Raw genomic sequence first — 72,089 nt, 5'->3', positions numbered from 1 at the left:
ATTTATGGCCCATTGAAAATGCTGAGGCTGTTAATCTTTCTCCACAAGATTAGGGCTCTTACTATTAGATTTGGGCTGCAAATATCTATAGAGCCACTAGAGGCTGGCAAAAAATGCAACCTGCTTTATACTGCCATCTAGTGATTGATTGGATTTCTGCATATAAGGAATTGGATTTCCCATATTAGCTCTGTATGGGAAATAAAGCACTAAATGAAACAATTTAAAGTAAACAAAATGCTATTTTGCTTTCATTGATATATATTGCTTCATGAGAAATGTCCTCAGTATTGGTTTATTACGTTTAATTATACACAAATAGCTTCTGCTAAAAGAACCCTCAGGGGATGTATCTACTGACGATCAAGGTTAGGCAAAATACCTGGAAAGGCTGTAACATGCCTCTTCCAAAAGGGATGCTACTCCTCCCTACTCCTCCACTCAACCCAATGATTATCTAATAATGAGAGCATGGATCTGTTGGGCAGATCATATCATCCATATGCTGGATAAGCACATCTTCAAACAGCTCCTTTTTGAGGAACTTTCTGCTGGAAAATGGAGGGCAAAAGAAATGCTTCCAAGATCCTGAAATTGCTTGACATAGATGTGAGCACCTGGAAAACATTGGCATAAACTTGCTGTGCCTGGTATGGCCTCATCCCTAACAGCTGTCAAGTTTATGAAGTAAGGTGAACTATGGAAGCTCAGCATGTTTGCCCAACATATGTCAGAACAGTCCATGCCCAAATTGGCCTGACCAGTCATCTTTGGACTCGTCACATTAAGTTTCAATGCTACGAATAGTGTTGAAGTCTTCATCAAAACACCTGGGCATATGTCCATGAAAATCCACTCGCAGGAAAGAAAGAGATTGGCTGTTGCATTCCAGGAACAGAAAGTTGGGTGAGCAGAGCAGCAAGAGAATTGTCTAGTGGAGGGACATGTAGCTTGAATGCTCTGCAAATCTTCAGTCTGTACAGGATTTTCTTAGAGCTGATTTGAATCATTCCAGCATATTCAACAGACAGAAGCAGTTTTAACTGTAAGTGTAGATACACTCTATTCCAAATCCCAAAAACATACGTAGGGCTAGATAACTTTTAAATAAATGAATATTGCTTAATTTGTTCTATCAGTCAATAACAATTGTGACCACTGCCACAGAAATGATTAATGCAGTAATATATTGTCTCCCTTTTAAGGTGATTCCAACATGGGAATAGTAATATTTTTATTAAACATTTGAGTTGTCAACAATTTTAAAATACAATCCATTTGAAAAGTGCTGTAACAGTCATTTATGAAATGTATCTTTGGCGGTGCTGGGATTCATCTGTCAAAAAAATCAAAATGGTGGCTGCAACCTTGTGATTGAAGACTCACCCCTTTTTTACATACATAATGCAAACAACACATAGACAAAGTGACAGGGCTTTGATTGAGGAGTTGTGGTTATCACCTTCATTTTTTGACTCTCCCCTCATGTGTGCCCCTGTATACCATTATTGTTCTTAAGGTGCCAGAGGTTCACGATTACTTGAATTTTCCCAAAGCCTCAGATACAGTTATTTAATACTATATTACATGATCTGTATTTTTATTGTGTTCACAGAAAAAGACTAAAAAAAACAAATTAACCAAGTATAATCAAACTATTATCTTTAGTCTCACTTCTGATATATCTTTCAAAGGCCAACACCTCATCCTCAAACAGTTATTCCCCTAAGATTAGAGATTTTCATATTATTTAAAAAACGAAGCCTTGTCTTGTTTTTGGATGTGTAGCTTCAGAATGTTGGGCAAAACTTATTTTAATTCAGCTAAGAGTCGTTGTACAGGGAATTTTGATGACTATAGCATAAGATGGGGAAAAATACCATAGTTGTGCCCTGCAAATTTATCCCCTGCTCTGATTTTGGTAATTTAAGCTAAACTGTATTTTACCTTTGCCTTGAGACCCCTGAGAGGAAGGACAACCCTCTGTGCCATCAGAGTAACACCTGTCTGACAATTGTGCAATGTAAGTTTTCTTCCCAAAGTTTCTAGTTTCAGTTCCTGAAAACTCTTGGCTAAGAAAACATCTGTTTTAAATTCCTGAAAACTATTGCTGGTCAGCATTGTGAATAGAAATCCAGTCCTGGTCTGGCCCAATTAAAAAAACAGCTTCATTTCAGCAGCAAAGATGCAGCCTTTCTTGTACATTCTATGTGAACACTAAATAAACCCTGTTTACCTCACTTGCCCCACAAAAGGGTTAAAGGGTGGTAGCACTGTTTGATTAATTGACAGCACTGTGAGCCTGACCATTTGCATTCCTGGGTCTTTTGGTTTTCCCTCCATGATAAGAGAAGGCCAAAGTCCTTTTGCTCTGGACCAAGAGGACAAACAGAGCCTCCCAATGGAGGAGTTATTAATATAAAGCCTTCAGGTTTTCCAAACTGTTGCTCAGCAACTTGTGTTCTTTCACACACTAATCAATAATACTTTTTTTTTTTATTAGATGACTGAAAGGCCTCTAACTCCACCTGGAAATTGTTGTTGAAACGTAAGCCTTCCAAAAGCTATTATTTAATGTTCTCACTAAGGACACACTACTTAATATGCATTAAAGCTTTAATGCTGCAAATGATGAACAATTCTAAAAAAATATTTTCTTAAAAGTTGCATTGTATTAGATGAAACCAATCCAACAGAGTTCTTTATTTCCTATTATCAGTAGAAAACAAGTAGTATAGTTTTCTATGTATTATTATTTATAGGGTGTAAGCTTATAGGAACTAGGTTTGCAGAATTATGTTTATGGAAAAAGTTCTAAAATTTAGGAATGAAAGTGCAAAAGGAGACTGAGGACTGAAAATATTCAATGTCCATGTGATCATTTGACTGATGGAGATCCCCCCCCCACCCCAAAAGCATAAAACTAGGAGTAGAGATGGTTTGCTACAACTTTCAAAAGGTTATGACTGGCTGGCATCTGAACAGAAAACTGCCAACAGAAATAAACTGCCAACAGTTTATTTCTGGTCCCAAATGTGTTCTTACATTTTAAGGAAAAGTGTTGTTCATTCATAATCTTCCTATGGAGGAGATTCTCATCAACTTCTGCTGAACTCAAGATTTGAAAAATACGGCTTTAACCCTAGGACTAGTCCAAGGTAACTTGGTTTCCCTCAACAGAAGATTTAAATGTCTCCCTTTACCTCACTCCTATGGGTTATGATCTGCTGGGAAGCATGTGGAGAAGACTTTCCTGGTGGCTAAGGCCCTCTGGTTTTAAATCATACTCCTCTTTTAATAGCAGCAGAGTTTCATTTTGCTTCATCATGAGACTAGAATAAAAGACAGTTTTGCTTGGATGTGGAATTCATAATGTTCTTTTGCCTATGCCGGAATAAGATACCTTGATAGAAAATCCTGCATCTTTAGTCTATTAATTTATGTGAAAGTATTTATTTTTTTTTTTGCCAAAAAAGGGGAAAAATCCGTTAAATGGGTTGCCCAAGATCAATAAAGTTCAAGCACATGGATTCTTTCAAAGAGAAACTTAAATGCAGTTTTGACCTTTGGGCTGGAAACAGTTGTCTGAAAGATGCAACCTCCTGGGGCTACTGATAAATAATCCTCCTGCTTCTTTCTCCTCCCAAGTAAAATGGAACTGTCCTGGTGGAAGAGCAACTTCCAAGCCCAGAGTATTACATCATCACTGTAGCTGATAACAGGGAAGCACAATGGAGTGTTAGACTAATAGAAAAACATTGCCTGGATAAGAGAGGCTCCTGACAGCCTGGGATGAGGTAAAAAACCATTGTCTCTCTTGCTGTCAGCTGAATCACTGAGCGATAGGGAATTCCAGAAGCAACAGGCAATGGAAGGGTCAAAACCTGTGTGGGAAGGGAACCTCTACTGGCTACATTTGAGATGGAGACACGGATGGGTTGGTTGATTGATTGATTCACAGGAAGAAGACCCAACTGAAAGACATTTCCAGACCAGTATTCTGGATCAATAAGTCCCAGACTGTGTGTCCATTGAGCCACTGGATGATGTAGCATTCTGGCAAATTCAGCTGGATGAGCAGAATTTTTTGTCCTTAGACGAGACAGTCTGCCAGCTTTCCATATCAGAACCTGACCTGGGCTTTCCTCTCTATAGTCAGAAGTCATACCTGATTAATGACTACTAAGGCTGAATCTGTGCCTAAAGAAGAAAAACAAAAACTAGAACTGATAATCGTACTTCAGACTGCAGTAAGAAGTCTAAGTGTTTTTCTTCTTCAACAGTCCTGTATCTGAAACTTATATTGAAAACATCATTTATCTCAGGGACAAAGGCAACAATTCTGGACAAAGGCAACAATTATTTTTTTAATGTGATGTCACAGGACAAAATTCAAAAAACTAGTAAATGGTGCAGGAGAAAAACAAAATTTGGTTTCATTTCATTGGCATATAAAGTTAATTAAATTAATTTTTAGATAACACAATATCTTTTCAGTAATTTTCCTCTTCTTTCCTCTTAAAAATTACTAATACAATTTTTGGAGATTTTTGAAAACCACAGCCAAGGATTTTGGAAGCCATATTCAGCACCGAGCTTGCAGGTTTCCATCTGAGGGATGGGTGGAAAGCATTCCTTTATTTCAAAGCTATTTAACCTAGTCTCTTATTTAAGAAATGTTGATCAACAACTCATGTCTAAGTAGCATATTTCGACTTTTTTTCTGATCACACTTCCAAAGAAAGCATCAGAGTGTAGCCACCCATATTTTCATTTTCTTCTACTGCCTGTCGAGTCTGCCTAGGGCCAGAAGCATTTTGGAAAATAAAGAGGTTAGAAGAGGCTGGTGCTTTGCTTTGCAAGCTTCCAGCTTCCACTGTAGCCAGTCCAGTCCAGTCCAGTCCAATCCAGTCCAGTCTGTTTAGGTAACTGTAGACATAGTACAGACACAAAAGTACCAGCTTCTGTGCCCAGTTAAAAAGTGTTTTTGGTGTTGTCTGAACTTGGTTGTTTTTATGCAGATCAGTGGTGGGTTGCCCCCAGCTCGGACTGGTTCACAAGAACCAGTAGTAAAACCAGTGGGAGGCTCCGCCCACTGACCCGGACATCATCACAGGCGATCTGCACATGCGCAGAAGAATGTGCGGCCGCAATGCGAACTGGTAGTAAAGGTAAGTAGAACCCATCCCTAATGCAGATGTTTTATTACCCAAATAGGTAACATCAGTGGAAATCAGTATGGAACTAAAGTGCAGCACATTCACTTACATCGATGATGTTACCACCTTGAATAATAAAACATCTGCAAATAAACAATGTTAGACAGCACAAGGAATTTTACAGTTCAATCCAGAGCTACTTACTTTTACTAGATTCACTTCTACTGGATTATTAAACACATTCTGTATTTCAATTTTGTTATATTCTTCTTTATTACTGTATATTATTGAATGACCTGGAAAAGTTTGTTACTGCTGTGAGGTATTGTGCTATTCACACTGACAGTTCACCAAGATTCCAGTATCACTGAGTCCTGCTACTCACAGGTTGTGCCATGACACTCAAATTTATTGGAATAATTGCATAGGCTCCTAGTTCCACAGAGTGTGCACAACTGTCTTTATAGATATAAGGTATAGGACAATATCCGAGAACAAGTATCAAAAATTGACAGCTTCTCAGCAAAGCAGACATTGGAATGCATATTAGAAACCTTCCTATTTTAATATCTTTGTTAAACAAGTAGAAAAAATGAAATTGGCTAGGAACTTGTCACATAAATCAAACCATATGTTAAGCCATACCGTTAAGGCATCCCAGGTTATATGAACATAGCAATTGGTGTTTTATTAATCAGAGTTTAGGTTTTATCATATTTTGGGAAGCCAGCTCCTGTTCCTGCCTAGCATCTTATTCCAGGCTCACAACAGAGTGCTCCAGGAATGAAATGCTCCCGATTCGGACTGGATCGGGCGATCCGGTAGCGATCATGGCTGGTGGTTCGGAGAACTGGTAGCGATGGCGGAGCAAAGCTCCGCCCACCTGCCCAGGTGTCATTACTTCATAGTTTTAACCAGGAAGTAATGTGTTTTTTTAACCTGTGCATGCGCAGAAGATTTTGCGCATGCGCAGGTCTGCGCACACATTGACATGCACGTGTGCAAGTGAAGCATGCGTGCGTGCATGGCGCGTGCACTTCTGAACCGGTAAGGAAGGTAAATATATTTCACCCCTAGAGTGCTCCCCATACCCTACCTTGGTAAACAACAGCAATCTCATTCTTTCACGAACCTTTCTGTGCTACAAGTGATATTACAGACTTGGAGTTTCCAATCCCATTTTGTTAAATAAGTTGAACTTGAGGAAAATATTTGGATGAAGGAATGGAAGGAGCGAGGTAAAGATGCCCTCAAATAAATTTTGATATGAACATATAAGATTTACGTGGACTTTTTCATGTTGGTGCATTTTTCTCAACAACACAAAAATATTTAGCTATTGCCTTGCCTTTTGTAGGGAGGTCTCCAGCTACATACAGTATGAACCAGCTCTGACACTGTTTGGCTTCATTGCCCAGCTAGGTGCTCAGACATTAAACGCCTAATCTGGCTTTTACGTCATCCTCTCTTCTTCTCAGAGTTTCATTTCTTTTTTTCTTCAGAACTTTAATTCATTCCCACAAGTCACATAGAGAAAGATGGGGGGTCTGGGAAGTATAGGCTCTACCTAGGAGATGAAATAATAAGCTATGCAGTTTTTGGAAAAGAACGTACACATATACAAAATAAATGGAATGCCTGAATGGAGCTATTTGATCCCCCCCCCCGCTATTAATTTATCCCAAAGCAACTCTCTGTCAATGGGATGGATTTGTTTTTGTCTTTGGTCATCATTTCTATTGTTATTTGTTCTTTCTTGGGCACTTTCCGAGCTGGACCAGGAAGGAGTCTTCCTTCTCCCTCTTCTTCAATAGATCCTCATCTTCTTCCTCCATCAATGAGACAAAAGCCAAACAGCATTTAACAAATTGGACGTTTCCCTTTCCCTTTTGCTCTCATTTCCCTTTGTCTGGGTGTGTGTTTTTGTCTCCGAAGTCCAGCTTTTCTTACACAGATCCTCCTTTTGAGACAGCTGCAAAGCTATCTCAAGACATGTGAGTATTTGACCTAAGGAACGACCATATTTCAGCTGGAAACAACAAAACTATTTAGGATAGATCACTCCATTTGTTGTCTTCACTATAAGAGAGATATAATTAGAAGGAAGAAAAGAGGGTGGAGAGTAGTGGGGCCAGATCCAATCCATTCCACCTTCCCCATAAACTGACTTGTGTTAAATGTTTAAAAAGCAGTTTTCACCAATTTAGTGCTCACCAATTATGTTAAGCTGCAGTTCCATTGACCAAACTTAGCTAGAATGGTCAGCTAGAAGAATCCAAGTTGGGAAAGCTTCTGTAATGCCTGGTGTGGGCAACAGAAGCTTAAGTCTCAGAGGGAGTGGATAGGAGAAGGAGTGGACTCTTTGTTCCTCAAGCATTTCTCCCTCAAATTTCTTCACTCCAATTACTTTTATCTTTATGAGAATTTACTTTGGTCATGAATAAAACCTGGGAAGGAAAGGAATAAATTGGTGAAACAGAAAGCACACTCTCTTGCCACATCCCTTTTAATTATGGATTGTGGATTGTCCCTATCCCCGTTTAATAAGATAAAGGCCTGTCATTCTTATGTCTCATTGACATTTAGTCAATCTGTTAGAATTGATCTACAGGCTTTTCAGTCAATCTGGGAATAAATTGTTTGGATTAAAAAAATAGACTTTGCAGAAGAATATGTATTGGAAAAGCAGGAATCACATGCCTGAAATAATAATTGATTCAGCTGGAATTGCTAATACCGTAGTCCTTTGATCCCCAATTTCTGATCTGTTCCCCATGCCTCAAGAAAGACAAATGTTGGACCAATAACCTCAACACTAGTATAGATGCACATTTGGATGTCAAGTGGCACAATGATCCTCTAAACTCAGCTGAAGATGTTACCTAGCCTGATAACAAAACATTTAGAAACCAACCCAAAAGCTCAGAAAATGATCCATCACCCTGATCCCACACCTGAGCTACAAATATTTGCCACTATAGCAAAAAACACTTTCTTTCAAGAACAAGCCATCCAATGAGATCCAGTTGTATATATATTAGTGATCCAGCAGATCCCCATGAAGAGGAGGTATCTTTTCCTTTCTTTTATCACTGCTTGGGAAATAACATCTCCATGAATTTCAGTCCAGAGCTCAACAGCCTGAGATCCAACATAATGCAAGTTATTTGTGACCATGCTGAGACTTCCAGGACTACAGTAATTTTCATTCTAATTGAAAGGAACAGTTAAGAAGTTAATAACAGGAAAGTTCTTAGATATTTTCCTTCATACATCTGAATCATTTGGGAAAGATAACAGCATTCAATTAACCATTGAACCTCTTTTGACTTGTTTGAGCCTGATGGCTTATCAGGAGGAATATTTTGATCCCACATTGATCTGCACCCACCTCATCTCAGAGCAATCACTCTTCTTCAAGGACACATCACCTCATCAATTTAGGGAAAGATTTTTGCAAGGGCTGGAATTCAGACTTAACTTGTCTTTTTGAACACTGGTCTTTCAAGACCATAAAACTTCCAACCAGCTGTTTAAATGAAGGGTTTCTGGTATCCTTAAGCAGAAATCCCTTGTGACACAGCCACCAAACCTCAGGGAACAAGAAAGGGGTCACTTAAAATTCAGATTATTTAGTGGGACACATGTTTATTCAAGTATTATACCAGGACTGGAAAAACTGCAAAGCTAACTTTTTAATTAGAGAACTAGAATAGAATAGAATAGAATAGAATAGAATAGAATAGAATAGAATAGAATAGAATAGAATAGAATTTTTTATTGGCCAAGTGTGATTGGACACACAAGGAATTTGTCTTGGTGCAACTAGATTGAAGCTTTTGATTATTATTATTTATTTATTAAACTATGCAATAACTTTACAGCTTGTTCTCCCTTCAGGAACTTAAAACACCAAGAAATCCCCATTTCTCCCGATAGACACAATTCGGTGAGGTTGATTGGATTAAGACACAATTACTGTCCCAAAGTCATCAAGTTGATGGGAAGGGTATAGCAATAGCACTTAGACTTATGTTCCACTTCACAGTGCTTTTACAGTCCTCTCTAAGAGATTTACAGAGTTAGCATATTGTCCCCAACAATCTGGGTCCTCGTTTTACCCACCTCAGAAGGATGGAAGGCTGAGTCAACCTTGAGCCTGGTGAGATTTGAACTGCCAAATTGCAGACAGCCAGCAGTCAGCAGATGTAGCCTGCAGTATAAGCCTCAATCTCTTATTCTTAGTCCAACAGTTTGACACATATAAGATAATAAACCAACGTTTTGATGAACAGCTTTCTGTGATGCAGATTTGGCTAAATGTCTAACATCAGAGTCAGAAGTCCTGTCATTTGTTCCTTGATAAGCAAAATGAGCGAATATTAGGCATTTAAAATCCCCCTTGTCTTTGCACAAGATATCCCTTCTTTCAGTCTTATAAGCTTCAAATGTCTGAGTAAACTATTTCAAATTCTCTGAATCCATAATATCCACTATTGGACATGGTACTTGAGATACGGTCTGACTATTGTGGAATATATTAGAAATTGTATTTCCTGAGATTTAGGAATTACATTTTGATTGAAATACAATATTGTTTTGCAGTCATATCACACTGTTCCTTAACCACTTAATAATCATAGTATATGTACTGGTGATGATATGCAGAGAAAGGCATTGCTTATGATATTTTGTTCAGAACTTTATAAATCTTCCCAATTCCAATACTGGTAGTCCTCACTAATCATTTATTTAGTGACTGTTTGAAGTTACAATGGCACTGAAAAAAGTTACTTTGTGACCAGTTTTCACACTTATGACTGTTGTACCATCTTCATGGTCACATGATCAAAATTTGGTTTCTTGGAAACTGGCATGCATTTATGACAGTTGCTGTATCCTGGGGTCATTGATCACCATTTATAACCTTCCCAGCTGGCTTCCAACAATTACTTACTGTAGGTAACTGTGATGAAACCAATTATGTAGAAAGATAATAGGCTGCCCTTCACTGGGAGTCTTTCAAGCAAAGGCAGCTGCCTTTTGAGATACTTTGATGCTGGTTTAATTACTTTACAAACACATTTTCTAGCAAAGATGAGTGTGATTCTAAGCCACCTTTTAACCATTGCATACCAAAGATAGTAAATACATCAACTATTTCCAGATTGCCGAGTTATCATCGTCACACTAAGAAACAAATATGGTCTTCCTATTCATGAAGCAGAATAAACTATATTGCTTTTTTTTAATGATTTGGAGAAGACCTCAAGGGGTTTTTTTGTATGATGAGCTACTGAATAGCAAATGAAGTACACACACATGAGGTTATCATCTTCAGACCTTTTTCTAAGAGTCATCAGTTGCTCACTGTTAAAACCAGGATTCTGGATTAGTCTAGCAGACTTCTTGCCTGCTTAATTAAAATTAACCTTATGAATTAGCTTCATAGGGCAGCATCGTTAGTGGCTCTCCGTCAAAGAGCATGAAGTATATAATATGTGGGGTGCCTTCTTCTTATAGTACCTCAGTTTTCCCTTCTATTTGCAGGTCCTCAGCTTTACTATTATTTTTACTTGATGCAGCCATATGACATTTGATGCACACAAGAACAGATTTCTATCCATCACAGACCTTGAAGAAGTTCAGAGAGGCCCAGCAACTCAGAATAAGAAACATTCCTTCCCAAGAACTCCTCTGGAGTGGAAAGGGGAGAAGGAGGTAGAGATAAGGACACTGCTAATTTGTCTTTTTTAATTGGCTCGGAATACTTGAATGAAAGCTGTTTTGTTATCCTTGGCTGAGCCTTGGCTGGCTTCCAACAGCTCGAGCTGTGCCAGAGGCTTCTGAAGTGTGAGCCTCTGATAAATACTCTATTATGATTGACTTCATTTCATGTCATTTGGAGTGGAGTCTAGGGGAAACTGCAGGATTTATTATTACCATATTTTTATTTTGGGATTGGAGTTGGGTTTGTGATAGCCAATGCAAATGAAAGCTACTGAAAGATTTTTGTTTCATTTGTAAGAAAGACCAGTAGTTGTTTTTTTGGTATTCTAGCTTCACTGGCATGTGATTCTCTTCACATATAAAATATTCCCTATAGAACAGATCCAAATTTGGCTTATATACATATTACAAATAAATAAAATCAATCAATCAAAGGAATGTAAGAAGTTGTATCAATGAGAGCATAAGATAGATCTTGCTTCTCCAATCTCATGGTTCCATATAGAGTTTGGAAGCTGCAACTCTCCTTGTATACTTGTATACTTTTCCAGTAACTCTGATTAAGTAGGAAGACTATTTCCAACACTGAGGATCCAGTTAATTGTCAAAGTTATAGTATAGTCTCATTCTTGAATATTGTCTTGTCTTTATTTTTAAAACAACCTTTCCTAGTTTTATGTCCTAATACACTGAGCTCTGATTTCTATCTTCTCAAACTAATGTCCCAAAAAGTGGCAATACATTTCACAAGTATACTCTGTGTTCTAGGGAGGTACAGTGCTTTTAGTAGAATTACAAAATTGCTACTGCTTGGCCATTGCTATTTAGATATAGAGCTATCCATAATTATAGTAAAAGATTTTGGTTGCAAGGCCATCCTGATTCAGCCTTCAGAGTGGCTACATAAACGCTGACGACAAAATATGAGTTATGATGCTTAAAAAGAAAAATAAGCCAACAAAATAAGCAGTGATGCAAGTTACATTGCTTGTAAAAAATAACTACTTTAATTTCCTTTGGTCCTCTTTAGTAGCTAGAGTTTTTAGAAAGCTTTACATTCCTTACAGTAAAATAAGGCAATAAGGAAACAATATGGATATTCTTTAAAGGACAATTAAGTCAGCACATATGCATTATGTTAGTGAAAACAAGAGAAATCTTTTCTGCCTTTTTTTTTTTTTTTTTGCTTTAATTTATATGCCGCCCTTCTCCGGAGACTCGGGGCGGCTTACAATGCATTAAGCAATAACCTTTTCCCTCTAATTCTGGCAACCAGAGGAGATAACAGGGAATGCTCTTTCTAGGTGTATAAAACTTGAGGCACTTGATCCCCTGTGATATCAAAATCTATGCTAGAATGCTTCATTGACAGTATCTATGCCCCATCCTCAGGTTGCATGTCTGTACAATGATACTCCCCTTCTCTTGACAGTCACCCAAATCTTTGTTTGAACATCTTTCAGAAGTCCCATTACATTTTCTATGTAAACTGAATGGGATGCAGTCATAATGAATCTGATTTAAATTTCTGAGATTTAATGTGATACATATATAGCTGTTTCTTGCTATGTTTTAATTTAAATTTAATTTCATTTGGGGATTTGAAATCTATTGTTTCTCCTAGTTTATTTCTACCAGATTACAGAGCCTAGAAAAAGTTTCTGGCAAATATTATGAGAAGATGACAAAGAAGAAAAATAAGGTGTAAGAGTATGTTACTATTGCCAAATAAGGAAACTGCATCTCAGGAAGCCAAGCAGAGCCATAATTCACTTTTTCTAGAAAATGTAAGTTTTGATTCAGAACTGGAAACCAAATCAATTCTTTTCTAGAAGTCATGAACATGTTTTTTAAAAAACTTAATTTGATATGAAAAGTTGTATTGTGACTTGCATTTTTTAATGAACTGGAATGAAAAACATTTTTTGTGTTAGAGTGTGATAAAATGTTATGTGTGTTACCTCCTATGTAAGCAGTGTTTTTAACTATGTGGTCCATATTTTTTGTCTGATCGTTGGAATACCATGTCCGCCCCAAACTCCTGCCTATAGAATGATCTTTATTAATCTAGATCTAGATCTAGGCCTAAATCCGTCTGTCTATCTATCTATCTATCTATCTATCTATCTATCTATCTATCTATCATCTATCTATCATTTTATTGTCATAGTCTGGAATTTACTGTGCATTAGTGTAGTCATATTTAGCAATAGTAGGAAGTTATAAGTGATACACTACACCAACCCCCCCGCCCTTCCCAACACATGCCTGTACATTTGGCTGTCTATCATAACTGATGAGAAGTACTGGGGAATGAGTGCCAATGGCAAGTCTGTATTTTCTAGGAAACCTATTTGCCATCTAAAGTAAATTTCCAGGAAGCTAGTGAAAGAAACCCCTTTCCATCTATTCCTCAAAATCCTAAAAAGACATCTATTCTAATGTCCTGCAACATGTGCATGTTTTTCATGGATTAATCGAGGAACAAATTAAAAGGTAGGCATTTAATCCATTTTGCTTTCCTTTTTTAAAAGTGATTTGACAGCCATAGTCATTTTCTAGGAGAATCTGACACTGTTTACATGCTGTTTGAACTGATCTCCAGACTTTCCATCCTAAACCTAGCAGGATCTTGCTTTTTGTAAAAACATGAAGCTTACAGCAAAAAAAAAACAACAACAAAAAAAAAATCCTGTCTCTCTGAAAGACAAAAAAGAGAAGGAGTCTGAAATTTGCTGTTCGCTGAGGTACTTTGCTACAGTAGATAAGGATAAAGATGTGTTGAAGACCTCAAGCCAGGTATTAATGATAGTAATTTTTTTCCCTTAACGTTATCTGGACCAAAATGGTTAAAGGGTATTGGTTGCTAATGCAGCTCCTGTCATTATTCTGGAATATTGTTTATATTTCAGAGATGTGGATAAAGACTTCTGTCACTTCTGGCACCACTATACCTCCTGGGAGATTATAGGGAACTGTGGCTGACACTGGCCAAGTTAGCTTTGATGGACATCGTACTGAGGCATGGTTCCTGTCAAGAAAAGGGTCATGTGGGGAAGAGAGAAGAGGGAAGATCTCAAAAGGGAATTTGGGGTATTTTTAGAAAACTTCTAGAGGGAATTTTCAGCTCTGCAATAGCTTTGCAAGAGGGATTCTTAAGGCCGAGTCCTTCAAACTGCAATGGCAAGTCAGAACAATATAACATGATACACAGAAAATGAAATCTATATCATTATGTTTCTGGGTTTATTTTTCCTTAGTCATTTACAAATGGTCATTTACTGGCAATAGTTCAGTAAGCTACAAAAGAAGGGAAAAAAGACATATTCATACCAGGTATAATTAAGTTGTAACCAAGTTATAGTGATCATAGCAACAAATTTGTTTGTGAGTAATCATTCCATCCAATCATTCCATCATATGTATATATTTATGTACATATGTGCAAACTGTTTTTCACTATGATTCCAAAGAAGAAGTTCAAAATAGGGCAGCACTGTTAAAACCGTAATATTGCAACATTGATCTTAAGATCATGATAACAAAAACAGACAACAGGAGAACCAGCAGCATACATCTAGTTGGATAAACAATTAAATTTCCAGCAGGCGCTAAAGTTTATAAGGCTTGGCATCATTTACCAATTGGACTAGGAAGGGAATTCCCTTTTCAGGATGTTAAGGGTTAAAAAAAACCCCAACAACTTTCTTTTAGCTTGCCACAGACCACTGTGGCACAGAGCACTGGCCAAGTTTCAGTGGCGCCATCAAGACTGCAACTACATTTTAATGATGGGTCTGATATTCAAGGTAGAAAATTATTCAGATTAATTAGGTAGCCAAGTTCTAAACTCCAGAGGGCTTTATTATATGTCAATAGAAGTACTTTGAACATAGATCAGTAACACATTAGTGGCAGAGACAGCTACTTATGCCCTCAGAAATTAGATAGAGCCTCCAGATATTACAGAAGCATATCAGGCTGTATACTGGAAGCTTTTAACATCATCATTTTCAGAAAGAAAAATAATGCTGATTTTATTACAGTTGGGAGGATAGTAATCTTTGAAGGTGTTGGAGTAGATCAATGCTTTCCAACCTTGGCAAGTTTTAAGATTATGGACTTCAACTCCCAGAATTCCCCATCTAGAGTTGAAGTTGAATTCTGGAAGTTAAAATCCAAAATCTTAAATTTGCCAAGGTTGAAAAAAAAACACCCTAGAATAAATGCTTTCCTAAGAGGTCACTGACTATACTGAATGATTTTAATGAACACTGTAGTCCAGCATTTTTATAAGTTGAAAGCTGGCTGCAGCCTGCAGATGTATATCAGATCATATAATCTAATATCATCTAGAACTTGTTTCTATTTTGCTTTCAGATTCCAGCTGTTTACAGTCTCTGGTGCTATTAATCATCACAGATAGTGAGCAGTGCTGTTCCTGCATAATGCAATATTTAAGCCTTTTGTTCTTAAATATTGTCTTCTTACATATGGACAGGTCTTCACACTCAATTCTTGGTTCTGTTTCATTTGTTTTTTTAATGTGGGGGAAAACAAACTTGAGATGAGCCCAACTGCAGTCTGAAATGATAGAACTTTGCAAAGGCAGCATCTTGCCAGCCATGTGATAGGCTGTGAGAGATCATGCAGGCTCAATAATGGAAATTACTTTATGCAGGTTCAATAATGGAAATGATTTTAATATTGTCAAACTCTTAAACTGCTTACAGGGTTGGTGTATTTCAATCATGATGTTTAAACCAAACATACAAAAAGAGAAGAAACTGTCATAAAACCAAGAGCTACGAAAGACTCAGGACAAGCATCTAAACCAGGGATGTCAAACTCGATTTCATTGAGGGCCACATCAGGTTTGTGGTTGACCTTGGGGGGGGGGGGCTGGCTGGGGTGGGTGTGGCCAGATCAACATCACTCGTGGCCAGGAGCACCTGTGGTGGTGTGGCGGGAGCTGGGGGGATCCATTGTCTCCAGCAGAGGAAGGTGAGACCAGGGCGAGTTCCAAACCTTGTCTACCAGAGAAGCCTTGCCATCCCTTTCAGGCCTCACGGAGGCCCATCAGGTACAGACAGAATGACACAACTGCCAGAGGCTCAGGGCAGAGGCTTCCCATTTTGACCCCTCCCCCATCGTTCCCTCTGCGCCTGATGGGCCTCCACCTCACTTCTCCCAGACCCGCACGTGTGTTTGTGTGTGTGCGCACACACTGGGGATCTCCCCCCTGTTTCCAGGGCAGTCCCGCAGGCCAGATCTAACCACCTTGCGGGCCAGATGGGGCCCGTGGGCCTTGAGTTTGACACCCCTGATCTAAACAGTCCAATCCAAACCACTTTGTTTCTGATTTCTTGTTCTACATCAACACCCTGCCTGTTTCTGGATTTTTCTTTCACATTGTTGATGTCCTACTTCTTGGGTTGTTTAACTCTGACAGTTCACTCCCCTTCCTGTGATCAGATGTGAATCATAACTTATTCTTCCAGTGGCTGATGCTTCTCAGAATTTGTAAAATTGAATTTTCTAATCACATACATCTAAGTTTAACATTTTGGAAGATTTTTATGCCATTTTCCAGCAAACTTTAAATAAATAAATAAATAAAGGTTAAATAAAAGTAAAGTCACCATTGATTCAAGCTTAATTCCTGGTGATACATGGACACATCCATAGCAACACATTTATTTATTTTTAAGATTAATTAACTGTCTCAAAAAACTCTCTGCTGTAAACAAAATAATCGCACTGCTATATTTTATTACTTTTTTATTTATTGTTATATATGAAGGTGGTTTGGAATCACCAGCTCCTGGAATGTTTTCTGGACTCCCCAGTCTAGCTTACAATTTTAAGATTTCCTGATGGTCTCTCATTCTAGGACTAAGTCTGAACTGGCTTAGTGTTTATTGAGATCAACCAAGTTTGGCCAGATGCTGCCACCTGTTGGAACTGCAGATTAAATGCAAACCTCAAGATACAACCCACAGCACATAAGTTTTTCACCAATGGGCCTGACTGTAAGTGAAAGGTGGGGCAGGTATGTGTTGAAATCTTTTCAATGTCAGGCAAAGATTTTTTGAAAAAAAATTCCATGGATTTGTCCATTTTAAAAAAAACATGTAAGTCCTTCTAATTTTTTTACTGTGAATTTTAAGCTTGTTTTCCATTTCCTAGTTACATATTTTTTTATAGCGGATGGTTTGCAATGCTTCCTGGATGCTACCTAGGTAATCTTTGGTTAATGTTGGATGCTTTTTAAAAAGCATGCAAATACATTTTTAAAAAATCTCCATCTACTCTAGCATGAGAAAAAAGTCATGGAAGGCTTTCACTCAATTTTTTTAAAAATGCCACCTCCCCATGAAGTGCTGCTTCTGTCATCAGCAAGACAAATTGTAACCTACCTCTTCATGGATCAGAAACAAATGGCCACACTCTTGACAGGATGTTGTAATAAGGAGATTAATTCACCTCATGAGAGGCTTCTGAGGGGAAATCCTTAACTCAATTGGAGGAAACCCATAGCCAGCAAAATTCTGCCTACTTTTCTTCTGCTTCAGCCAAGCTCAGCGTTTTTTTGTCTAACACACACAAACACTATTTTCCCCCCAGTTATCTCCAAATATCTATTATTCGGGCAGAGAATTTTATTTTTCTTGGAATTAAATTAAAGGTGAATCTGCCATCACTTTTCTCCACTCTTGCCACTTCTGCCAACTTGCTTACCATTTATGTGGTAACAGATGACTTGGTATTGCACGTATTCCCTACCTTTTATAGTCATTCATTCGCATTAATAGATTCCTCTGAGTTGTTCATTTTATCAGGTACTTATTTTTATGTGGTATATGTGTTCATTATGTACGCTCCCTGCGAGGTTTGATTTGTAGGTTTTTCTGTAGTTCATCAAAACCTGCAAAAGATAGAAGATTGATGGTAGCAAGCCATACAACATTTTCTTCATTTGCATTTTCTACAATGGGTGCAGGCCACAGAAATATGTATTAAGTGTTATCTTAGTGTGCCATTTCACTTGTATAAGTCACTTCACCTTTAAATAAACCTGTCACAAGATGTGTTGACAATTACCAGTTTAAAAGTTAAATACGCACAATATTGGAAGAAGGAAACACTACCAACGGAAGAGCATTTAATTAAAAAAATTCTAGAATGTGCAGAATTACATAAATTAACTAAAGAAATTAAGGGGAAAGAAGAATCAAAGTATTATAAGGTTTGGAGTAGATGGTATGAATAGTTGAAACAAGGAAATAAGTTAAATAAATGAAGAAAGGAGGAGGAAAATGTGTATGATCTTTTGTTAGTAAAGAAGAAATGATATAAAGTAGAAAATGAACGTCAAATAAGTAAATACTTAAATATTTGATAGAAAGAGCAGACCGCTGTGTATAGCTGAAAGAAAAGTGATATTTTTCTTCTTTGTGTTACTTTTTGTTGTATGTATATGTTTGATTTTTAATGTGTTTTTAATGCGTTTAAAATAAAAAACTTTTTAAAATTAAAAAAAAGTTAAAGATAAATTCCTTGTGTGTCCAATCACACTTGGCCAATAAAGTATTCTATTATGTTCTGTTCTGTTCTGTTCTGTTCTGTTCTGTTCTGTTCTGTTCTGTTCTGTTCTATTCTACAATATATTAGGCTGTGGACTTGGGTCCATGTGGGTAATACATCTGAATATATTTGCCACATCATTGTTTCTGTGTCCAGCTTCTGGGCTTTTGGGGGACATTACTTGGCCACTGAAGAAAAGAAGATTCAGGACTAGATAAATCTTTGTCTTAATCCAGCTGAGCTCTTAGAAAACTTTGATGTTTAATGAGTTGCTGCTGCTCCCTGCTAGCAATGGAGACAGTGTGCAATGAGGCAATTAATTATTGTTTAGATTTTAGCACTCTCTGTTCTAGGTAAGGAGTATAAGTACATCCAGATTTATAGAGTTGGGAAAGAATGTGAAGCTCCTCTATTCCCCCCCTCCTCCCATGGATGTAGAAGGCAGTTCATAAATGCAACCTTAATAACTAGCTGGCATTTGCCAGAAATGGTGTAGCTACTATAATTAAAGATCACATGGTTGATTTTTGCATAGCATTCAGCACTAAAATGTTTAATAATGTATAACCTACAACATCCAATCATTGGTTCTTGTTCTACCCTCTTGAGACACCAAGAACACCTCTGTTCCATCTTTTGCAAGACAGTCCTTCAGCAGCATAAATCCAGGCAGCTGTTTCACATGCTCCTCATCTGTGTTGGTTTCCAGGCAATAACTCAGTGGTTGAGTACATGCTATAGGGACAAAAGAGCACAGGTTCAGTCCCTCCTGTAGAAATCCAGGCAGCGTCTGCCAGTCTGTTTCAGTAATCCTGGCCTAGAATATTCTAACTCAGTACAAAGTGGTAAATCTGTCACCAACTGTCAGTTGATTCGATTAGAGTCCTAAGACATAGCTAGCTATTGATTTTGTTCATCAGTGGACTGAAGTTCATTCACCAATGGCATCAGTATGGATTTAATTTCCCAGATCTTCTATTTGTCTTTGTAATCAAGATTTGTAGCATGCCCTTCATTGACCACAAGACTCAATCGCCTCCCCCTCCCCCATGCAAGGAGTCAAGGCTTCTTAGCTGGGGCTGATTGACGCAGGTTGTTGCTCTCCCTTCCTTATTTCAACATTCCTCCCCTGGGCTGCTGGGTACAGGACATTCCCGCCAGAAGAGGAGGGTAGACATGGGAATTGGGTGCAGCTGTTCTTTGTTGTTACCTTGAGCTTCAGAGAGCCCTTTTTCTTTTTCATGATTTGGATGTGCTCAGCTTGTTTTCTCCCCAAAGCACACGGGAGTTGTCCAAGAACTGGAGGAGGATCGCTGAAGGGAGGAGGCTTCTGATGCACACAGATGGCCAGATCCCATGGCCTTCACCTTGTCTTGCAGCTGAAAAGGCAGCCTTCGAGATTTAGTTGGGCCTATCCAGGTTATAAAACAAAAACAACCTGCTTAGCTTCTGCTGACGTTAATCAGCTTGGCAACCTTGTAAAAGACAATTTTGCACAGCTGCCTGCCTTCTTTAAACTTACAAACAGAGAGTTGTATAGCTGCAATGGAGGTCCAGCTTTGTTATTCTGCTCCACACTTCCTCATGCCCTCCAGATGTGCTGGAGTTGGCAGCTAGCCTGGTCAGGCTGACTAGGAATTCTGGGAATTGAATCTCTGAAAGATCCAGAGGGCCCCAGCATGGGAAAGGCCCTTCTCTACATGTTCCAGAGGAAGTAACAAATTGCCAGCCTCTCCACAGACCCTTCATTTCTTCTCTATTCTGGAGGCAAACAATGTGCAACAGTGACTAAGATCAAAAGAATATTAAATATTTGCAATTATGTTTGGCATGGGAGGGAATGAACAAAGTTCCACTGCAGATCTTAATACAAAAGCTATAAATTCTACTAGGTTCATGGGATGTAGGCCTCTTAGAGAAAATTACCTCCCTGTTTGAATACAACATATTTTGAATTGCTGGGGGTAACCCACCAGAAAGGTTTCTTCATAGAAACTTTTTTGGGTTCTCCTAGAAAAAATTCCGATTGGGAAACATGATGATGAATACTGTAAATGGGTCTATACTATGGAGAGCATGCTGAACATATCTCCAGATTTTTCTTCATCCACTTGCCCTGCCCAACACTGATAATCCTGCAGGATTTTAATATGGAGAATTCTTATAAACAATAATTTTTCTATTCAATTGATGATAACTGTATGGGATATTCTGGGTGCAAAAAGTATGACTCCCAATAATCTTTTTGCTATTTCCCCAAATGATTGAAGCCGCATGTTTCCTTTTGGGGGTGGGGGTGGATATAGGAGATTTGTAGGGGGAAGGGTTATAGGACAAAAAAGTTGCCTTATGTTCTGCAGAAATATAAGACACCATTTTATCTGAAAGAATGCTAAAAAACTTTTTAAAAATGTGATCCTTGGCCCACTCTTTTTTAGATTGTAGCCCTTGGCATGTCTTGCAGGGGTAAGCTTTAAACTGCTGGAGGTTGCATATTGCCTTACACTTTTCAGTTTATGCAGAATCTGAGCCACAAAGCCTAATATTGCTATTAGTTAGATTCTCTGTTAGAAGGTTGATGAAGCTAGATGCAGTGAAGACCCAAAAGAAAGAAAAGAAGTGCAGGATATTGGTGGTGTCGGTGGGTGGGAAGTAATCAATTACAAGGTGAAATCCCAGTCACATCAAGGAGAGGGAAGTTTATACCAACTGCCACCAGGTTATGAAAGATCAGAGCGTAACTGGCCTTGGATGTTGCTTCTCCTGAAGTCCATTGTCTCCAGAGATGGGTACTACATATCCAGGGTTTGACCTCCAAGTGACCTCTTCATCCCCTGCTTTATCAAAAGGGAAGCTAACCCTGGGATGGCCCTGAGGACCACCTAGCATGCAGTATGAAGGACACAAGGAAGAGAAATGAATGTAAAATATTAGTTGGTTATGGGGGTTCAAAAGGTAGAAATTTAAGGGAATATGACAATGGGGGGAGGGGACAGTAGAAAATATGGTGCTTTTCACATCTTGGAGGCATCTGTTTTCTTGAGTTCTAAATAAAGGATACAGTGAGAAGGTCCTGTATAATTTTTCATATTGAAAATATCTGGAAGGTATTAGGTTGCATTTCTTGTAACCATGTTTCTTATAAAACCATCAGCCTCAGTGGCGCAGTGGTTAGACTGCAGTACTGCAGTTACTTCTGCTGCCTGCCAGCTGTCTGGAATTTGGCAGTTCAAATCTCACTAGGCTCAAGGTTGACTCAGCCTTCCATTCTTCCGAGGTCGGTAAAATGAAGACCCAGATTGTTGGGGACAATATGTTGACTCTGTAAACCGCTTAGAGAGGGCTGTAAAGCATTGTGAAGTGGTATATACATTTAAGTGCTACTACTATTGCTACTAGGCACTTACTTGTTCCTGGGAGGAGATATGAAAATACTAAGGTCATTATTGAAATTCTAGGGCAGTGATGGCTAACCTTTTTTGGACCGAGTGCCCAAAGCGCCTGTGCCCAAATCCCCAAAATGCAATGTGCATGTGGCCCCCGCACATAAGTGTTTGGGCCCCCCCACATGTGCCCCACCCCCCGTGCATGCACGGCAGAGACCCGACCACTAGCTGGCCAGTGGGAAGCGCACACGCATGCACGGCGGAGCTGAACTGGGGCAATGGCTAGTGTGCTCACAGAGAGAGCGCTGCGTGCCACCTGTGACACACGTGCCATAGGTTCACCATCACAGTTCTAGGGCATGTGTGATGAACTTTTGGGCCTTCATTTCTTGCTGAACTACATTTCCCAGTAGTCTCAGCCAATGTGAATAAGGATGAGCTATGCTTGGAATTCAGCATTATCTAGAATCATACAGTCCAAGCTCCTATCGCAGACCTTGTAATGTGATATTGTCATAGCCAAATACAATCAAATTATTAAACAATTCTGAAATTATACATGTCTCTCTTTCAAAGTGAGGAGTTCATCAATGCACTCCACCAATACATAAGCCAATTTGCTTAAGACATAAGAGTGGAAGTCGACATATACACCAAGGAAGTCGACATATACACCAAGGAGCCTTTGTGGCGCAGCAGACTAAAGTGCTGTTAAGTAGTACTTAGCTGCCAGCTGCCTGCAATTACTGTGAGTTCAAATCTCACCAGGCTCAAGGTTGACTCAGCCTTCCATCCTTCCGAGGTAGGTAAAATGAGGACCCGGATTGTGGGGGCAATAAGCTGACTTTGTATAAAAAAGAACACCGCTTAGGGGGGCCCAAAAGCCCTACTAAGCAGGTATATACAAAAGTATGAAGGCTATTGCTTAACGCATTGTAAGCCGCCCTGAGTCTCTGGAGGAGGGCGGCATATAAATCGAACCAGTAAATAAATAAATAAGTAAATATACCCATGCCAGGTCTGTGTGACAATGTGATTGGTTCAAAAGTGTGGCTGAAGAGCTTCGTAATTTTATCTCCAAAATTCAGGGTTCATTATATAATACATTATATAATAAATGGAGAAGCCAGATTCACTTAACAACGTGCGACTGATTTAACAATTGCAGTGATTTCCTTAACAAATGTGGCAAGAAAGGTTGTAAAAATGAGCAAGACTCACTTAACAAATTTCTCACTTAGCAACATAAATTTTGGGCTTAATTGTGGTCGTAAGTCGAGGACTACCTGTAGTTCATGTGTTGAACTGATGAACACTCCCACATAGGTTTTAATAGTTAAGAGGGTCATTTTCAAAATTGAAGAAGTAATATATATTTTAAAAAATTTTAAGCATTTAATCCATTACTGTAAAGAATAGCCTTTTGGAGGAGACCTCATGTTGTAAAAAATCCTCAGCATTTGTTTCATCTTTTAGCATTCACTGAGAGAAGGGAGACACCAAGTGGCCAACTAGAAGAACAACACATTAATATCATTTCCCCCTCTTGTCTCTTACAAGTATGGCGACAGGAAAATACATAAGATTTGTGAGTTTGAATCAGTTTAATCCGAAACTGAATCCCCTGAATCCATCTTTGTTGGATTGACTGATACTACTATCATAGTTCCGGTACCCATGTGTATCCTCCCATCAGGGTGACTGCAGGGTCCCACCCCATGTCTATCTGTGTATCATATAGTGGCTGGCTGTAAGTTGAGAGCATATACTGGTCCAGGATCTGATTTTTAAAAAATATGAACGATGCTGCGCTTCAATGGTAAGATGGACTAGACGTTGGTATCGAACATAAATCTTTTTATATTGTTTTATTGTAGTTTTATTAATCTAAGTGAAATGTTAATATATGTATTGCTAGTCCATGTATGATATACCATATACTAAATAAATAATATGTATCTTTATTGACTGAACAAAATATTTCCATTTCAGCCAATTTTGTAACGCCTCATCAACATCCACAGCAGGAAAAGATGCAGGGAAATGGCTTTTCAACTTACTCGTGAGAAAGAACATTTGGCTGCAGTTGCCGGTTGCCCAGGGCAACAAAACTATAGTTTGTGCAGGTGTGTGAATGTAATGCCAAGGGAGCCACTTATCACTTCAAATAGCTTAAATAAATTACCTGTGTTTTCCCAAAAATAAGATCCAGTCTTATTTTCTTTTGGGCTCCAAAATAAGCACTAGGGCTTCTTTTCAGGGGATGTCTTATTTTTTCTCCATGTACGGGAGGGCCATGTCTTCTGCTTGCTTGCAGCAAGGCAGGGGGCCACGTGGCATGCGAGTGCTGCCGCTGTGAGGTGGGGGGTGGAGCTGCCCCACACTCCCCTCACCGGCTTACCTCAGGGCCCCCACAGCCAGGCCCCCCAGGCCCAGGCCCCGACACCTGGGTCACCTTGCGGCGGTGGCTTCAGCAACCCTGTCCAGCAGGACCCCACATGGCTGCCGATCCCCTTCTGCTTGCTCCTGCGCAAGGAGGAGCAGGAGGCCGAGTAATGTGCTGGTGCCATGGGCCTCAAGGCCATTTTTGTTGGGGCGTGGATGGCCTGGCTGTGGGGGACCCTGAGGTAAGCCAGTGGAGTGTGCGTGGGGCAGCTCCACACCCTCCTCACCTCACCTCGTGTTGGTGGCACCGTGAGCAATCAGATGGAATGGGTAGCCAGCCGATCGGCCGCATAAGTGCTTAAGTAGGGCTTATTTTGGGGTAGGCCTTATATTAGGCACATGCTAGGTCTTATTTTCAGGATAGGTCTTATTTTCATGGAAACAGGAGTAGTAATCCTGTTAAGATCAGGCAACGACAATTGTTGGAATCTGCTTCTCTTTTCTCTCTGTGTGTGTGCATGTATGTGTCACAAACATTAGAAACTAATTTTGCAGCAAGGCTTATTGAGTTCTTTGTCCTTTAGCCACTTAATAAATACAGATAATCAGTAATAAATAATGAAGATGATGATGATGATGATGATGATGACGACAATACTGTTCTTGTATATTTGGGGTCTATTTATTTGTTGTCTTTCTAAATATTGAAGGGAAATTAAGAAGATCCAAACTTTGAAATAATCCTTTAGTCATGGAATTTCATCAGCCAATATGTGCAAACTGAGGCTACTGCATCTCAAGGCACTGCCCGATCCTTGGATTTTTGGAGTAGAGTGAGTTATTCCACCTTAGTGACTCAAATTGCAATATCCAAATGGGCTGATGTGATCCAAATGGCTCCAAATGGTCAATCTGTTAGAAATGGGCCTCTTAGAAATTGCTTTTGATCTTGTTCTAAGTTCCTACATGTTGAACTACTAGCAAATCCATTTCCTCTCAGGCTAATGTGTCGTACAATCTTGTCTTAATCTAATTCCCAACCCATGAGTGAGTCAGCCTAAACCATCTCTAGTTGTATTGATGTTAATGTGGTATTTTGCCCCATATTCTGACACTGTCCAAGGCCAGGAAGTATATCTTCTATTAGTCTCTGCCACACATTATCTTGGAGGGATATCAGGGGGTTTCCAATGATTGGGAAAGACAGATGGGAGAGGGACCAGCAATGGGGAAAGCCAATTCCATGTCAATATCATTTTACACCAGCTGAAAGATGGGAGGAGCACACTTCCACTTAGCAATAGGATGAGGACATAATACAGGTAGTCCTTGACTTACGACAGTTCATTTGTGACCGTTCAAAATTACAACAGCACTAAAAAAGGTGACTTGTGACCTTTTCACACATACAATCTTTGCAGCATCCCTATAGTCGCGTGATCAAAATTCGGATGCTTAGCAACTGGTTCATAATTATGATGGTTGCTGTGTCCCAGGGTCATGTGATCCCATTTTGTGACCTTCTGACAAGCAAATGGGGAAGCAGATTCATTTAACAAGTGTTACTGTGTCACTAATTTAACAACTGCAGTGATTCACTTAACAAATGTGGCAAGAAAAGTTGTAAAATGGCACAAAACTAATTTAACAAATTTCTCACTTAGCAATTCTCACTTAAATTCTGGACTCAATTGGGGTCGTAAGTCGAGGACTACCTGTAGTCTTATCCAAGACCCATCTAATTCTACATTTAATTTTCTTGCTCATCTGTAACTGCCCATACATAATTTAATTTTATTCATAATTTTACTCATCATTCGTATTGTAATAATTCACTATTATGGTGTTTTACATTTCAATAAATGTTTTATATGCTGTTTTTGTGAATTTTATGCATTAATGCTGTATTCTGCTACCCAATACAAAATAAATAAAACCAGTGCTACATCTAACCTTTCATCAACAACATATTATTGATACATGCTTTTGTGCATATTTGATGCCTGCATTATGTATAATTATAATTAGTATAATAATCATAATTATTTAAAGGAATAGTTTAAAAGCTCAAGGTAAATGCATTCACTAGTTATCGCAATTGTATCTTGAGCCAATATTTTGTGCCCAATAACCTGTGCGACAGCTTAGCCTTGGAGATGACAACTATATAGCACATACTGCTGTCAGCGTCCCAGCACTGACATATAATAAAGGGAGGAGAAGCCTGAACTTTTGCCTACTAAACTCCTTTGAAGATTCTGTCTCCTCGGAGATGGGAGAGGGGGGAGACATTCCTGTGATCTGACAAAGAAGGGATCAGGAAAGTGACTTGGAAGATAGCCAATAAGAAGCAGAGAATTGGGGATCGGAAAGGGAGGGATTGGGGGGCAAAGGTCAGTACTGACCACGAAAGAGCCAGGATCAGATTGCTGTGCTCGAATAAAGAGAAAATTTCCTTAAAGATCGGCAGTTTGGAAATTCATTTATTTTGAGATAGCATCGAAACCTGACAACTGCTACTTATTGGATTACTCAATTTCTGTAGCTGCCCACCCCAGCCATTTTGTGACTATGTGATATGCTGTGAGCTACATGTGATTGTAATTGTCACCATATGCACTTGGTTTGAAAGACGCTTGCTAGCCTGTGGGCGAGACACTCAGCTACCCCCATTAAACATGTTCTTTCCCAGGTCACAATTTCACGCCATGGTGCATGAGTGACTACACGGGTGTACTTCCTCCTTAGCTACATCCCACGCAGATTGTACTGAACTGGGCATTGGCAGCTGTTCGCCCACCCACTTGCAAACACAGCTCTTTGAATTTGCATGATAATCGTAACACCAACTCAGCCAGTTAACCAGCTGCCAGAAGGTGCAGGAGCAGCAAATCTGTCCTGGAAGCTGCCAGATGGAGACTACCCTTGGAGAGAACTTTCTTCATTTATGAAACTACTGGTTGGATTCCTTAACAGGGGTTTCCCAGCTGTGGAGGAAAAAAGCAGCTCAGTGAAAGATCAATGAATTATATGCACATCTCAGGTTCTACTTTTAACATTTCTATTTTCTTTAAAAAATAATTTTATTGAAGATAAATGGAAGATATTACATATGGGGATAAAACTAATGCAAACTATAAAAAAAAGTGCAAGAAAAAAGAAAAATGAAAAACAAGATGTTTAAAAGGAGAAAGAAAAAACTAACTTCCACTTTCTTCCCAGCAAGTATAAGCAATTTTAACAACTTATTAACATCTCTTAAAATACAACTGTATTTTTTATGTCTCACCCAATTCTTTATAAATGTGTCTTTAAAGCTTCACGTTCCATCCTAATCAGTAAACGTTCTTGAAGGCTTACCAGAAATAAACTTGATCTAATAAATCCATTTGAATTCCTTCCACTTGCTCCCAATAATCTTTAGTTCTTTAGAGTCCATACTCCTGGTTTCTTTTCATTTTCTCTTTGTCTTTCTCACAAAATCACTGACAACCTTAACAAATCCATTTTGTAAATCAAATACAAAAAGGTTATCCATAACCATTCTGATCTTTAACAAGTCCCGTTGAAAATCCCATATAGAAAGGTTATCCAAATCATTTTTCTGGCCTATTATTTGTATGTCTTTTTTAGTTATTAGAACTTCAGTTGATTTCATTTGTATATTCAATACAGGTAGTCCTCGATTAAAGCAGTTCATTTAATGACTGTCTGAAGTTACAACAGTTCATTTAATAATCGTTTGAAGTTGAAAAAAGTGACATATGACCATTTTTCACACTGATGACCATTGCAGCATCCTCATAGTCACATGACCAACATTCAGATGCTTGGCAACTGGTTCATATTTATGATGGTTGCAGTGTCTCAGGGTCATGTGATCCCCATTTGCGACCTTCTGACAATCAAAGTCAATGGGGAAGCCAGATTTGGTTAACAGCCATTTTACTGTGTTACTACAGTAGTGGCCAAAATTGTGGAAACCTTTTGGGAAAAGTGTATTTTCTAAAAGTAGCAAATAACACCAGTTTTTGGGGGAGTAGTACCATAAAATTATATATCAATGAAAAGATAATTTAATCAAGAATGTAATGCAATAACTTCTATGAAGGATTTGCTATTAGAATAGCAGTTACTGTATAAAGAAGAAAAGTGAAACACGTAGAAAAAATGAGATATACAAATATTATCACCATGTCAGTTAATACTTAGTTGGGTAACCTTTAGCATGAATTATGGACTTATAATGTCTTCCCATGGAGTGAACCAAGTCTTTTAGTTCTGCAGCTGTTATAATGTGAAACCAAGATTGAATGATTGCTTCTATTAACTGGGTTTTATTGCTCGGTCACTTCTGACTAACAAGTTTCTTTAGTTGGCTCCATAGATTTTCAATTGGGTTAAGGTCTGGGCTATTTCCAGGCCATTCCAGCAGTGGAATATGATTATCTTGAAACTCCAAAAAAAAAAAAAAAAAGTGGTGTTATTAGCCATCAAAGCTCAAAAATACACTTTCCCCAAAAGGTTTCCACAATTTTGGCCACTACTGTAACAACTGCAATGATTCAGTTAACAACTGTGGTGAGAAAGATTGTAAAATAGGGCAAAATGTACTTAACTGTCATACTCAGCAACATAAATGTTTGGCTCAATTGTGGTCACAAGTTGGGAACTACCTGTATTTTGGCATTTTCCATATCCATTTTTTAGTTTATCACTTTTAAGTACATATTAATTTCAGTTGTGTTCAGCAAAACTTCTTCCACTTCCACAGCATGATCTAGTCTATCAATAATGTCAGTGATCCTTAAAACTAATTTCTTAATTAATTGTTCTCAATATTTCTCAATGTATCCTTTCTGGTGCCCTAGAATGTCCAGTCTTCAAAGCCTCATCATGTTTTTTTCTTCCAAATGCAAAAACAGGAATTGTTTCCCCAGGAAGGATGTTTATAATCATTTCCCCAAATTTTATTAAATCTATCTGAACTCTTGGTCCATTATAACTTTTGAAAATCAACACTCTAATCACCTATTTGCTGTTAATTCTAAAAACAAATACATCATTAAATACATCATTATAAGTTCTTTCATACTGGATTGAAGGAAACTCAGCCAATGAAGTCCATAAATGTCCTTATATTTTTAATTTTAAAAAGCAATAAAAATTAATTCCAAAGTGATTAAGAAATGAGAGTGAATTTTGCATCCTTAAAGGCTACATTATGACTATGAGCTTTGATGTAATCCCTCAACTCCTAGCCATGTGACGCACAAGCTGACTGGAAAAATGTCGGTTCCTGCAGTTTACTTAGGAGGAACATCTTTCTGGAGTTCATGTGAGCTATCTCACAATGTCTCTATTTTCCAGAGAGATTTTTTCTGTCCAGAGCCTGCATCTGGCCACAGATTTCAGCCATTATGTCATCCCTGTTTTTTCAGGCATGTCTTCAGTTTACCATATTCTCACCAGAAGTCAGGATTTTTAACATTTCCAGATGCTATCACATTTAATATTTCCAGATCTTAGCAACCAATGTCCATTTCTCTCTGACACTCCCCCACAAAAGAAAATTGGCCGTCATGTAGTGTAGATTAGATGAATCAAAGTTCTGACTTAATAATAAACCATTATCTATTCTTTATTCCTGAACTCTCTTCCCTGAAATAGTTGGAATCCATAGGTGGAGGACAAGAAGAAGAGGAAAAAAGAGCTTTCCATTCATTCTCCAAGACATCACAGTCACAGCTAAGTGGGTTTCCATACCATGTTACACTTATATTCCATAAGCATTTGAACCTTCAATGGCATATAACAGTGAGAATCACATAGCAAAATAACAATTTGAATAAAGTCCAACAAAACAAATGAAAGAAGAATAAATCTTATTGTACTTAGATGTAGTTGCTTAGACCCACTTATGGAATGAAACAATTCACCATGGCCAACTCACTGCAGCCAATTCGCCATGGCCAAGCTGCTGCGGGACAACCTACCACAGGATTCACTTAGTTCCTTTTATTTTTATTGACCACGTTTTCATCAAAATTATTTTATCTCTTGTATCAAAGGAAGTCATTTCTTCCGGGTGCGATTCAAGGTGTTGGTTACCACCTTTAAAGCGCTTCATGGCTTAGGACCGGGATATATACGAGACCGCCTTCTGCCATCGACAGCCTCCCACCAGCCAATACCCTCCCACAGAGAGGGGCTCCTCAGGGTGCCGTCGGCCAAACAATGTTGACTGGTGACGCCCAGGGGGAGAGCCTTCTCTGTGGGGGCACCAGCCCTCTGGAATGAGTTGCTCCTAGATGTGCATATGATCCCCGACCTGTGCACCTTTCGCCGCGCCCTGAAGACCCTCTTGTTTCAACAAGCCGGGCTAGCCTAACATGAATATGAATTTTAATGGGTGTATGTTAGTTTTTAATTTGTGGGACAAATTTTGGTATATTTGATTTTAAGGGTTTTTAAATTTTGTAAATTTTATGTGTTTTAATATGGCTGTACACCGCCCTGAGTCCTTCAGGAGAAGGGCGGTATAGAAGTCTAATAAAAGTAAAGTAAAAATAAAAGCAAAGTAAAGACTACCAGCTTTTGTAATGCTTTGATGACTAATAAAAGGAACTAATTCCACGTTGAGGTATCCCATGGCGAGTTGGCTGTGGCGAGTTGGCTGTGGTGAATTGGCTGCGGTGAGTTGTCCTAGATGCCATCCCAATTTAAATTCTACATCTCTCTCTCCCTCTCTCCCTCTCCCTCTCCCCCCTCTCTCATTTATGTACTATCCATCTCATCAGAGACTATTCTGTTTAGCCACTTCATGCATTCAATGAAGTGAGCCACAACACTGAAGTGAGTAAGTTTGATTTACCAGAGTGATTTTAATGGTCACATCTGATTCCAGAGGCAATCTGAATGGAAACATTGATTTTAACTGAACTGAACTTACACCATACTTTGGATTCTTTTTCATAGTGCAGAAGGTACCATTTCAGAGCAATTGACGTGGACATGCATTCGGGAAGCATGAGTGAAAGAATGAGACCCTACTCTTGTCACATGTTCTTTCTTCTTCAAATCCAGTCTTGATGGTTTACATTATTTTTCACTGGGTGATGAAACCAAAGCCAGGCAAGGACATGCAGTAAATAGAGCTTCAGAGATGGATATGTCTTTACTTCTGTGATTGGGAACAACTTTGCAAAGTGTAGCTAAGAAGAAATTCTCTCCAACTATTCCATGCTATGATTTAAAAAAACTATAGCTTTGATGAACAAAGGTCAGGATTTTTTGGGTTCTGATTCATACTGTTTTTCTGTGGTTGTATAAAAGTCTTCAAGGGTAGATTGAAGGTATTCAAATGTCGGTCGTTCTTCTGGGTTGTCCTTCCAACATTTTAACATAATTGTGTAGAGATTAGAGGGGCACGATTCTGGACAAGGTATCCGGTAGCCCTGTTCTATATGCATGATAACATCATGATTCATCATATCTATTAGGAAGAAAAGGAAAGATAAACTATGTAATGCACAGGTAGCTCTTGATTTACAATGGATCAAAATTATATATTATTCATACTTGCATTTGGAATTCTGAAACAACTGTTTTGAGTTCTTGGTGGCTCAAGTCTTTATATCTTGCACAATGTGTTTTCCAAATGTGTTCAAAAGTAAGATTTTCTAAGCAGGAAGCATTAACATTTAAGTGTGTTTGTGTGTTGATGGTGATAGTTACAGTTATTTATTAAGTTCTCCTATTCCTGTTTTCCATTCAGGTTTGCAAATGCATGCATATCCCACCTGTTTCATGAAAAAAAAGTGCCAACGAATCCCTTAAAAATAAAGGCTAAGAACCTGATGAAATCAAACTCAAACACATTTGAGTCTGAATTAGTAAACAAGCCATTTGAAGTGCACCTGAAGCAGAAGTGGGTTTCAGCAGGTTCTGACCAGTTCTGGAGAACCGGTAGTGGAAATTTTGAGTAGTTCATAGAACCGGTAGTAAAAATTCTGACTGGCCCCGTCCCCATCTATTCTCTGCCTCCCAAGTCTCAGCTGATTGGGAGGAAATGGGGATTTTGCAGTAACCTTCCCCTGGATTGGGGTGGGAATGGAGATTTTACAGTATTCTTCCCCTGCCATGCCCACCAAGCCACGTCCACCAAGCCATGCCACGCCCACCAAGCCATAGAACCAATAGTAAAGAATTTTGAAACCCACCACTGATCTGAAGGCAATTGAAGTATATTTTAAGCCAGTGGTTAAGGCATCAGGCTAGAAAACTGAAGACTATTGATTCTAGTCCCACCTTAGCCATGAAAGCCAGCTGGAGACCTTGGACTAGTTACTCTCTTCCAGTCCAACTCACCTTACAGGGTTACAAATAAGTAAATAAAATATACAATGATGAAAAGCTGTCTAGTACTGGGCTGAACAATTAACCTAACAATAACCCTTTTCAGCTTTTACCCATAGTGGAGGAATCAGAGAGAAGCATTGGTTCAAAGCAGTGAAGGGTGTTAGATTGCCGCCTGCCTTACCTGGATAGGGAGTCTGCCCGTAGGTAACAATTTCAGTGAGAAGAATTCCAAAGGACCAGACATCAGATTTGATTGTGAAAAGTCCATAGTTAATTGCTTCTGGTGCTGTCCATTTGATAGGAAATTTGGCACCTGCCATTAAAGAAGTCATTTAAAATGAAAACCTCATAGCATAATTTGGTTCTGAATATCTATTTTGAGTTTCTTTGCTTAAACTGGATAAGATATTCTAAGGTGTGGGAGTATGAACAAGAACATAAATATGCCAGATCAGGAACACTTGACCAGCTCACTGATACTGATTACTACAGTACATTGAAAAGAAAAGATGTGAAGAAGTTCAGCACTGAAAGCGAGTCTAGTACAATTTATTTATGCATTGGGCAATTTAGTGCAGCCAATATATCAGAGCCAGTTCAGTGCATTGGTTAAGGCATCAGGCTAGAAACCAGAAGAGTGTGAGTTCTAGTCCTGCGTTAGACACAAAGCCAATCCCTCTCTCTCAGACCTAGGAAGGACACAATGACAAATCACCATATCAGATAAAATTTAGGCGTTAAGGCTATGTTTTGAGCTTACACGCACTAGATTTTGCATATCTCAATTCTAGCCAAAAATCACTTCTGAAGTAATATTTTAGGTCTGCAAGAAGGAAAGTAGGTACAGTGTGTCAGATAAAGGAGGATATGTTCTCTTTTCAAGGTCAGCTATTTCAAATCCTATGCATAGGAGAATAGTCAGGCTAGGCAATATCTGATTTTATTTATTATTTTATACAGTGTATTTGACTATTACTTCTCATGTACTAGATATCTAAGCAGTATATAATTTATTTATTTATTTATTTATTGGTTCAATTTATATGCCGCCCTTTTCTGGAGACTCAGGGCGGCTTACAATGCGTTAAGCAATAGCCTTCATACTTTTGTATATACCTGATTAGTAGGGCTTTCGCCCCTCCCCCAGCGGTGTTATTTTTTATACAAAGTCAGCTTATTGCCCCCAAATCTGGGTCCTCATTTTACCTACCTTGGAAGGATGGAAGGCTGAGTCAACTTTGAGCTTGGTGAGATTTGAACTCGCATTAATTGCAGGCAGCTGGCAGCTAAGTGCTACTTAACAGCACTTTAGTCCACTGCTCCACCAAGGCTCTTATATAATAATGATGATGGCTAGGCTAGGTTGGTTGTTGTTAGTTGAGAAGTCATGTCTGACCCATCGCAACCCCATGGACAAAGTTCCTCCAGGCTTTCCTGTCCTCTGCCATCCAGCCACTTCATTCTCCGTCATCCCTTTCTTCTTTTGCCCTCAATCTTTCCCAGCATTAGACTCTTCTCCAGTGAGTCCTTCCTTCTTATTAGGTGGCCAAAGTATTTGAGTTTCATCTTCAGGATCTGGCCTTCTAAATAGCAGTCAGAGTTGATCTCCTCTAGGACTGACCGGTTTGATCGCCTTGCAGTCCAAGGGACTCAGAGGAGTCTTCTCCAGCACCATAGTTCAAAGGCCTCAATTCTTTGATGCTCAGCCTTTCTTATGGTCAACTTTCACAGCCATACATTGCAACTGGGAAAACCATAGCCTTGACTATACGCACTTTTGTTGGCAGGTTGATGTCTCTGCTTTTTAGTAAGCTATCTAGATTTATCATGTGATCTAAGCTGGAATACAGTCTTAATACAAAACCAGGCCTTGTGGCTCAGCTTAAGATAAAGGGAGAGAACTGAAGGACATATAGGAGATAATGAGAAGTACAAGAAAATTAGCTGTGCGTGAGTTTGTATATTAGAAAATTCTAGAATGAATGAATGAATGAATTTGGGGAATAGAATAAAATAGTCCTTTATTTATGTGTATGTGTGTGTATGTGTGTGTTTATTTATTTATGATTGCAACAGACAGTATTCTTTTGTAGACTGTTTAAAGTGGCATAAACGTCAGTTACATTGCTAAGGGCACAGAGCGTAGATTACGGAAATACCACTCAGGTAATAATCCTTGTGCAGAAAAAAAACAAATCTTTTACCTCCAGACTTTTCTTGTTCAGTGGAATATGACCTACAATTCTATCTCTTTTACCACAAAGTTTCACTAACCTTCCTGTGCTAGGTATTCATTCTCTATGAGTCTAGCCAGACCAAAATCAGCAACTTTGCAACAAAGGGAGTCTGAGACCAGAATGTTGGCTGCCCTGAGGTCTCTGTGGATGAAGTTCATTCTTTCAATGTATGCCATCCCTTCAGCAATCTAGGAAAAATAAAGTCAACAGTGAACATATCTGGTGTTGAAATGATTCAAAGGTTGTCTTGCTCAATGAGCAAGAGAAGAGTTTCTGGGTTTGGTGAGGGTTTCTCACTAACGTATATTTTTGACTGCCATTTTCCTTAACAGATCCATTTGGGAAAAACACTTTAAACAATGGAAAATTGAATAAGAGCGAATTCCAAAACAGAAAAAGCCTTTTGGCTTTGCTTGCTGCTTCTGGAAATGAAATCCTGGTCATTTTTTTGCTCTTGCTAAGCCAGGCATCTTATTGAAAATGACTGAAATGACTTTCCTACTGTATTAGCAACTAAGATGCAATACCAGATCTTCTGCCAGCAAACAGAGCTGTATAGCCCTGATGTTCTACTCACCCTTATGGCTTTTTATTTTTATTTTTTTAACTAAAGGGACACTACATTTTTTATTCCATACAGATTTGTTAGGGTTTTTTTTCACACGGTTTCAAAAAGGATATGAAAACATATTTTCCACAACTATGTCATATGCTTAAGTTGATTTGCTTTTCGTTCAAATGCTGCTCACCTCAGTGGAAAATGGAGCGCCCAGAAGAGTGCTATTTCCTGTCCTGATCTCAATGTGATAAAGGTTGCAGTCTGGTTTCCTCTCAATGTACTAGTGAGGCTGACCACAGGACCAAGTGCACATTGATAGCCTTCTAATTTTAACTTTTGCATAGAAATAAGGAGTGATCGCTGGGTATGCCTGGGGCCTATTTACACAAATAACACTTGACATTCACTATTAGACATACATTTGGTGGTCAGTTGCTGCTGTGTTCATTATGCAGGTAAACAATTTGAGATAAACATTTCAATCCATATGTGCTTTATATTCACAGAAAGAACTCAAAAAAGTATTTTACGGGCTTCTTCTGCATTCAGTCTTTACTACAACATTGTCCGGAATGTCCGGATTTGAAACGGTGATCTCTCCATGACCATTTGATGAGTGTCATGATAGGGTAGGCAGAGTCACCTTATCGAGGAGATGGGAGGCATGTAAATTTAATATATAAAATTGAGCCTGAATCTTCAAATATGATGTAATAGCCAGGAAACCTCTTTTTTGGGCTCACAGTCATTTTCCCTCAGAGATTATCTGCTGGAATTTACATCTCAGGATCAGGAAAATAGCTTCTCTGTGTCTCTTTTTATTATTTCTGGTTTTTCTTTCATCTCTCATGTGTATACCTTCAACACATTTTTTTCCCCTTTGTCTTCCACTAGTCCTTCACATTCTCTTATTTTAACTCTCTTGGCAACACCTTCCATTTCTTTTTCTCTACCACCTAATCTATATGTCAATCACTTCTGCTTTGGACTATTCCCCATTTGCATCTAATCATATCAGAAACATCCCATGGCATCATCTTTGCTTTTTCATGTCCTCAAGATGTTGCATTCAACTTGTCTTCAGCTCTTCCATGAGATGCCCTTAAGTTCTTCCTAATTGTATCAGTGTTTTCTCCTTAAGCCAAGAGCAACATGTGGTGGTTTCAAGTTATGTCAAATCTGATATGCTTTGCTGCCCATCATATTGACAGTATAGGGGATCGATCTAGTGTCTTGTACCATTTCATATCTGTGCTCACCTGCTTCCTTCCCTTCAGCTCCTAATACTTCCCTTAAGCAACTGAGCTCTCCTCTCCTCTCCTCTCCTCTCCCCTCCCCTCCCCTCCCTTCCCCTCCCCTCCCCTCCCCTCCCCTCCCCTTCTTTCCTCTCTGTCTTCAGCCTTTATGCATCTCTGTGTTACTTTTTTCTCCTGTTCTCCCACACATATCTTTTTATTTTCTTTTGAAAAAAGTTAGATTGACAGTGATTGGGGATTCTACTGTTATATAATTGCTAAGTTGAGAAAATACCAAGACTTTGTATCATTAGAGTATTAAATAATTTACCTGAGCAGAGAAATCTATCAGTTTTGCAAGAGACAGATTCTTCCCTTGATTGGTGCTCAAGAAATCAAGCAGGCTTCCTGTCCAAAAATAAATCAACAATAAAAATATAAGGACATTTTTGGTTGAAATAAATATTCATAAAGGTGGATGTGATAATACTGTATTAGTCATTTTTCAGTTGGTATTTGGGTTCAGCTTTAGGCTGTGATTCTTGACAAGGGATGAGACTCATACCACTTAATTAGTGATTTTTTAAAAAATAATAATCAGATTTTAAGTGATTTTGTAATGGTTGCATTATCATATTATTAGATTTGGAATTGACCTCTTAGAATACTTTTCAATTTGTTGATTCTTCAATAAAATTTTGTGTATATATGCAAATAGATTTACTATCAGTGTAGCCTGCCTATGGCTACATAGGATTGGATTAGCTAATTATATTGTCAACATTACTCAATGTTGGGATTACTCAATCCCTCCTTGAGAAATGGCTGGAACTTTAAATGCATTAAAAGAAGAAAGAATAATTCAAACTTGGTTTCAGTATGGTCAGTTGCAAGCTAGATGGAAAGAAGATCAGAGAATTGGTATCATGCAGAATGAGGAAAATTTGGTAAAACAAATTAGAGACCAAGGTCAAATGCATATAAAAGATTATATAATGTATTGATAGAAATAGATTCAGAAACGGAATTAGTTAAGGATTGTATGATAAAATGGGCACAAAACATTCAGGAACCAATAATGATGGAAACTTGGGAAAAAATATGGGTTAGAAATGTAAAATTTACGCAAGCACAAAATTTAAGAGAAAATTTTTATAAAATGTACTATAGATGGCATTTAGATCCTAAAAAGTTGGCTTGTATGTATCCGAATTTACAATCTAAGTGTTGGAGATGTGATTGTGAAGATGCCACTTATTATCATATATGGTGGACTTGTAAAAAAGTTAAAGCATTTTGGATTAAAATATGGTGGATTATCCAAAATATTCTTAAAAAGAAGATAAAGTTTACTCCACAATTGTTTTTGCTCGGTATAATTACAGATTGTACGGTTATAGAGACTAAATTGATTTTAAATTTAATAACTGCAGCTAGACTTTTGGTGGCGCAATATTGGAAGAAGGAAGATTTGCCTACCATTGAAGAATGGACATTAAAAGTAGCAAATCTGACAGAAATGGCAAAGATTTCAGCATTTTGAAAGATCACTCACAAGAAAGATATATATTGGAATGGAGAAGATGGATTGATTATATTCAAAACAAATATCGAACTAAAAAGTATCAAATAGTTTATGCATGAATAGAAAAATTAAGAGTATTTATATCTAGTTAAGTAAAAGGGGAGTTAAAGTGTGAAGGGGGGATAGGAATCCTTAGTTAATTAGCTTAGTTTAGCATATGATTGTTAATTGTTATACCCTGTATTTTGTTCTGGGAAGTTTGGGGGGGGGGAGGAAGGGATGGGGGGGATGGGGAAATACTTGTAAAAAAAAGTATTTTTTCTTCTTTTTGTAAAACTCTTTAATAAAAAAAAAGAGAGAAATGGCTGGAGGAAGAAAAAAAAAGACAAAAAAAAAGACTAGATGCTTCCCCCAAAATGGGGCTCTATTAACAACAGAGTCCCTGTACCCAAAATATGAACAAAGGTAAGGATGGAAGAATTACAGCCATGTTGTCTTCATGGCAATTTCCACTTTGCAACAATAGCATACAGACTTACTTCGATAGTTGCTTGTACTGTGAACCTGTGTTGAAAGAGCAGGGAAAATAGACTGCTCCAAATATTTGAGGCTCATTAAGCAAATCACAAACACTTGGGAAAAAATGCCCCTTAATCAGATTTGGCCTGCTTAGTTCATAACTATAGCACTAATATAGTTAGAATGATCCATTAGAATGATTAACAAGACTTACCGTTGGCCATATATTCTGTTACAATATAAATTGGCTGCTGGGTCACCACAGCATGCAATCGAACCAACTTGTTATGCTGAAGCCTCTTCATCAAGTTGGCTTCAGCCAAAAAGGCATTGGGGGCCATGCTGCCTTCTTTTAACGTCTTGACTGCAACCTTCACATTGTTCTTGTAATAACCTAGAAAAGGGGTGGGTAGAAATTAATGACTATCAGGTAATATTCTATAAAACATAATTAGGTTTGTGGGCAAATGGTGGCTCTCAGACCTAAAATCAGCAGCCCCCAGAACATTCCAAGTCTGCCCAGCCACCTTTTGGGAGCAAACCACTGAATAAGAGCATCAAAATTTCCATCACATTTTCATAGGAAACAAAAGAAAAATGGGAGAAGAGAAAGGTCTTTTTAAACCATGGAATCATAAACTCCCCCATACAAGAGGAGACCCTGTTGACCACATTTTCCTCATTAAGAACTTTTCTTTTCAATGTACTGTATGGCAAGAATTTGGAAGCAAGGATGTGACCATTTATCAGGTCAGACTGCTTATTATTTTAGCATAGCTATATCTATCATGACTGGCTGTGGCTGATCAGGATTTTACTCACCAACTGCTGTCTGATCATTTTTTCTTTAACTAAAAATACCAAGGATTGAAACTAGATCCTTATTTTTATTTGCTTGTTAGATTTAGATCAAGAAAATTCAGGATGTTTTATTTAAGAAACACAACTCTGGCTGGCTCAGAACAGTTGTATGAAACGAAGCAACATAAAAACAATACAATCAAAAAGCAATTCAAGCAAAAATAGAAATAATTCTTTGCTACAAGCTCCAACCTCAGCTTCTCTCAGTGTTGGTGGAAGATCTGGAAGGCCTGATCTGGTAGCATTATTTTAACATTCTTAAATGGATTGCATTTAAATATCATAATTTTGCCATTTTTGTAAGCACTTTATAAAGTTGAAACCAAATGGAAACCTAAGATTTCCATACAGTACATTACTTCCTCCTCACATTGCCAGAGCCTTCAACTGAAAGGCAAGAGCTCATACTGTATATGGAGTGGGCAGTACCAAACTTTTTTCTTTCTCTTTTAGTTAGATATTTTTGAGAAAGAGTAGAAGTAAAAGGAGGAGGAACAAAATACCAATGAGTAAATAAAGGATTTCATAAAGTCATGGAGGTTACAGTATCAGTCTTAACTTACCCATCCACACCTCACCAAACTGGCCTGCTCCCAGTTTCTTGATGAGTTTTATGGTGTCTCGTGGGATTTCCCATTCATCAGCAGCCCAGGGTATTTCTGGAGTCAGAGACTTGCATGGATATCTTAGCCTCTGACACAAACCATTATCATTATCTGTGCAGGATGACACAAAGAGGAAGCAGGACAAACCAAAGGTAAATTTCAGAGATTGAGATAACAAAAAGCAGTTGGACAGTTCCCTATAGTTTTGAGGTTGGAAAAATCATTTCTGTCCCCAAATTAAGGAAGAAGAGTACTTTTAGGTCCCTTTCCTGAAGGTAGGGAAAGAATTGAGACAAGCAGAGATTTTCACATTTTGCTTCATCACTTAGCCCTCTAAAACTTTTAATCCTTTTATAACATTAATAGTAGAACCATGATACCCAAACACTATGCAATGGGAGGAAATGCATCAAATGCATGAAATCATCATCATCATGAGAGTTCACTTGCTCTGTGCTATATATCAAGGGAATAGGAATTATTCAAATCTGCTGTTCTATGGTGACCTTACTCATGCAGGTAGGATGTGTAGGTGAAAAATACTAATGCAAACTAGTAGTCCTCTCGGTTTTGTCCTCACTGCAGTCTTTGAAATTAACAAACAATATGTTTGGGACAGCACTGATGGATTTCCATTTCCTCCACGTTTGAGAGAAGTGGCAGGGGTAAATTTTGGGAGCACAAGATAAAGTAAAAAATAATCTGGTATCTGGAAAAACAAATCTAAGGCAGAATTCAGTACAAGATGACAACTGCAGTATTCTTGGACTATAATTCTATACATGGGCTTTTACTGCATATAAAGTTTGGGTTTCTCTGAAAATAAGAAGTTAACATTTAAGTCTGGGTTTGATTTGCTAATCAAGGATAGATTTCTTAGGTTAGGCAAAATTACTGCAATTTCCTGTTCTGAGTTATAGTTCATATTATATTTATGACTTAATTAGGTAGATCTAAACTACAGTCAGCTTTTTAAACTGAATTTTATTTAATTTAATGTTCCATTTATCTTTTTTCTATTTTATTTTCTTGATTGTACTTTTAAATATCTAATCAAAATCAATTTAAAAAATAATAACATTGATACTTTTTTTCTCTCATATTCTTACATTGGCCATCTCAATTCTTGGATCTTCATTGACTTTGGACAATCTGAACTGACTTGTGTTGCAAACTGTTCTGCTTTCTTCATATGTTACAAAGAACCCACAGAACTTAAGCTAAATTGTTCTGCTCCTATGGAACATTCTCTGCTTTATGTCTTATTAAATATGAATCTGACAGATGTCAGAAGTATTCTTACCGGAATAATGCTTGACAAGCTTTTGCAAAGAAGAAAATGTAATCCAGGGGGAGATGTAGTATCCACCTTGGTCCATAGTGAAGATTTTATAATGCTTAACAATATCTCCTTGACAGATGATGTCTCTAACAGAAAGTGAAAATGCACCTGGAAGAAAAAAAAAGGGGGGAATTATTTATTAGTGATTAAATTGTGCCATCAGAAGAAACAGTCTATCATAGATAAGGGAGCTATTCCATCCAACATGTACCTTCCAGGGCAGCAAATCTCAGAATTCCCAGTACCTGCAGCATTCTGGGAAGTGAAGTGTCAACTTGTCTGAAGGGTGCCAGACTGGAGGAAAGTACTTTTGAACTTTTAGCAACATGGATCTGATTTCATGTGACTAGGGACAAAGCACTGAACAATGAAAAGGAGACCAGATAACTGTTAAATTCTTCTGAACCCTGATTCCTCTGTACAATCCAAAGGTATATCCTTCTTTGTATCATTTAATGTGAATATTCAGTTAATCACTGCTAGTCTGAGATGGATAGAGGCAGAGAATCCCTCTACTCCTGACCATTTCCATTTTGTCTCTCTTTGCAAAGCAACATATTCTATGGTCAATCAATCAATATATCAATCGATCAGAATAGAGCTGGAATGGACCTTGGAGGTCTTCTAGTCCAACCCCCTGCTCAAGCAGGAGACCCTATACCATTTCAGACAAGTGACTATCCAGTCTTTTCTTAAAAATCTTCAGTGATGAAGCACCTACAACTTCTAATGGCAAGATGTTCCACTGATTAATTGTCCCCACTATTAGGAAGTTTCTCCTTAGTTCTAAGTTGCTTCTCTCCTTGATTAGTTTCCATCCATTGTTTCTTGTCCTACTCTCTGATGCTTTGGAAAATAAGTTGACCCTCTCTTTTTTGTGGCAGCCACTCAAATATTGGAATACTGCTATCATGTGTCATCCCCCCCCCCCACAGTCCTTCTTTTCTCTAGACTAGCTAAACCCAAATCCTGCAAGTGAGCTCTCCTCCCCTTGAAGTTGTGGAAAGAGATTAACTATGGTAAACCAAAATCAGGCAAATCATGAGGTAAACTGTAGCTTACAAAAGCTTATGCCACTTAATTTATAAAATTTATAAATTGAAAAAGAGGCCAATTTGAATGTGCATTTCCCCTCCCTATAATCAAATCTGAGATGCTTCTCAAATTCCATTCCTGCTTTGGGCCGAGATTTTTTTTATCTGAAAAGAAATAAGATGCATACAGATTTATTTTATCTGTTGCCTGGACTCTTCCTCTTCTTCCTCAAGGTTATCTTCACAGCCCATTACTGTATATAATTTCTATAGTAGCAGGGGTGGGTTCTAATTTTTTTTACTACCGGCTCTGTCGGCGTGGCTTGTTTGGTGGGCGTGGCTTGGTGGTCATGTGACTGGTCATAAGTCAAGGACTATCTCTGCCTTCCTCTGCATGGCAGCCTTGTCCTAGTAAACTCCTTCTCCTTTCTGGCAATTTTCCTCTCTGTTAGAGGCACCAAAATAATCTAGACGATGTAAAGTTTCCTGCTGGAGCAGGAGGTTGGACTAGATGACCTCTAAGGTCCCTTCCAGCCCTAGATTCCTGTCCTGTTTCAAAGTGTCTTCTGAAGCCACATTAGTGCCAGGGTTTGTGGTTCTTCCTTCCTCTTCTCTCTCTCTCTCTCTCTCTCTCTCTCTCTCTCTCTCCCCCCTTCCTTCCTCTTTCATTCTCTTTCTTCTTTCTTTCTCTCTTTCTCTCTCACCCTTCCTCTTTCTTTGTCTTTCTTTGTCTTTCTCTCTCTTTTCTCTCTCTCTCCCTTTCTTTCTTTTTCTCTTTCTCTCTCTTTGTCTCTTTCTCTCTCTCTTTTCTTTCTCTCTCCCTCTCTCCTTCTTTCTCTTTCTTTCTTTGTCTCTTTTTCTATTTCTCTCTCTCTCTCCCTCCCTTCCCTTCCACCTGAAATGCCAGCAAAACCCACCACTTTGCTCCTAAGGTGGTCTAGGGCAGGGGTCACCAACCTTGGCAACTTTTAGTCTTGTGCACTTCAACTCCCAGAGTTCCTCAGCCAGCTAAGCTGGCTCTCTCTCACACGTTGCTTCTCGGCCTGAGCAACAACCCCCCCCCCCCGGACCTTTGGTCTCCGCAGCCTATCAGGAGAAGGAAGGACAGGCAGGAGGTCACTGCAGGGGGGGGGTGCTGTCCGGCCAGGTCAAGTGCAGGACCAGGTATTTATTCATTTATTTATTACATGTTTTTATATGCCGCCATTCTCCCGAAGGACTCAGGGCGGTGAACACAAGTTAAGAAACAAGTACAATAAAATCATAATTTAATCCAAATAATTAATTAGTAGTAAATAATAAAGCCCAGAATCAGTCTCAGCCTATTTGTTTGAAAAGCCAAGTCTTCAAGTCCTGACAGAAGGAGCGGAGATCAGGAGCCATCCGGAGCTCAGTAGGTAATTCATTCCAGAGGGTGGGAGCACCCACAGAGAACGCCCTACCCCTGGGCACAGCAAGGTGACATTGGCTCACCGTCGGAACCCTGAGGGGAGTGGCCCTATGTGAGCGAACAGGACGGTGAGAGGCAGGCAGGAGAAGGTCATGCAAATATCCCGGACCTAAGTCATGAAGGGCCTTATATTAAAGGAGGAACCGTCTGCACTTGGAAGAGGATTGTGAGGGGGGAACAAATCCACCCCACCCTGCTTCCCTTTTACCTTTCTTTAACATGTCCCACTTCCCAAACCTTGGGAGGCGGCATCCTCCATGCCACAAAGCCCTTGAGATGGCTGCTGGAGGGGGAAAAGAAAAAAAAAGCCTTGGCCTCTGAAGCCTCTTGAAGGTGTGTGTGTGTTTGGCGGCGCTGAAGTGAGCCACGCGATTGGTCCCTTGCCTTCCGCTGCCGCTGCCGCTGCCGCCACCACCTCTGCCTCTTCCTTCTCTCTGCCAACAGAAGTCAGAGAGGAAAAGGCAGTTGCTTTGCTGACCATTTCTCCGTGTTTCCAGCAAGGGCGGCTGACTTGGGATGAAATACAGAGAAACGCTCAGCGAAGCAACTGCCTTTTCCTCTCTGACTTCTCTTGGCAGAGAGAAGGAAGAGGCAGAGGTGGTGGTGGCAGCGGAAGGCAAGAGGCTGATTGCAGCCGGCATGGTTACCCAATGGGCTCCCTTCGCATGGCTCCCTTCAACACCCCCAAACACACACACACCTTCGAAGCCTTCGAGAGGCTTCAGAGGCCAAGGTTTTTTGTTTTTTCCCCCCCCCCTCCTGCAGCTGCTTCGAGGGCTTTGCGGCGTGGAGGACGCCGCCTCCCAAGGTTTGGGGAGAGAAGCAGGGCACGTTAAAGAAAGGTGAAAGTGGATAGCAAGCTGGCCATGGGGACACTGGGAAGGCAGCGTAGAAAGCAGGCAAGCATGGCAGGCCTTCGGGGAAGTAAGTAAGCTGCTAGCTCTCTTCCCCACAGCCGGGTGGCCCTGCCATGCTTGCCTGCCTTCCCAGTGGTTCCCGTGGCCAGGCCTGCTTGCCTGCCTTCGCAAGCTGGTCTCAAGGACACTGGGAAGGCTGCGTGGAAGGCAGGGAAGCATGGCAGGGCTATGGGCTGCAGGGAAGGGAGGAGGGGAGGCAGGCTGGGATGGTGGTGCGGGGGCCAGGGGCAGCTAGGTAGGCCGCGACTCGCAGGCTTACCTGGCAGGCACAGTGCTTCAGGCGCAGTACTTCAGGCAGGCAAGCTGCAAGCGAGGACCCACACAGTATAAGTGAGGAGTGACTGGGTGGAGGGGGCGGGGTGAGCGAGCATTGGGCAGCTGGGGTGAGCGAGCGTACCAGTTTGGGGGCATGGCCAGGTAGCAATTACTAACGGTTCTCTGAACCAGCCCAAATTACCGCTACCGGTCCTCGCGAACCGGGGAGAACCGATAGCAACCCACCACTGAATAGTACCCACATCAAGAGTTTTGGGGCAGATCTCTCTCCCTCCCCCTAAGGCTCCCCCACACATGCATGTTAGTCATTTCCAGCTCTAGGGGCAGTGCTCATCGCTGTTTCTAAGCCGAAGAGATAGTGCTTTCCAAAGACATCTCCGTAGTCATGTGGCCGGCATGACTAAATGCTAAAGGCGCATGGAACACTGTTACCTTCCCACCAAAAGTGGTCTCTATTTTTCTACTTGCATTTTTATATGCTTTCGAACTGCTAGGTTGGCAGAAGCTGGGACAAGTAATGGTTCACTCTGTTATGTGGTGCTAGGGATTCGAATCACTGAACTACCAACCTTCTGATCGACAAGCTCAGCATCTTAGCCACTAAGCCACCATGTCCCTTCTTCCTCCCCCTACCATCCCGCTAATACTGCCTGGAAGAAAAGAGGAGAACTACTATAGCAGAATGTCCATCATTCCTAATCCTTATAGATGGTCCTGAATGACATTATGATGGAATGCATCAAAACCACTAAGAAATCAGAGAAAGCTAAGACAGTCGCATCATCCCTAATCTGGTCTACCAGAAATCACCAACAAGCTTGATCAATGCTGTTTCTGTATTATTTTCCTGTCTGAAACTGAACTAAAAAGGATTTAGATAATTTTCTCCAGAGCCATTTGGACCCACCGCCAAACCTTCTTCTCAACAACCTTCCCTAGAAAGAAAAGATTGGAGATTGGATGAAAATTATTTAGAACTCTTGGGTTCAGTGACAACATTTTGAGGAGGGACGTACCATCACCTTCAAAAAAGGCGGGACCACTGACTCTGTCCTATTACTGTATATACCCAATCAAATGTCATCTGCTGGCTTGTGGGAGAAGCAAAATTGAATAAACAGTTGCTTGGGTTTCTGTGTCAAAATCTTCAAGAATGACAGATTCAAACTTAACCCAGCTAATTGCAGAAGGCCTTGGTTCAGTTATCTCAATAGGAGGTTCGCATGATCCCCGACCTACGTACCTTTTGCCGTGCCCTTAAGACTCTTTTGTTCCAACAGGCCGGGTTGGCTTAGAAAATGAATTTTAAATTGAGTGTTTGTAGCTTTTAACATAAGGGCCAAATTTATATATTTATTTTAAATTGTTTTTTTTAAATTTTGTGAGTATATGTTTGTTTTAATATGGCTGTACACCACCCTGAGTCCTTCGGGAGAAGGGCAGTATAGAAGTTTAATAAACTATAACTATAACTTACCTGCAACACTTTCGCTTTCCCTTATCAAAAATGAGCCTATATTGTTGCCAGGCATCATTAATAAACGTTCAGCATCTTTTCTGTTAAGGCCTTTAAAAAACCATCTGAAAAAGAAAGAACAAGTTTTTAATACAATGATTCCAACTAAAACAGTTTTTTTCAGACTTGGCAACTTCAAACTTGGCTGGGGAATTTTGAGAATTGACATTCACACATCTTAAAAATGTCAAGTGTGAAAAACACTGATATTGATCAATGATTTTTTTTTTAAAAAAAAAAAGCCTGGAAATTCAGAAAATTGCAAATTATAATTGTTTTCCCCTAGCTTTTCACTAAGTTTTATAGTGAATTCAGAAGTTCAAAGGTGTTATTTAATGCTATGTAATTTTAACAATTTATTTTTATATGTTTTGTATTGAAATGTTTAAACTTAACAAACAATTGCACTGATTTGTTCAGAGGAATATATTAAATGATTCCTCAACATTTTTTTAATTAACAGCTTCCTCTTTGCTTTCATTTTCATTTCACTTTTGCTTCCCTGTGTTTGTCCTTTAAATTTGTAGTTGTATAGCTCACACACATTTTTCTGGCATAAACTGTATTAAGCTAAGTGAAGATGCATACAGTAAATATGCATATGATTGCTTTTGTTAATTGGTCCCTGTCCCTTATAGGATCAACTACATTCCTGAATCAGCCATTAAGAATGCAGAACTTGTGGGTGAAAGTTTATTTTCTTCCTTGCCAACAGACCAGTTTATCTTATCATTTTCTACTGCTAGTTTTTTGTGATGTCAACTGTATACTTTGGGGAAAAACTCAAATGAAACCAATGAGCATAACAATATTCATTGTCCTCTTTGCAAGGAAACAAACCAGTATGAAGCTACTAAGTAAGGGAACAAAAAAAAATAAGAAATATTAGGTTATATTCATTAATTAAAAAATAATTATACGTGTCTTATTAAAAGAAGACTTGAATAATAATTATTTCATTTTTTTGCCCAACAATTTAGCTAACTCCATGGGAAGCTGTCCAGGAAATGGACCAGCCTGATGGTGGAGGCCTACCAGCTGACCTCAGTCCAACCTGGTGGGTCTCCTGCCAACAATATGGCTTCTTGCCTTGATCAGTCCTTCTTTCTTAGCACCTCCATCCACCCACTCCTGCTCTCCATGGTGGGCACTGCTTCCGACATACCCTTAGCATTCATGGGAGCAGTAAAAAGGTCAATATCTTTGGGGGGGGCTGGGACTTCCTGAGAAAGTGAAGGAGGATGGGACTGGGTCTAGGTCTGGATACCTCATCAGAAGGACCTCTGCTGGCCAAGGAATGGGAAAAAGAGTGAACAGAGGAAACATACACACAAACATATATGCATATAAACATGCACACATGGACATGATAATTGCTTGTATAAAGATCATGATGGCAAGAAACAGGCTTAAATATCACCTAGAATTTCCACAAGATATCAGAGATAAATTCTTTGCATGCATCACAAAATTATAAAGAGCTCTCCATCTCTCAGCTTCCCGGCTTTCTCAGACTTACTCTTCTTCTTCCAGGCTGTTGATGTAGACAACGAAATTGCTAGGAATGTAGCCCTGCTTTCCAGTAGTAAGTGATTTTGCTACCCACCACTCTCCTTCACTGTGAACAAAATACAAAAGTAGTAAACAAACAAACAAAGTAGATTGAATAAAGAATTAAATTCTTTTAATCCACTTTAAATAGGATAGCAATAGCACTTAAACTTATATACCACTTCACAGTGCTTTACAGCCCTCTCTAAATGGTTTATAGAGTCATCATATTGCCACCCAACAATCTGGGCCCTCATTTTATTGACCTCAGAAGGATGGAAGTCTAAGTCAACCTTGAGCCAGTGGGAATTGAACTGCTGGCAGTCAGCAGAATTAACCTGCAATACTACTTTTTAACCACTGTGCCACCATGGCTCTTGCTTCAAGAAATTAGTAAAAGACTCATAAATGTTCCTCTCCAAGGAAATCTTTAGTAAAAGGTGAAAGATTTATACAATCTGACGAGAAACCAGAGTATGTTCCAGGTCAGATGCAGATGAACAAAGCAAGCATAATACAGGAGTTTTCTTTCTGTTCTGAGAAGTATTTGAGAAGTATTTTTCTGCAACTGATGACAAAAGAAATATTGGGGCATGATGAAATCAGTCAAAAACTGATAAGTGTACCTACCTGCAGAAGACTTCAAACTTCTCTCCTACAGTTAAAGGCAGATCTCGATCACTCATAGAGACGAAATCATATTGTGCTATTACATATTTCTTCCCTATAGCATGAGACAAACAGAAACATTGATTGGGTCTAGAGTAAAATATAAATAAGAACTGGGTGAATGGCTCAAAGTGTCAGTTAAATCAGGAGGGCTTTCACCTATTCCTCATTAGACAAAGCCAGAGTGGGGCCTTATTAGACAAAGCCAGAGTATAGTCTTTTAATAATAGTTTTCACTTGGCTATAACATTCCAGAAACCAGTCCTTATATAGCTAGTTCCAAGGAAATCCAGTAGTGGTTTAGTTCCTGTTTGCTTCCAGAGCAATTTACTGTCATAAATTTTAAAAGCAATCAAAATTATTTAAAAGAAAAATAATAATAAAAGGAGTAATTACCCTACAGTGTTTCTTTGCTGGGACTAGCAACAGCTATGAAATATTAATTCTAGACAAGCTAATAAGATATTACCAGTCAGCAATCTTATAAAGAGGCATGATTGAGAGCATTTTAACAAACTGCATCACTGTTTGGTTTGGTGGCTGTAGTGCCTCAAAGAGAAAGTCCATGCAGAGAGTGGTAAGGACAGCAGAGAATATTATAGGAAGCCCGTTTCCTGTTATTCAGGATACTGCTTATAAGCACTATGTGCTTAGAGCTCAAAGCATTGTTAGAGACCCCACACACTCAGTTTACGGTCTGTTTCTGTTGCTCCCCTCTGGGAGGAGGTTTCAAAGTATTTCTAGCAGGACTACCAGGCGCGTGTACTTCTGAACTGATAAGGAAGGTAAGTAGATTTCACACCTGAGGAGGAATCCCTAGTCAGTAATTTCAGAATATTTGGATTTAGTTAGATCAGGGCAGGAATGGGTATCCTATGACCTTCCAAATATTTCTCAACAAAAACTTCAACTTTGCCATAATTGACTTTACTTGCTGGGACTGCTGGGTGTTGGAGGCAGTGGTGGGATTCAGCCAGTTCGCACTTCGGGAGAACCGGTTGTTAACTTTCTGAGCAGTTTGGCAAACTGGTTGTTGGAAGAAATCATTAGGGCAGAGAACCGGTTGTCAAATTACTTGAATCCCACCACTGGTTGGAGGCCTACAGGCTACCAATCTCTATAGTAAGATACAAAAACACTGAGAAACAATTAAGATGTGAGAGAGATTCCAATCATATGGGGCAGCTACAAGTAAAGGCCTGAAGGATTCTGGGCAAATGATCATAATCTGAGATGCAGTATACCAAGTTATAAAAGGTACAATGGAATCAGTCTAATGCATACTAAAGTGGTTTCTCTCCATGCTTTTGCCTTCCTCAACCAAATGTTCTCTATGTTGAGGATTATTATGTTCTGCTTTCTATTGTCATATTCGTTGCCTTTATATTTATTAAGAATTTAACATAAAGTAAGAGAAAAATAGAAAAAAAGAAAGAAAAAAGAAAGAAAAAAGAAAGAAAAAAAGAAAGAGAAACTAAATGTATGAAATATAATAACTTTTGATCTTCTCTTCTCTTCAACATATAATTGCAGTTTTCTAATCCTTCCTCCTCTTGAATGAGTGAGTTATATTCTTAAGTATGACCCGACATGAGATGAGACAGTGACAGCCACATCGTCATAAGCATAAATTCTGTCTTTTTAGTTGTAATTGTTCAATATAGACTTGATCCCATTAAACTTGATTTCCCTCCTACTCCTGCTCCGCAATAAAGGAGAAAAAAAGTGGTTTTATAGTTTGAGTACTTGCTGGTTAATTAATGGATGGTGAACAAGTTATTTTTCTAAATATAGGCACTCATGAGACAGATACTTCTAAATCTCACTTTGTCTGACCTTTTCAAATAAAAACCCTTGCAAGCTTCTCCTTTTCAATGCAAAGTCACATGTCTCTGGAACAATATATACGTAGTTCTATGAGAACAGAGCTGGGTATTTCTTGTTTTGGATTTAGGGACAGAATCAGGTCATTTTGCAAGCCAAAATATTGAATAGGGGAAGGAGGAAACTTTGATGTTAAGCTCACCATCATTTTGCAAACAAAAGTAGAAGTATTCACATATTTCCCTATGAGAAGTTCACTCTTTCTTCCCTTAATCCATAGTACATGTTGCTAATGATGTTTTTAACTTGTCTGTTGGTTGTATATTCAGTTTCTCTAGAAAACCATTTATTAAACTTTTCCATTTTTCAAAAATATATTTCATAAGAAGCCAAATTTTGGAATTATTTTCATATTGGAGCAAATACCCATAACTCAAAGGCATTGTTCTTAACTTTGTTCCTAACTCTGATTTACCTTTTTTATTTATTTATTTTTATATTTTATTGTAAACCACCCAGAGTCATTTAAGTGAGATGGGAAATGTAGAAGGGTATAGATATATTAATAAGTAAAATTGTTCTTATTTCTCTCTTTTATTTAAATGTTATTATGTGTTATTTCATTTGTGCAATTGTTGTTGACATCATTAAGCATCATCTGGCAAGAATCCACAATAAATATTCAGAAACAAAGACATAAATCCTTTTTACCTTTACCAAGTTGGTCAGCAGAAGTGATGGATAAATTCTTGCCCTTTGGAAGAAATTAAAAAGAGAAGCCAAGCATTACTTAATTGCATTGAAATTGGATGTCAAGGATACATTTGTATATAATTCTATTACCAAATGTTGTCCTGGGAGCAAAATTCAGCCTGCTGAGAATTTGCTCATTTCAGTTAATAGGAGAAGCCATCTGTTTATCTGGAGAGAGCAAACTGGGCCCCTTTGGAGTTGACTGAATTACAGCTTCCAGCATTCCTCACTTCTGACCAGGTTAGAAGGAGTTGATGGAAGTTGATGTTTAATAACAACTGGAAGATTACTATTTCTTCTCTCTTGAAATATTACATGTATGCTGAAATTTAGCCAGGATCAGCAAACAACCATTTCAAACAGAAACTTTTACATTACTTACCAGTAATGTAAGGATGGGAAGATACCAGTAGACCTCAACTTACAACCAACATTTCTAAGCATTTGTTAAGTAAATTTTCCAACACTTGCTAAATGAATCACTACTTCCCCATTGACTTTGCTTGTCAGAAAGGTGATCACATGATCCCAGGATACTGTAACTGCCATAAATATGAGTCAGCTTCCAAGCATCTGAATTTTGATCAAGGGAGCATGTTGCATACAACATGCAACAGTTGTAAATGTGAAAAATAGTCATAAGTCATATTTTTCAGTTCTATTGTAACTTAGAATGGCCATTAAATAAACTGTTTTAAGTTGAAGACTACCAGCATTATTAACATTAATTCATTAGCCTTAGCTGTCTAGCCAGTGGTAAGGGAAGATAGGTATATCTGGACATCTGGTCATATTATCTTTGCATTTCAGATTTCCTGGCTATAATTTCCTTTAATTCCAGGGAAGTTCAGAAATAACAGACATTTTCATCAACTTTCTGGACTCACATTTTTACCATCATAGTATGACACCGATATCCTGATTTTTGCGTACTATGTTGAAACTGTGAGTCCAGTTACTGTATCTTGGATACCAACTGAAGCTGAAGGAATAGTAATAAAAAATTGATCGGATTAAAATTTTGGCTGCTTCTGAATACCATTTGACAGAGGCTAATTTCTTTCCTGCCTCTAGGGCATCCTGGAGGCACCTGTTTGATTAATATGATCAAACTGCTGGATTAGATGGAACTTTGATCAAGCCCAGCAGGGACTATACCTGAAATGAATGCTAAATATTAGCTGAATAATTGAGAAGTATAATGAGAAATCTTTCTAGAGGAAACGAGGTGAAATTCATAGCTGATGGATGGAGTTTAAGGTTGATAGCCAGATGGAGAATTTTTTTATTTTTGGAAACTGGACTCAGCTTCTCAAACATATCCATCTGATTGCTAGAATGCTTTGCCTGGGTGCAGAATTTTAGTTCTTAAATTACTCTTTCTTGAAGATCAAAACTTACCGGTGGTGCAGGTGGTGGAACTTTCCTTTTCATGGCTGTCTGAGGTTTATATCTATATAGAGAATTATTCCTTTCTTTCCTGCTTCTCAGGTTTCTGCTTTCACATAGTCCCATTCTGTCTCTGAAATAAATGCAAGCAGGACTGGCTTTAAACATTTAAACATGTGATTTCACGTCAACTCAAATGGGATCATTTTATGAATGCCTTTGGTTATGCTTATGGTATGAGTATTCTTCAGGATTGGAATGTCCCCCAATATTTTAAACATGGGTTAGATGATAAGACACTATTAATTTAGTAATACTATTTTAGTCCTGCATAAAAGCGGCACCAAAGCACCAAAAGCGGCACCAAATAACCCTGTTGAGTTTGCAGCTCTTTAGCTAAGTTTGAGGAATGACTGGAAGATGTTCATGTATCAGTTTTCTTTGGACAGTCTAGTTAAAGGTTATGAACTTAGATGAGCTGTGGTATAATGACAGCAACAATATGACAACAGCCATTCATAACCTGCTTTTTAATATAAATATTGTCAGACTGATTCATATCACAAATCTGATGAAATAAAAAGGATAATGAGTACCACTTGTTTTAAAGGTGCTGAGTTTGTCAGCTGGAGAGCTGACAGCCTGGGTTGGAGACCCAGAACTCCATGCAAAGGGGTGAGCTCCCGTTCCTTGCCCCAGCTCCTGCCCAGCTAGCAGTTAGAAAACATGAAAATGCAAGTAGATAAATAGGTACCACTTCGGTGGGAAGGTAATGGTGTTCCATGCATCTTTGACATATGGCCATGCTGGCCACATGACACGGAAATTGTCTTCAGACAATGCTGGCTTCCTCAGTCAAGAAACAGAGATGAGCAACGTGTGTTAGACCTGGATACAACTGACAGGGAAATCTTTACCTTCTTTTAAAACTTGTTTTAGTCACTGAACACATGCTTATTTGTTTGTATTCAAATGTGTTCTTTTTCAGCTGAAAGAAAAGATTCTAAAATGTCAGAGTTTTAGATTTAAACACAGTGAATGTGTTTGCTCTTTTTCCCCCTTTTCTTCTGCTGCTAATTATCAAATGTAGAGAAATGGGACCGAGCTCATTACGTATTACCTACTAACATCCAGATACCGTTCATGTTCATTATACAAATTTTAAATGATTAATTCAATTTAATAACCGAAATTAATAATTTAATGATTTATATGAATAAAACTAACTAATTAAAACAATTTACTATATATATATTGTGTTTAATAACTAAACATGGATCAGAAATAAAGAAATACCAATTAATTTAGAATATAGCTCTTCTTCCATTCTGTGCTTTTTATGATATGTTGACAACAAGTTCAAATATTGAAAATTCCATTATGTGCCACTCATTGTGAAGCATCAATTGATCCATACTGCAATTAGATGTTCAAGTCAAGTATTAAGAATAATAAGCCAATATTATTGAGAGCCAATATTATCCAAATGAGAGTAGTCAATATTCGTTTACTTAATGGAAAATTACTGTGAAATCAACAGAGGCTGTAAACTGTCTGAAGATCTGTGATTTATTGCTGACTCCTGCTCAGGTAAGTTTGTTATCGGCCATATCCTTTTAAAACAGAGAAACACAACTCCATATAAATTTTATCCATAATAATAAAAAATTGTTGGGATAAAAAGGAAAGTACTACTTTATGTTATAATTGTCAAAGGATAAGTTTTCTCTGTGATGGCTGAGAATGATCTGAAGGCAAAACTAGTCATATCAGAAAGGTTACTAAGGCATTTTTCACATCATTGTTAGGGGACATGAAGAAGAACTCTAAGAAAAGCTTGCAGGCAAAAAGGTAACACACCCAAACACACACACACACAACCAAACAAAACCAGTGACATTCTCTTAAGGTAAAGAAAATTAGAGATTCAGGATTTTGAGCTTGGCTGTACCAGACAGATACAAAAAGAAATAATTTTAAAGAAAAAAAAAAGCTAACAAAAGGGCAAAATTGATGGAGGGGACAATTTACACTATACCTTTTGCCCCAGGAAAGGTTCTTTCATGAGATTAATTTCTTACATCTGAAATATTAACAGATCTTAAGATTATTTTATTATTTTCATCACGTGATCTTTATCATGAATATAAACATTGAAATTTTCTCTATTTTGAGATATATGGCTTTATGTGTCTTCCATGCTAGTTTATATGGTAATTGTTATAAACTTTCATTTCTTTCACATCTTTATCATTTTATAAATAATTGAAAATATTACGAACTCTTTATAATGGGCTGTCTTGAGTCAAATTTTAAATTGATTTTAAATTGGAAAAGTTTTAATTACGGCCAAGATATTTAATTATTTTAATCAGTTTTTAGATTTTGTATGTTTTGTATGTATGTCTTGTTTTACTTTGGCTGTTCACCGCCCTGAGTCCTATATTGGAGAAGGGCGGTATAGAAATTTAAACAAATAATAAATAAATAATAATCTTTTATTTATTTATTTATTTATTTATTTATTTATTTATTTATTTATTTATTTATTTATTTATTTATTTATTAGTTCGATTTATATGCCGCCCTTCTCCGGAGACTCAGGGCGGCTTACAATGTGTTAAGCAATAGCCTTCATACTTTTGTATATACCTGCTTAGTAGGGCTTTTGGCCGCCCTAAGCAGTGTTCTTTTTTATACAAAGTCAGCTTATTGCCCCCACAAACCGGGTCCTCATTTTACCTACCTCGGAAGGATGGAAGGCTGAGTCAATCTTGAGCCTGGTGAGATTTGAACTTGCAGTAATTGTAGGCAGCTGGCAACTAAGTGCTATTTTAACAGCACTTAGGCCATTGCGCCACCAAGGCTCTTTTAATGTTTTGATAAAGCAAAACACGAAATGACAAAAAAAAAAAATCAATATTTTTTCCATATTATTTCGTTTCTTTCTGGGCCTGCAAAACTATATCCTTTATGATATCTCTATGGTCTCATTTTAACCACCATAAATTATCTGGATGTAAGATTCCTCTCACTGCTTATAAATTAAAACAAAAATCAATGGGGAGTTTATATTATTTTATGTATATTTCTCCTAGTCCACTAAATTGGATATGCAGTTTTGAACAGCATGCATATTTCTGCTATAATTTCTTCTCAGATAAATGCACTGTTTTGTGCTACTTTCCTAGTAATTCATAAAACTGTGTGTAGATTTTGTCTAAGAACCATTATTTGGAACCAGCTCAGAGCTGAAGTCCAATTTTCAAAAAAAGTTGCCAAGATTTGATTCATGAACTGATCTGAGAGTGGGAAAGTAGTTTTTGTGGAGATATGAATTTAGCAAATTCATTTTCTTTTCCTAACCAGCAGCATTACCTCAGGACTGAGTCCAAGAGTATTCAGTATGATTCCTCCCCTTAGCTGGTCTGGCACTACCCTATCACAGCCACTGTGATATTCTGTTGATATTCTGTTCAATTGTTATCTCCACTTTGGATTGACCCATCACTGTTCAGAAAATTTATAAAGGAAAATGCATCTATTATTTATCCTTCAAGCAAAAACAAAAAAGCATCTTGTGCAAACTCAACAGACCTAAAAGATCAACAATAAATGCCTCACAAATGTAATCAAGCCCAATCCATTCATAGGGACTTAATTATGGATAAATACTTAGATAGGATCATCACTTTGGCGCTGATATTTATTTTAGCAATTTTCAACGATCTGGAAAAAGGGAAATGATGTGGTCTAACACTCAGGTGAATTGAGAAGGGTGAATGTCTAAAATTTTTCTAGTCACCCAGGAATAAAAATTAACCAGCCACAGCCCTCCTACAGAAATGGACTAAATTCTGCTCTTAATTCTGTAGCCCTTCTCTCCCTGTATTTTTAAGACATCCAATGAACAAAAGAGTATCATTTCTTCAGCATTCAGTGCAAAACGTCTGCAACTTCAATAATTTTTTTTGATAAGCAAATTAATGGAGTTCTCAATACAAGAACAATAAAAATGGTAAATGTTATTGAGCATATTGTCTGTCATATCATATCATCATAACAAGCATCCCATAAAGTTTAATATTGACAAATTTAACCCCAAGACTTTAAAATATCACAAATTACCCACAAATAAAATTCAAATAAGTATATTTTAAACTTAAATGTTTAAATCACCAATGAAAATTTAAATATGTCATTAATTTCATTTTTGTTAGGCAAGTTTAAGTTCTTCAGAACCATCCACTATATGTAGTCTTTTCATTTCATTTTGTTCTGCTGTGAATAATGCAATATTGCATTTAATAAAGATCAAGGAAAATATCCAAAATTTGATGAATTTTTGGATTCAGACCAAAATGCCAGAGAAATTTTACATTTAAAGAAAAACTTGTGAGGGTGCACCTTTGTATATAAAATGCATATAAGCAGTTGCTGGCAATCATATTTGTGTGACCATTTTCAAATTTATTTATTTACTAATTTATTAAATTTATATGCCACCTTTCTCACTCTGCAAAGCAGCAAATTTAAAATAAGTGGCTGGGGTTCATGATAATCACCAAATCTGCCTGTGACTGCCAACAATTTTGAGGAATAATCATTCATCCGTTATTACATGGAGACTATATATTATTCAACATTATATACACATTTATCCTGAATATTTTCATAAAATTAGCAGTCTCTAATATACATTTAAGACAATCTTTCACATGACTGCATACTTACAAAATACCAAAAGAAAGAGAAAATGGATGAAAATTGAAAATGCTAAATCATGTTCAACAAGAAGAGCAGTGAATATAAGTTTGGATAAATGTGGCTGCTCAAAATTATATTTTCTCTTAGTTATGGTTAACATCTGTTAAAACTATTCCCACTTTACAGATGGGAAATTAAGTTTAAATGAATGGCTTATGCTTAGCCCCTGGGCAGCTTTCTGAACACTAAATCAAGAGCTGCAATGACTCTTCTGTTCAGTTCTATGGATCACATTCAATGCCCTCAATACAGTCCCAATTGGTTAATATTTAATTCGGTTTCTCACCTTAGAGTTCCTTGTGTGTGGCTCAAAACATTTCTCATGAAATTCCAGAAATCCTCCAGAATTGCTAAAAGCAAAAACAAACCAGGTCTTTTTTTAATGGTCTGCTTGATAAGAATGCACGCAAGTAGAGAAATGCTCTAATAACGTAACTCCGCTTTGTCAGTTGACTTCTGTTAGTGGTTTCCTGCCAACACCATCAGAATAACAAAGTGGGACAGGGTTGCTGCTGTCTAAAGTCTTAAGACCAGCAAATCAACTAAATAACATATTTTGAGCTAATCTTAGACTTGTGGCTACTTCAATGGAAAATAAAATGTCCTCAGGAAGAAACCCGAGAGGACTAGAATGAGCTGTTTTTATGTTTACAGGCCAAATTCTATTTTTTTTTAAAAAAAAATCTATTTATTTACCTTTTTGTTCAGTTCCCCTAATAGTAATTAATTTTTTCTTCAGGGATAGCATCCAAGAAATCATTTTTATCTGAGTCCCTGCCTTTATGAAATAAATTACATTGTGGTAAAATATAATAAATGGACAAACAAAAGAAGCTTCACCCATAAGGAATGTGTACTTTGCCCTCAAAAAATGAGAGAAGTTAATTCCATTTTGTAATAAAATGTCTAACAAAGTCTTAACGGTTGGATATTCCAACTGAAAATCATGCCCCAATCTTTTTATGTCAACCTTGCCCCATTGCTCTCACCCTGGTATGCTAGACTACAACTCTTCTTTTTCTTGGACACTCCCAGGAAATGTTAGGGGATGGAGTCAAAGACATTTGAAGGTTACCACAATTAGGGAAGTAGGGCGGACTTACAGAATGAGAATGGATATAGACTGAATAACAAGGGAGTCATGTGTTCTAAATAAATCCATTTGTCAACAGCATGACAATAACTTTTTGAAGCAGCAGCTGTTATTTTCAAATAGTTTTCAAAAGCAGCTCCATATAAAAGGAATCAGACTAAGTGTGCCTGCAGAAGGAAGGGAATACAATTGGAAAAATGCCCATACTACTTCTCCATTTCAAAGAAAATTTTATTTTATTGTCTTCTAGGGCACCACTTCTTTTTGTCCTTGTTCTCGGTTCTGCTGCCCTAACCCTGTATACCCAGATGATGATGACATGGAACATCAATGGAAACGAGTCCAGGTAACCTGAGAAAGTGCTGGAGAGAGGGATGTTGTGTGAGAAAAGGGAGCACACAGGAAGGACTGCGAGGAAAGGCTGCAGGAAAGCAGCATGGATAAAAGAAGGGATGCACAGAAAAGAATTGAAGGAGGAAAAAGGGGTAATTGCAACAGCCCAACAATCCCTGATTCCCAGCTGTGGAAACCCAGCAATATCAGAAGTCAGAAAAGTCCAGCAACACTGGCAATGAAGAGAAGCCTACCAGTCACCATCCCCCAAAAAGGTTTCCCTTCCCCTTTCCCTGATCCCACCATCAGTCCCTCGCTTGCACACTCCAACCTTTGGAAGCAGGGAGGAAAGCAATTCTTTCCTTCTCTGTCCTAATCCCAGGTGCTTCCAAACCAACCTTTCTTTTTCCTTCCTGCTGGGCTGTTCTGAGCGTTTCTGTTTCTACAGGGCTCCTTTCTGTCACCGTCACTGCTGGCTTGATAATGATGCTGCAGAAACTGTAAGCCTTGGTTGGTACAGTTGGCTGCTGCTGAGTTGAGATTATTGTACTGCTCTGGTCTCTTTGGCCAGGTTGGGGTTGGGTGGGTGGGTGGGGATTGGCACTGCTGAACCGGTTCTGTCCTTTTTTCTGTTGGGTTTATCAGGCTGTCCCTGGTCAGGTTGGCTACATTGTTTGTGGCTGCCATTGGTCAGAGGAATGAAATGCTGATCATTGTTCTTTCCTTCCCCTTCCTCATCTAAGACCCAAGAGTTAAATTAATTACCCATTCAAGTGTTTTTTTAAACCACTATGTTAACAGAAAACAGGATGGCATGCAAAGGGAGAAACACCGTAAGGTATGTGACAAGTGCAAGGCATAAAAACATAAACAACATCTACTGTAATAAAAACAGTAGATCACACTACAGCAATGTTTCTCAACCTTGGTAGCGTGAAATGTGTGCGCTTCAGCTCTCAGAATTTTCCAGCCAAGATATGTGGACTTCAAATCCCAGAATTTCCTAACAAGTACAGTATGCTGGAATCCACATAGCGAGAAGCCCTCAACTTAAAGGCATACTTTCTTAGCAAACCAATAAAGAATGGAGGAATTTAGTACTCCATGAAAGATTTATCTGGAATATGGGTTTGTATCTTCTTAATCAAATCAATACAGAGTGAAGTCTAACTCAACCTTCGCAACACAGGTCAATTTTTCTTATGTGAATAGTCCACCACTCACTTCTTTTCCAGGACAGGGGGTGAGTGGGTGTTTATTTCTTTGGATTATATCCTGCTTTTCTTTTTTGTTGAAAAATCTCAATCGTAACACAAAATTAGCAAGCAAACAAAAAGTCCACAAAAGTCATCAACAAGAACAATGAACAATAAAAATGAAATCAGAGATCAGTGTCATGGTTTAAACTATAATTCTCAATCTCAGCAATTTTAGATGTGTGAATTCCCAGAATCCCCCAGCCAACATGATGGTTGGAAATTCTAAGATCTGAAGTCCACATATCTTCAAGTTGCCAAAATTGATAACCTAGCCTGGCTAGGTGGCTCAGTGGCTAAGATGCTGAGCTTGACGATCAGAAAGGTTGGCAGTTTGGCAGTTCGAATCTCTCCTACTCATGCAGGAGACCTATACTACCCTAGTATAGGTCTCCTGCATGAGTTGGGGTTGGACTAGATGACCTCCAAGGTCCCTTCCAACTTTGTTATTGTTATTATTGAGCTATAGTAACATCAGCACCAGCTGAGAATGTTCTTAAGTAGGATGTCACCTTTCTCTTCCTTCTATATTTCTAGCAAAGGAACTCCCACTGATGATTTTCAGGCACAAAGTAAGTCAGAGGGTTGATTTGAAGTGAATTCACTCAGCCTCTGGGTGAATACTTACCTACAGCTGGGTTGCTAATAGTTCCTATCTCACATGCTTTTACCTGGTTCTTTGCCAACTGAGTCTGCCAGGAGGCTACTCTATTTTGTGGCACACAGCAAAAGGCTATCTTGAGAGTTTTGTACATTGTGAGGGTATATCATATCAGTAGAAGAACAGGCATCTCCTGATATTATCCTCCAGGCCCCAAAGTCACAGATGAAGCAGTAAACATCTACACTTGTCCAGTGGAAGGCAGTCATGCTCTCCACTAGAGAACATGCTTGCTTGCCCCCTTTTCAAGGAGCGTGAGAAACTCAGTTGGCGTTCTTAAATTCCAATCCTTCAACCTCCTACTTTACTTGCTTTTTAAAAGTTGTCTAACCGCAGCAACCTAAAGGTCAGAAATGGAACATCCTGACAGATTGAAATGCTTCTTACCCATTAAATTCCCATGTTAAATGCCATCCAATCATGTCAAGTCACTCCTAAATAAATTACTGAAGAGCATCTTTTATGTTTCATGAATGTTATGCTCTCACATAAATATAGCATCAAAATAGAAGAAATCCCTCCCATGTATCAGCAAAGTATGCAAATTAAATAGACCCAGTTTATTTCCTGCAATTTGTTTAGACTGTTTGACATGCAAAAGATTTATTGTCAACATAGCCCAAAGACCATGAACTGATTCCCGATTCAGGAAGATTTACAAAACTAGTCAGTCTGTCATAGCTCAGCTATATTCAAAAATGGGTTCATCCAGATAGTCTTGGTTTTCATACGAGGTAACTCTGTAAAAACTTAGACAACAAAAAAAGGCAGAGGTGGAAGTCCCCCCACTCCTTCTCCCTCTTCTCCTTCCCATTTCACTGAGGCTGTTCCTTCCTTCCTTTCCCTTCTAGCTGATTTGTTGGGCCCTAACTATCTCAGGTGTCGAAAAACCTAGGTCAAAACCTCCTCCTGTGTATGGGCTGCGGCAAAGTGCCTGGGAGGGAGTGGCCATGGCCGTTGTGCTGTGGCAAAAGACTGGCAGAGGGCCAGCCAAGGAGAAAAGTTTGTGGCTAATAACCCAGAGGCGAAAACCTTGAGGCGAAACAGGCAAGAATTCAAGCTGAAAAGTCCCATTCCGCTCTTGGTGGTGTCAGTCAGTATCTGCTACCTGGAGATGCTAAGAGATAGGCATATGGATTCTGTTGACATAGACCATGTGGTTTAATGGTTGTAGGAACTGATGGTGCCGGTTGTTATGAGAGTTACTTTTAAATGTTCAGTTATAGACATTATAGATTCCAGGAATAATAATTACCTACCTTGGTAAATTACTTGGTAAATTTTGGTAAATTACTCTCTCTAATTTTCCCCATTTTGTCTTTTTGATAAAGCATTGCTTTAGTAGCATCTTTTGGGTTACATTACTAGGTTTCAGCCCAAACAAGAGAAGATTAAAAAGAACATTACAAAAGGACTCACATGCAGGGAACTTGTTCTATGATGTTCTAGAAAGAAGACTAAGAAATAAAAATCTCAAAGAAGTAGATTTCTGTTAAACAATGAGAAAAGCTTCAAATTTTGACAGTGAAATAGGCTGTCTTTGGAGGCTCTGGGATTTTCCCTTCTAAGCAGAAGCTGAATGCTCATTGGCTGGGGTTACTATAGTTCAGCTTGTTCAAAGTTGGTATTGTCTGATACATTGGATTACAATAGTACAAATTCCACCCGTTTCCCATTACTATAAACATTATCCAGGTTGGTTGAAGATGACAGCAATTTAATACATATACAGTATATACATCTGTCTATACAGATGTATATACTGTCCTCAATTTACAACAATTTGTTTAATGACTGTTCGAAGTTACAGTGGGACTGAAAAAAGTGACTTATGACCATTTTTCACACTTGTGGCCATTGCAGCATCCCCATGGTCATGTGCAGGATAGCCCTGCTCTTTTGGCAGAAGAGAGCTTAATTCAGTGGCATGAAGAACCATTACAGCTGGAGATGGATGTAGCAGTGGATGATCAGGAAGCCAAGTGTCTTATCATGCTCTTAGTGCGCCACCATGCCTGCTGGGCTTGCTTTCTTGACTGTTGATCAATCTTCTCCACTCAATCTGGTCAGGGCCTGACTTCACACACTGAGACCTCACCACAGATGAAAGACCCATCAGCTACCTACCCGGTTTGGCCCATCTGCCGAGATGATTTATTGGGTTGTGGCTGCTGTACATGTTACAGTTATTTGGAGCTACAGGTGATTGCTGAGTGCCAGGTGAGGATGAAAAGCAAACAAACAGCCCTTAAAAGGGCACTGCAGGCCCTAAACCAGAGGTGCTACCTCATCTGAAATACTCCATACATTAAATGCCAGTTAGTGAACTGCCTATCCTTTCATGCAAAATGTGATTGATAACCTATATGTTAGCTTGTTGGAAACATTTGCACATATTTTTTTTAGCATATCTCTAACCCAAAGTGCAAATACTATCCCAGTTTCAACACTGTTAAAAAATCAGCTATGGTATTGCAGATTAAATGAATGTAACTATAGCATCCAGAAACCAAATAACTCTTGCATATGGCTGGGGAAGAGTTGAACTAAACTTTGACGTGGAAATTCAAATGTGACAAAGTCTACTGTATTTATTCAAATAGTGTTGGAGGTATGCAGACTGTCCAGGGAGAACTTTCTCTGCCTTTTGATACCTTAAAGTTCATTTGTGGGAAGCAAAATGAAATCTGGCAGGGTTTAGGACCCAGCCTTGCTCGAAGCATCTTCTTTTTCAGGTCTTTTCAGGGTGATGTCTTAGTGGGAGGTAGCATCCAGGGCTAACTGACTGGCATGAATGAGAGAAGAGACAGACAGTAATTCTAGAGTGAAAAGCCTGAAACTGGAATAGTACTGTGGTATCTAAGCAACCAGCTTGACGCAATCACATATACACACATGAAGGGGGAGAGAGAAGTCCCTTTGAAAAAAAAAATGCACACACATTTTTCAAAGCTGAGGCAGACACAGATTGTGAAGGCGGAGAGGAAGACAAGGAGGTAAAATAGGACCACAGCTGCGGCTGGGCAGAGATTCATGTTGGAAAAAGAACAAGATGCAGACCAAGATATGAAGACATGGCTCTCAGATTTTAATGGGGAAAACCCTCCCTGCCCCAGAAAACCTGGTGAGTTCCCTTTATTTTTATCCCATTCACCCACTCACAAAGAAAGTGGCAAATCAAGAGCTTTCTATGAAAGCTGCTAGCATTGAGTCTAAGAGTATTCATACACACAGTCATGCATACTCCCAGTTCTTCTTTCCAGGTGGTGATTTTGGCATTTCTGCATCATGTTGAGGTGGGCAAATCACCATGTTTTATTATAGCAAAGCTGTAATTTTAAGGAAAGCTCTAAAAGTTCCATTGAATAGCACACATTGCATTTCCACAAATTAGGGTGGAGAGCTCTCTATCTTAGACAGGGTTTCTTTTCTCCTGTCTGTATCTATCTTTGTGTTATATTATTAGTTTTCCAGTAAAAAACATATTAGTTTTCATATTATTAGTTTTCCAGTAAATAACGTTCTTTGGAAAGTGTGAAACCAAAAATAAAAATATATGAGCAACAATAATAAATTGCTGAAAATGGAATGTAAACAATATTAAAGGGAGAAAATGCTGAAAACATCTTTTATTAAATAGAAACATTCATCATTGCCCAGAGAATAAGGTAGGGGCAAAGGATATTTGTGAGAAGCACAATAGCTTGAGTCCCCCCAAAAGCTTTAAAGAGTGTATGGTGAACTAAGATTTTTTTTTAGATTGAAAACTGAGTGCTATTATAAAGATGGTAAGTTACATTAAAAGGACAATGGAAAATGAGATAAGATGAAATACAATTCAGTTCTAGGGTATTTGAATTGAGGAGTGTCCTTTGGGAAAAAGAGATGCTTTTAATCGGGTGTCAGGCTGATTTCACTGGGGACAGGGGGTGGGGTGGGCTCTTCATTCCTTGAGCCACAAATGTTATTATGTGAGAGACTCATAGTTAGACTTACTGAAGTATCTTTCATAGGTATCTCTATGGATGGCTCTGTAGCTCTTCTCTGTCTGTCTTTCTCTCTCCCTTTCTTTGCATTTATACCCCACCTTTATTTCAAGAGTCCAAGATGGCGTGAATGGGGACTCTTCCTTCACTTTATTTCTACAATTGCTCTGTGAAGTACATTGTTGGTGTGTGTGTGTGCAAATCAAAATTGAAAGGAGATGGTGAAAAACATAAGAGGAATCCCCAACAGAAATGTTTATTGTGAAACGGCAGATAAAAGCATCTCCTGAAAGCTTCTCGAGTCTATGCTCCTATCATGAAATCCAGGAACAACTCTGGAATAACAAACCTGTAGCTGCAGGTGTGTGACAAGTGATTATTATTAAGACAGTGAGGGCTTTGATATACATTATGCATATTAAATGGTTGAATGGGATAGTAAGAAACATTTAAGGACAGTTCCATCCCTGGTGTAAACTCACCATTTTATTAGATAGATTTCACCTCATTTTGTAAAGGCTTTTCTTGAAATATTTAAGTTCTCATCCCTTTGCATTTTTTTTATTACATGGGAGAAGGACTCCCCAACTATCTCCACTTGTTTGCATTTACTTCCTGTTTAAAAAAAACAAAACAAGAATAGCTCATGAAAGGAACTTCAATAGCAACAGATGATTGTAATCTCAGCATAATAGAAAATTGGACTGATTTTAAACCTCCCTCCTCTTGTCCTCCCCTGATGGACAAGAAAGAAAACAGAAAAATGAAATGAAGTGAATCAGAGGTTTTCTGGTAACACCTATATGACGTAAACTGGCCCAATGGCAATATGATCAGATTTTGCTTGCTTTGTCTCTATTGTACTTCTTTTTTAAAATGTGTTGCACGATTAATCAAAGTTAGTCAATTATAAAAATAATAATTGGTTGACTACAGTATTTGGATAGCAGTACTAAATCAAAGCTATTTTTTTGTTGATGAGGATGGTGCAAACATCTTGTCTTTAATACACGTGTACACACATGCACTTGTATGCATTCATAAAAGTAAAGATTCTCTAGCTAAATTATATTTTGAAAAGGGAGAGTTACTCAGTTTTTTCACAATATGGTCTGTGTCTACTGTGGATGTGAGAGAACCTTGTTGCCTATTCTCAATCATCCCGTTCCTGTATCCAAATGGTGAGCTGAAAACATGAATAAATTTTATGACAAGATGTAGTAGTACAAACAACAAAATTGAGTCTGTATTCTAATGGCAGCCCCTGATCTCTTTTATAGGATGCTAATTGTTCTCCCTGTGAAGAATCTTTTATTCTTAGATTTGTTTACTATTCAGCCATGCATACTTGCAAAAACTTTAGAAGAATGTTTCAAGGCTCTCTTTTTGTGCTCACCTGTGTCTTGGAACTTAGACATTCTTATAATTCTAACACAACTGAAGGGCATCAGTGTTGAGGAGGCAATCCTAGAGTGAGTACTAAGCCATCTAAGGTCTCATCAATCCATGGTATCTTGATACTTTTATCAAATAATCACTAATTGGAAACACCACTGGAGAACCCTGCTAACTGAAGTAAATGCAAAGGTACTAGATGAACCAACAATCTGTGTCACCATAAAGTACTTTCAAAACTATTCATTACCAAAAATATTCATAGATAAGCCAAGAATTTTAGATTCTAAAATAAATCCCCAAAATTGGGTTCAGGTTACCTGTGGATACGCTTATCCATAAGTATATACAGTAGGAAGGGCTTTATATGTCCTCTATTATCCTTCCCCACCTCCTCCTCTATATTTTTTATTGGATGAATTGATGATACAGCTATTGCTTTGTCCAAAGAAGATTGTTTATTTCAGTATCTGTAATCAAAAATTATACTTCTTGGAAAGGTTTCTGGCTGGGATACTGGTAAGTCACAATATACAACAGGGAATACTGAGCAATGGTCTCACTCAGTGCAAGGCAGCTTCATGTGTTCTTCATGACCCAATATTTCTCTGGAACAAGCAGGGAGCATCACTAAAGGCAGAATCTTTCAAAGTAGTTAAGGTTTTATTGGGGGTTTCTGAGAAACTTTCCAAGAATTTCATGTTTCCTTGGAAAATACAGCTAAATGGAACATTCTGGGTATAAGAAGACTGGATGAAATAAAGGAAACAGTTCTGTGCCCATCATAATGCCCCATGGCTGTGTTTGGATGATGTCCTGAAGCCATAAAACCAAATCTCAGTGTAATATGTTGTGTAACTATATCCCCCTCCCTCAAACAGTTCTCAGATGGTGAGGTATGTTTGCCTTTTTACACTAAAAACAACAAAATCTGTTTGCATTTTTAAAGTTAACAAATTTCTAACTGTATACCCTTTTGGTAGCCTATGATGCACTACTTATATATTCATTTCCCATATTTATTATTTTCAGAAATAACTCAAGATTTGTTTCTTCCTCCTATTTTCTCCACAACAGCAATCTTGAGAGGTGGTTAGGCTGGGAGAGTGTGACTGGCCCTAAAGTCACCCATCCAGTTTTCATGACTAAGGTGGAACTAGCACTCATAGTCTCCTGGCTTCTATCCTGCTGCCTTAACCAGTAGACCAAACTTATGAATAGTTTTGAGTTATGAATAGTAATAGCAGCAGTGTTTGTATTTGTAGCCCATCTTTCCTTTAACACAGTTAAGAGACAGTTCCAGTGTTTACCGCACTCATTGCCCCCCCCACCTCTGATTGGCCCTGCCCCCATTCTCTGCCTCCCGATCCCAGCTGATAGGGAGGAAATGGGGATTTTGCAGTAACCTTTCCCTGGAATGGGGAGGGAATGGAGATTTTACAGTATCCTTCCCCTGGAGTGGGGTGGGAATGGAGATTTTACAGTATCCTTCCCCCACCACCGCCACCAAGCCATGCCACACCCACAAAGCCACACCCACAGAACCGGTAATAAAAAATTTGAAACCCCCCACAACCCCTCACTGTTTCCTCAGAACAACCACATCTTCCTGAACCAGAGTGAGAGACGGACACTGTCACTCCATTGTCCCTCAATAAGCTATGTGACAGTGAAGAATTGGATGTGAATTTAATTAGCTTCAGTGATTTCCCCACCATAAAAGTTGCATGGTTTCAGGGGAGGGGGGAATGGCAATTTTGGACCACAAACCATGCATGTATGAGTAACTTTAAAAATCAGTGACTGCCTGCAGATCAAAAAAAGTAAAAGCCAGATTAGATTTCCCCACAGCAAGCGTAGTTAAAGTGTGCAGACATTTACTATTTATTGGAATAAGTTACTATATTTATGTACTCCTTTGTGAGCTTTTGTCCACATATCCATTTCTGTGAGAAGGAGTTTATAGATGTTTCAATACAAAGCTTTGGGCAGAAAAAAGCCAATCATCAATTTTTCAGCTATTATCCGTAAAGTGCAGAAACTCTACTATTTGGCCTTGACTTCATTGTAATGAAATGAATTTCTCCTTCTCCCATTGATAGCTTTGTTGCAAATATTCAGCACAAATAGTCTGACTATTCACTAAATAGCGGGGATATTTTTTATTTCAAGTTTGATTTGTAGCAATAGATAATTGATTCATATGTAGTAGCACATCTGATTATTTTCATGCAGCTGTGCTTAGAATCTGTATGGCGATGTGAAACGCTCTCAGATATCGTATTACCATAAAAAAAGCTGGATGGATGGCATATCCCTGTAGGATATTTCATCATATCTCTTACGGTTAATGTCTTGGTCTGGAAACCAGGAGGCTATGAGATGTAGTTCCTCCTGAGGCATGAAAGCTGCATGGCTGACCTTGGGCCAATCACTCTTTCTCAACCCAACCAACTTTGCAGGGTTGCTGTTATGGGGAAATAGGAGGAGGAAGGCATATATTAGGTACAGTATGTTTGCCATTTCTGAAAATAATAAAGGTGCGAAATAAATATATAAATAGTGCAAGTTACCAGCAAAAAAATTTTTTTTTGAAATTTGTACTAAAACATTTTGTTATTTGTAAGTGTAAAAGGCACATCTCACCATCTGGGAACTCTTTGGGGGAGGGGGAGTACCTTTACACAACATACTACGCTGAGATTTGGTTTAATGGCTTTAGGACATCATCCAAACACAGTTGCGGGGTATGTGACATGCAGTAGGATTTACATGTTTGAAACAAAATTGTTTTAACAGAATCAAAACAATATGCAATATTAACTTTAAAATGAAATTTCATATTAAAAACTGGATGTTACCTTTGAAATATTGCATTTAAGGTACCTAACAAGTAAACTAGCTAGCAATTTTGCTGCAAGCAATGGCTGATTTGTCCTTTTAAATAAAAGTGTGTGTGAGTGTGTGTGTGCGCGTGTGTGTGTGGAGAGAGAGATTTGATATCAATGCATGCAAGCCACTCTTGTCCCAATCTTTGCATCTATGTATTTACTTCCTTTTGTAGGGTAGAGAAAGTGGTACTGGACCGCAATAGGAGCACCTTCCAGGATACTTACATACCTCTCCCTGCTACTTCAAACATCTCAAAATTCCAGTATTTGGGAGGCATTTGACTTACCCCCTTAAGACCTCCTTCCCTATAGAAACTCATTGATGTGAGCAAATAAACTGCATTCCTCTTTTCTCTTGGTGTACTTTTGCTCCACCTTCCTTATCTTGCTTTATAATTTTCGCCTTGGATAAACTTTGAATTGAAGATTTAAGAGAGGAATCTTTGTCTTCACTGTTGCTCTATAAAACATTTCTACACCAAGAATACTTTGTGCATACAAAAATGAATATATGAAGAATGTGTGTGTTTTGATTGACTTAAAATTGGCAGCCAAGCAGTAGAGAAAAAAAGCTGTTCCTTCTAACATCACTTGTAGACTTGCTGCATGTGGTCTCAGCTTTCTTTTTCTCAAAAGAGTTTTTTTTTTCTAATAGTCCTCTTCCAGCAGCAAAGAAATCAGGAACTCCTGAGATAGCCAGACTCACTTAACAACTGAGTTATTAATTTAACAACAGCAGTGATTCACTTAACAACGGTGGCAAGAAAGTTCATAAAATAGAGCAAAAATTATTTAACAACTGTCTCACTTAGCAACAGAAATGTTGGGCTCAATTGTGGTTGTAATTTGAGGGCTACCTGTACTCAAAAGATCTAGAAGAAATGCAAACACATTCCGTATGTCAATGCTTGGGGCTTATAGCGTGGCTATACTTCAGAAATTTTAATCAACTCCCTTAAGGGGGAAGATTTCTCTAGGGTGGGGAAAGAAATTATCGCCATGGAGCTTGGAACTATGCCAGCCGCTATTTTTTCTCCTTTTTTAGCCAGAGAACATTGCGAGATCTGCCAACAAGAAATTCCATTATGTACTTCTAATCAACAACTAAGGCAACCACACCTTGTAAATGTCTGCCCTTTATAGGTGTATTTCTCTTAATGTTTCCTGGTTAGTAGATGCTTTTTCTTTTTAACTTTGTGTAGATAGCTCATGATGTAAGAAGAGATCCTTCAAGATATAAAGGAATGCTTCTTGCTTAAGTACGTACCCAAGCGCCTCTCTAGGGTAATTTCATAACCAAAATCAACAGATGGTCTGGGAAATGTTACATGGAACAAAGCCATTAAAATCTCAGGTGATCTCAGGCTTCTATAAAAAGACAATTAAGAATTGTATCCGCATAATTTACATATAATATTACCCTTCACTCTACTTAGTACAAGAGGGTGGAAAGTAGGTTACATTTTTTACATCCTGCTTAGCCGCATGTTTATTTATTTACATCATTTATATACCCTGAATCAACAGACCTTAGGAGTCTTGTAGCAAATTAAATCTAAAAAACAGGGCACAGGAATAAAATGGCTCAGGCTTTAATTACCTGTCATTAAAAGATTATTACAAATATTCCACACCACAGAAACCTCAGGTCCAAAATACATGATAAAACAATACCAAAACCTTCACTCATTTTAAAAATAATAAAGGGGTGCTTCTTAATTGTGCACATTTCAGCATCTCCTATGTTTCTCATGCAGTGTTATGGTACAAGTCTAAGTTTCATTTTCAGAAATGCTAACCTTAATTGTGACTGAAATCAGGGGCAACCTGGCTCTGAATAGGCTCTGAACATGAACATGGTTTTTATGCTTGGCTTGAGAGTTTTAGTAGAGCATCTCTGTGGAAAACACAGTAAGAAAGCTTTTGGGGCCAAAATATGAGCCAACAGTGTGCAACGGTGGCAGCCAAAAAAGCCAGTGTAATCCTAAATTGTATTAACAGAGGGATACAATCAAGATCAAGTGAGGTATCACTCTGCAAAGCCTTAGTAAGACCACACCTAGAATACAGCATCCAGTTTTGGTCACCACATTATAAAAAAGATGTTGAGACTCTAGGAAGAGTGCAGAGAAGAGCAACCAAGATGATTAGGGGACTGGACTGGAGGCTAAAACATACAATGAACAGTTGCAGGAACTGGGGATGGCTAATCTTGTCACATGTAAATGCCTTATTCTCTAATATGTAAATAGTGTATGTACGGGATATCAGGGGTTAATTTATTCTTCACTTCTTAATGTATTCATACTTTACCACTCCCATACTCAGCTCCACTCATTGTATATATAAGGAGCTGCACGCACCCATTCCTTGCTTCTATCTGTGAATATTCAGTGAATATAGAATGCCTAGTGTAAATAAAGAAAGATATATTTGAACTCTTAACTCTTACTAGATTTATTGAGTCTGATCCTGAAAATATTGCAACAAGCTGGTAGCAGAGGATGGTTAATTGACTCAATAAAAACTTAAACATGTCTAAGAGAGATAGGCCCAACACCAGGGCATACAGCAAAGAAATAGAAACGGATCAAGAAATAATCGATGAATCCACAAATGCGATTTCGAGAGAATCCGAAGAATACACCACTGAAGACAAAGAAATAATAAATGAAAATGATGACCGAGAGGAAATCGAAATAGAAAACAACGAACTCAGGTCAGAGATATTAAAACTGTTAAAAAGCCAGAAGAACGATGAAAGCCTCATCGCGAACCTCCAAGATATGCTGAAAAACAGCAGAGCAGCGAGAGAGAAACACATCGCTACTGAAAAG

The 72,089-nt window shown here is 38.5% G+C and overlaps 1 protein-coding gene and 1 non-coding gene across 2 annotated transcripts; both read right to left on the bottom strand.

Moving 5' to 3' along the window:
- Window positions 1-31,530: 31,530 nt before the first annotated feature.
- On the bottom strand, window positions 31,531-57,963 carry BLK (BLK proto-oncogene, Src family tyrosine kinase). Its single transcript, XM_070947356.1, has 13 exons — window positions 57,924-57,963; window positions 52,883-53,003; window positions 51,440-51,482; window positions 48,866-48,959; window positions 48,204-48,302; window positions 46,646-46,749; window positions 41,453-41,599; window positions 40,108-40,260; window positions 38,898-39,077; window positions 36,971-37,047; window positions 34,883-35,033; window positions 32,790-32,921; window positions 31,531-31,742 (listed from the first exon to the last, which is right to left on the bottom strand). The coding sequence occupies exons 1-13, from the start codon at window positions 57,959-57,961 to the stop codon at window positions 31,531-31,533; spliced, it is 1,551 nt and encodes a 516-aa protein (XP_070803457.1). The 5' UTR covers window positions 57,962-57,963.
- LOC139309176 (U5 spliceosomal RNA) lies at window positions 48,603-48,713 on the bottom strand. Its single transcript, XR_011599828.1, has one exon. It is a non-coding gene; the product is annotated as a U5 spliceosomal RNA (small nuclear RNA).
- Window positions 57,964-72,089: the final 14,126 nt, after the last annotated feature.

The sequence above is a fragment of the Pituophis catenifer genome, unplaced genomic scaffold, assembly GCF_029215685.1.
Source record: "Pituophis catenifer annectens isolate HBS135680 unplaced genomic scaffold, rPitCat1.0.hap2 SCAF_1, whole genome shotgun sequence".
Lineage (NCBI taxonomy): Eukaryota > Metazoa > Chordata > Lepidosauria > Squamata > Colubridae > Pituophis > Pituophis catenifer.
This window is presented reverse-complemented; position numbering and strand designations above follow the sequence as displayed.

Excerpts from the sequence above, each read along its gene's own strand:
- BLK (XM_070947356.1), bottom strand. The coding sequence starts at position 57,961 with ATGAGAAATGTTTTGAGCCACACACAAGGAACTCTAAG. Across the intron at positions 53,004-57,923 it reads CACACACAAGGAACTCTAAG|AGACAGAATGGGACTATGTG; the intron begins GTGAGAAACCGA and ends CATTTATTTCAG. Across the intron at positions 31,743-32,789 it reads CGGGCAGACTCCCTATCCAG|ATATGATGAATCATGATGTT; the intron begins GTAAGGCAGGCG and ends TCTTCCTAATAG.